Genomic DNA, 72,089 nt, shown 5'->3' on the forward strand with positions numbered 1-72,089 from the left:
CACAGATATTTGCAGCACACTGAGCAGATATTTGCAGCACACTGAACACAGAAACTGAGAGAACGCTGCACGTCCTCTCGCTATCATCTCCAATGCACGAGTGAAAATGGCGGCGACGCGCGGCTCCTTATATAGAATACGAATCTCGCGAGAATCCGACAGCGGGATGATGACATTCGGGCGCGCTCGGGTTAACCGAGCAAGGCGGGAGGATCCGAGGCTGCCTCGGAACCGTGTAAAATGGGTGAAGTTCGGGGGGGTTCGGATCCCGAGGAACCGAACCCGCTCATCACTACTTTTTACACATTACGGCAGACAGCAACCCCCTTTTTACACATTACGGCAGACAGCGTCCCCCTTTTTACACATTACGGCAGCCAGTCCCCCTTTTTACATATTACGGCAGAAGTGTCCCCCTTTTTACACATTGCGGCAGCCAGTCCCCCTTTTTACACATTACGGCAGACAGCATCCCCCTTTTTACACATTGCAGCAGCCAGTCCCCCTTTTTACACATTACGGCAGACAGCATCCCCCTTTTTACACATTACGGCAGACAGCATCCCCCTTTTTACACATTGCGGCAGCCAGTCCCCCTTTTTACACATTGCGGCAGAAAGGATAGAGAAAGAAAGAGAGAGAGAGATACTTACCATCTCCCCGCTGGCTGTCAGGCTCCTCGTGCTGGCAGCTCCCTCGGTGCAGGCAGGGGAGAAGGAGGTGGAGGGAGGGGGACTGGAGCCGCAGCAGCACTATGTAATTAGTAGTAGCGCCGCTGCAGCAGTCCCCTCTCCTTCCGTATTGGCTGCCCTGCGCCGCTGTGAATGCTGGGATGAAAGAACCGCATCCCAGCATTCACAGCAGCGCCGGGCAGCCAATACGGAAGGAGAGGGGGCAGCTGCAGCGGCGCTACTACCAATTACATAGCGCTGCTGCGGCTCCAGTCCCCCTCCCTCCACCTCCTTCTCCGCTGCCCGGTGCTGCTCTCCCCTCTCCAGCGCAGCGCACGGCACACAGCAGAGGCGGCATGTAATGAGTCAATTTGACTCATTACATGCTGCTGGCCGTTGTGCCCTCAGGGCAACTGCGCTGTGTGCCAGGCACACCTGGCACACATGTAGTTACGGCGCTGCATTAGACTATACAGTATATTATATAGTCTGTTTGTTGGAAACTGCCTCCAAGTCTGCCAGGCCCAGCCGGACCCGTTTTTTTTAAATTACTTGGACTTCTTGGCACTGAGGGGTACATTTACTAAAGGTTGATTTTGTTTTTTTTGGTCGTTTTGCTGTCATTTTGGAAACTGACCATTCACTATAGTGAAAATCAGCAGCAAAATGACTAAAAACCAATCTTTAGAACATCAAACAAACTATCGATATTTTAAGCTACAGATTCTCTCATGGACAGTTTTAAATTTGACCAAACAGTAGACCTGGTCATTGAATTCCTAGGGAAGTGACTCCCCCCCCACCCCCACCCCCCCAAAAAAAAAAAAAAAAAGAAAGAAAGAAAGAAAAGGAGTACCCCCTCTGCAGGGACAACGAGCCCTAAACTAAAAAAACTAAAAGCCCGTGGCTATTCCCTGCACCCCTGGAGGTAATTAAAAACATCCAGCCACAAATCCCTCTGTTTCCAATTTATTCAAACATCCTGGAATCAGGTCCTCTACGTTTCACATAGGCATCCACAATCTTAAGCCATGAAGTTACCCTCTACAGAGCAGCAACAAAGGTGACAGGGTCACTCTTGGTTACTGCCCTTAGATTGCATGGGGAAACTTTGGCTAAGAGCGAGGTCCCCTGCTCTTAGCCAATCAGTGTTTCCTCATTCGTTTCTATGGACAGTGACCATGAGTGATCCTGTCACTTTTTGCTGTGGCCCTGCAAAGGGAAAATTCAGTGTTTTTTGTTTTGCCAAGACCTGTGGATGTCTACCACGATCAAAGAGGACCTATACACATCGGTAACCATCTGTTTTGGTCTAGAAACAAAACTGACGGTTATGCCCCTGGCAAAAACATGGCTCTATCACAGGTTTATCAACATGGATGTAACCCGGGTCCCAGCTCAAATTACCTTTTCACACTTCACCGCAGACCCGGGTTTGGCCTGGGTCGACCCCTTTCACACATAAGCCATCTCTGCCCTGGCATTCAGTGTGAGGTCATCTATAGGGGACGCTTTAGTGCTATCCTCTACCGCTGATGAGGTAATCTGTAACAGCCCCAGGCAGTCACAAAACAGCCACTTAGCTCTTTCTCTGTGTGACCCGGCTCTAGAAACCGAGTTGCGCCATTCAGACATAAGCCGGGACACTGGCCCGGGTTGCAAGCCCCGGAAATAAACCAGGTCAATTGCAGGGTCATAGACCCAGGATTGTCAAACCGGGTCTAATCCTTTCAGACATAAGCAGAACTCGGGTCGACTCGGTGTGCTCTAACAATTTCCCGGGTTTTTGGATATGTCTGAAACAGGTATACAGTAGTTACACATTATGTTATATTTTTTAGTGGAACCGAGTATCGCCATGATTTTTATTGCCAGCGGAACGGCCCGCTATCAGCAGCACACACTAATCAAACAAACAAAAGATCTTTCTTGCGCTTATACTAGATAGCAGCCTTTAATCCCACAAAAGAAACCTTTACCGTGGTTTCAACATAGCACAAAACACAGAAAGTGTGAGAAAAAGTGGCGCAACTAGACACTTCTAGAGACGTTGATAAGAATTGCTTACACACTAGTGGTGTTAAATGCAAATGGATAACGATACACCTTCCATATATGTGGATACTATAAAAATAAGAGGACACAGAACATAGTGTAATCCAATAAAATCAGATGGTGTTTCTTTTATTCGTTACTGGTCCCACTCACATGGCAGGGACGTGAGTCGGCGGGACCCGAAGAGCGGCAAGATTGCTTATTGGAGCCCGTGCGTCCTGTATCTCCGTGAAGTGGAAGCAGTTATATACAAAGTATATGGTTTCTACATGCAAATATACCATCTATGCCATGTGAGTGGGACCAGTAACGAATAAAAGAAACACCATCTGATTTTATTGGATTACACTATGTTCTGTGTCCTCTTATTTTTATAGTATCCACATATATGGAAGGTGTATGGTTATCCATTTGCATTTAACACCACTAGTGTGTAAGCAATTCTTATCAACGTCTCTAGAAGTGTCCAGCAGCACACACTAAGCAATTTTTTTTTTAATGTTACCACTTTTCTGTCACACCACACTGAATTTGCATATGTCCCCTAGAAGGAGCATGAGGTAAATAGGATAAACGGGAGGAAATATGGGCAGTTTATCAAGAATGCCATACACTGCATGATATTGGGACCTTATGACCAGGCTGACTGATCAGATAATTGAAGCTGAGAGTTTCTGGAGGTTTTTGGACTTTTTTCAGCATGTGGGCAAAGCACTCATGCCTACACACTGCACAATCAAAAACATCCTGATCACCCGAATACTGGCAAAACGGGCCAATAATTGTATGGTGTGTACAGTAGGTACCTTGAGTCTGTCAAGTAATAATTATTAATTGTCAAACCGCTAACTACTGTGCAAACCACTCAAGAATGAATATAACCTGGACAAATCTTCCCTTGCAGTAATGGAGAAATATATATATATATATTATTTTATTTTAACTTGTTCTTGGGTCTTTGTCTCCAATCATTTATATTAAATCCTATTTTGCGTTTATGCTTATAACTCTAATTTATAATTATCTAAGAATTCCACCACCAAAGAGAAAATGTCACTTATCTGATAAATTGCATAATGACTTTTCTTTATTAAGTTATTTAAAGAGAACGACAATGAAACTGTTTTATGCCAATGGGCCTGATTCAGGTTCAGACGCTAGTGTAGAGCATGCAGCAAAGTACTAATATTCTGTACTTTGCCCATGCACCAGACCCATACAGCGCATTTGCAGTATGTATGGGCCTGCGGCGTCGGACGCAGATTGGCAGCAGATTATCAGTCTACTGCCATTTGGGGCAGGGAGGGGTGGTGATGGCCTCGGTATCCCAAAATGGAGGTGTGTCGCTGCCCTTGGTGGGAAGAGACGAGGCCCAGATCTCCATCGGAAAGAGACATTTCCTGGCCTCTTTGTTGTATATGGGGTGACCGGCCTGTGCAACTCCATGTGTCACACAGCCGGCCCATGGGGTTGCAGGCCATCCTAATTCAGATCCTAATTCACCCACTCTGTGGAATGCCCTCCCACGCACAATAAGACTCACCTCTAGTCTCCAAACCTTTAAACGTTCCCTGAAAACTCACCTCTTCAGACAAGCCTATCAAATTCCAGACCCACCCACATATTCTTCAGTGCTTCCCTATCTAATTACATCCTCTCTGTACAGTACATATAACCTCACATATCTTGTCTTTCTTTACTCTCACACCCTCCTGACCCTTGGCCAATATTGCTGGGTGATCATATCATACAACCCATTAAGAACCTAGCAATCTGGTGGACCATTATGCAATAGTTAATAGATTATAAGCTTGTGAGCAGGGCCTTCCTACCTCTATGTCTGTCTGTTGCTCCCCAGTTTTGTTCTATTACTGTTGTTCTAATTGTAAAGCGCAACGGAATATGCAGGACGGATGCAGAACGTCTGAAGCAGAAGAGCTAAAGATGTCTATTGATTGACAGTTTCCCAGACGCCTCCTGCTGCATTACCATATCTATGCGTCACTGCTGCTTCCAAATAAGCACACTCCAGCCACATCTCAATCAGGCCCCCTGTGCAGTACTGTGCTAATAGCCATGCCGGCATGTCTGACATTACAGCCCATGTTAAATTAAGGAAGCACAAACTGGCATCTCTGGCTTCTGTCATTTCCGGGAAGGCGACCAGTTTTTTTGACATCTATGAAATCGACTGAGTCTCCTACACACAATACTAAAATAAGGTCCAGAGAACTTTATCATCTACATCATACAGTAAAGTGAGTGTTTACAAATATACTTTTATTGGTTCATTAGATACAATTTTGTCATGAAAATGCAATTAGCCTAAATTGTGAACTTTAAATGTGCTTCAAATGTCTAAACGTCACTCAATTCTATGCACAGCCTGCCTGTATTTTGCCTTCACGGCAATATAATTCTCATAGGGATGGTATTGGGATTCCCAGAGATTGGGATGCTGGCAGTCAGAATACCAACAGTGGCATCCAGATGGGCAGAATCACAACACCTGGTAGGTAAGTAGCCTAACACCCCCCCCCCAGTACTCCCATTACCCTCCTTTCCCGCAGACTGACCCTATCCCTCCCCCTGCAGCTTAACCCTCCCGGGTGGTGCCTAACTCTAACCCTCCCTCCCCAGAGCCTAACCCTCCCTTCTTAGTGCCTAAGCCTAACCCTCCCTCCCCACAGTCTGACCCTAACCTTCCCCCCGCAACCTAACCCTCACCCTCCATCCACTGCTAAACCTAACCTCCACCCCAACCCCCTGCAGCCTAACCCTCCCTGGCATACTTATGTTCGGCATGATCTAATTGGCTTGAATTCCGGGCATCAGCATTGTGGTCGATGCCAGGATCCCCGTGTCAGTCTTGTGACCAATGTCGGGAATCTGGCATCGGTATTCCGACTGCCGGCATCCCGAACGCTGTGATGCTGACCGGATCCCTTCCCATATTAATGGGGTTATATAACAGGAAGCAGTGCGGGAAGACTGCGCCAGCAAGATCTGACGTATTTCATCATTAATGTAGGTTTGTTTTTTAAACAGAGCAACGCTACCCACAAACAGAATATCAAACAAAAAAGCTAAAAAGTAGTTTTACTTTTATAAAGCATATTATAAATTTTTTATACCAACTTGGACTCCATTAAATACATTTCAATGAGGCAACAAGAAAACCACTTACAAACTGTATAGTTATTCAATATGTCTCTTTGCTAGCCCTAATCTGTCACTTAATGCTTGCAGAAGAGATCTTGGTGCTTCATCATTTGGCGTTTAGTTTACCATTGTTCTCTTCCAAGGGCCTGAGAAACAAGCAAAATTTAAATGAATATACAGCAAATCTCAATGACATATCTCAGTTTTCAGATTCTCACAGTTGAGTGGAACCGTTTTGCGTACATTACACACAAACAATTTGTTGGGTGGGTGTGGTTTATCCTTTAATAGTGTACCCAGGGCTGCCGCGTGAAATCACAAGTGCAGGCAGCATAGGAGGGTTGTGAACGCTTGGACCAATAGGAAACCATTCCAACCATAATCTGCCACTTCCGAGCTAACAGGGGAAGCCCAGATATTTTTTTACCAACTCCAACCCACTCTGGATGCTCCTGGGTGTACCACAGCTGAGACTAATAACAGAACTAAAGTAATAAGAAATAGGGAATGGGCTGCCTATAATGGGCGACAACCTATAATTGTTCAATGTATCTTCTATACTTACAGAATCACCGGCGGAGTTCATGAATCCCTGAAAACAGCTTTTAAATATTGGCCAATTTATTAGTCATAAAATAAGGAGCGTTATATCAGGGCCGTCTTTTCATATGGGCTCTTACCCAAGGGCCCCAAGAGTAAAAGGGCCCTAGGCTGATAGCTGAGGGTCCCCTCTTTACAGAGGTACCAGATTTTTGAAAATCGGCCCTGAGGAACCGGAGATATCCGACTTGAAAGCAGTGGTCCCCATCCAAGCCTGTTAATTGCTCTTCCCAGCCAGATATCTTGAGTTCTGTCTGACTTAAAGTTTTTCTGAGGATATAGTCCAAAAGCTGGGACTCTCCTCTTTCGGTGGACACTGACAGCTTGTCTCTACTATGGTCAGAACCAGAGATATCAGCTTTCAAGCAGCTGGTCCCTGCTCCAGCTCCACATTCCTAATATGCAGTTTTATATATTCATTGATGGATTGCTCTGGCTCCTGAGCTCTGATCCCCAAGTCCTCAGTACCTCCTGAAAGGTGGATCTCTCTAGTTTTTTTCCCCCATTAAAGCTAAGAAATCTATTTCCATGAACTGGAGATTTCTGCAGTAAAGCAATCTGCCCTCCCACCAGAAAATTATGAATATTAAGCCCACTCCACTATTGACCCCTCCCCTGTGTACTAAACACCCCCTACCACCCTGGAAGTCACGTACCGGGGCCCCTTCATTCAGCGCAATGTCCCCTTCTAGAGTTTAGTGTTCTCCTTCCTGCCCCATCTGTGCATTAAAGGAGTAATTAGCAGAAATTATTTCTCCAGGTCCTACATGCTGAGCGGAAGATAGAACCCCCCCTACTGCCCACAGGACATAAAGCTGCCGCTGATAGCACCCCCCACCCCTACCGTTGTTGGGTGGGTAGTAGGCCCAGTGCATTTCTGTGCCCAGGGGCCTACACTGCTGTTAAGACGGCCCTGCATTATATATCAAATAGAATCAGTCATTAAGAACTATATAGATGCATATTAATCCTTGTATATTGAATCAGCCTTGACGTGTTCCTCGTGCAGTTCACATGGCAGGAGTATGACCTGTGAATGAGCTATGTACTCACCTGTGCTTACATCTACATCGTCGTCTTCTTGTTCCTAAAATATAGTAAAAAAAATTAGGCCTCATTTATATTCAGTGAAATTTAACTGCAAAGATCTCACTACTGAATAAAGTCCTGAAATGAGGATGGGTTATTATCATACTTGGTTATTATAGATTAGTATCATATCATGCTATCAGACAAAGCATATTTGCCTACTTTTGAAAAAGAATTTTAGGGAGATTGTAAAAGTAACACCTATAAAGCACGGACGTGTGGTGCTCTATGTGAGAGATGTGTCATACAAATGTAAGTCATTTAGGAAGTCACATCTTTTATGAAGCGTGTGCTGCTTGCTACACCACCTCCAATGGTGTTTGTCCAAAGTTGCAGTACAGATCCTTCCAGACACACACATAAAGGATTGATGCAACTGTAGCAAAAGACATATGGAAGGCTGCAACTGCCTCCAACTCAGAATCAGTCTCTGTAAGGAGGGATTCCGCCTCCCTCAACAGACCCCACCCATTAGAGCTGCTTCCATAAATTTCCCGGGTTGGTTTATCATCCCAATCCGCCCCTGATTTAAATAAACCACCACCTTTTAGGTATAGCACTCTGCATTCCAAACATTTTGGACTAATCGATTAAGAGACCACAACCACAAGTACTTTCTATGTTCTAGCTATTGAGAAAAATGTTTGGATCACTGTACGTATATCTAGTGCAACACAAAAACTCATGTCACACCTATGATGTGCTCTTTATAATGCATTTGGTGGCTGGGACTGTAGATAATTGTGTTGCAAACGTTCCAGAGATCTGATTAGCTATGACTTGGTCTGGGAATGTGCAGATTGGAATGATCTAATTGGCATGTAGACCCTGAGAAAATTGGAATTCTCCGATTGGCTACAAGTTGGTCTTGTTGTGTGAATTTCCTTGTTTAAAGGCTAAACGTTAGCCTTGCACTGTAATGCTATGTACACATTGGGGGTAATTCTGAGTTGATCGCAGCATGAACTTTGTTAGCAGTTGGGCAAAACCATGTGCACTGCAGGTGGGGCAGATATAACATGTGCAGAGAGAGTTAGATTTGGGTGGGTTATTGTGTTTATGTGCAGGGTAAATACTGGCTGCTTTATTTTTACACTGCAATTTAGATTGCAGATTGAACACACCACACCCAAATCTAACTCTCTCTGCACATGTTACATCTGCCCCCCCCCCCCTGCAGTGCACATGGTTTTGCCCAACTGCTAACAAAGTTCCTGCTGCGATCAACTTGGAATTTTCCCCTTTATGCGATCCCATATGATACAATATCGTTTGATATTGTATAAGATACCATATCAGATCGGATCGTGTGTACACAATACAAACGATGTCTAGAAACAAAGTCATCACTGGAGTTCAAAACCACACAATATCACCTCATCAAGACTGCATGCAGTCTGACGTACGAGGTCGCATGCGACCCGCGGGAGTGCGCATCGTACGTCGGATCATGCAATATCATTTAGGACTGAACAATATCATTCAGATCGTGAACGATATTGCATAGTGTGTTTGGGCCATTAGTTTCATTTGCTTGGATACTGAATAACAATGACAATTAAAGAGTATGGGCAAAACTTTGTTCACTGTCCCTGCCTCTAACAGTGCGTTCAAAGCATGTTCTCAAAGTCCCCATGTGTAATAAGTACAGTATTTTATTAACTCTCCTTCATTATTTTGTACAGTGCATATACAGTAATACTTCAGGATGTTGCAGGAAACAATGCAATTTATGGGAAGGAAAGTGATATAAATTTCTGTCAGAATGTGCACAGATCCATTATCTTACATGATTGCTTTTGCATTAAAGTAAGTTAAATCAGATTTGGGACAGCACGGATGGTGTAGTGGTTAGCATTACTTTCTCATAGCCCTGAGGCCATGAATTAAATTCCTGACCAATATTTGTGTGGAGTTTACATACCAAAAACATACTGAAATTAACCTTAGTGTATATGCGCATGTGCATGTGGTAGGGAATATAGATTATAAGGGGTAAATTGGGAGTTCTATTTAAGTTGGAATGTTGCCCATAGCAACCAATCAGATTCCAGGTGTTATCTTCTAGAAGGTGCTACATAAATGTTACGCACACCAGTGCTAACAGGAGTATACCGGTGTATGAACAGAGAGGGAAGCGAAGCAAACGAACTCACAGACAGTATAACATAACATACACAGGAGGTGATGGAATAACTAATAAACACAAAGTGAATGGAGAAGCCCAAAGGCTCAGGAATTGGGTGTCTCCCTAGTGTCAGGAATGCTCAGATGGAATAGAGCGGACAATGAAGCGATGTGTAGTGATTTCACATGTGGAGCACCTGAAATGATGTTGCTAAGAGCAACAGAAAAAACCCCAAAGGGTTACCAACGGGTGTGGGAATAAACTCCTTGGTCAGAGATAGAAATATAGACACAAGGAGAGTATCCACAATCCTAACCCCCACTTGCAGGGCACAGGTTCAGCTTACTGCCACTAAACTGACACCTGGACGCCCTGCACAGTGAGGGAGGATTAAGCAAGCAGGTCTGAGAGTACAGCCGCAAACCTGCTGGGTTCACAGAATAGCAAAAGAACCCCAGCAGGTCAAACAACTGACTCCAGTCTTACTGCTAGGTCCGGATTGGCAGAATGAAGTACCGAATCCCAAGGCCTATTCGCAGTAAGCAACAAGTAAATACAAAGTCACACAGTACTAGCTAACTCTCTGGAACTGACTAACAAACAAAGATTCAGCAGCATTTGCCTAGCCTGAGAGTATGGTTTATATAGCAGGTGCTGTCCACGCCCCACTCAGACCTCACAGACTGTGAGCACAAAACCAGCGCCGGATTCCCTGCCGTGCACAGAGCCTGTAACCACTACACAGTAAAAACCGGGACCGGAGTATCAGCTGCGCTCAGGTTACTTCGCTAACACTTGCCTCCTGGTTGCCATGGCGACGTGGCAGCACAGAGCAGGAGATCCTAACAGTACCCCCCCTCTGACGAGGGGTCAAAGAACCCCTACCACCGGGTTTATCGGGGAACTGCGAGAAGAAAGAGCGTATCAGTCTGGGGGCATGAAGATCACAACTGCGCACCCACGACCGCTCCTCCGGGCCATACCCCTTCCAGTGCACCAAAATTGACAGCCGACCCCGAACCATCTTGGAGTCAAGAGCCCTTTCAACCACAAACTCCCTCTGACCCCGTATCAGAAGAGGAGAAGGTCTTCCACTGGAAGAAGGATTACTAACCGCCAGTTTTAAAAGGGAACAATGAAATGTTTTATTGATACCCAATGAACGGGGCAGATCTAACTGAAATGCCACCGGATTGATAACCCTGGTGATCTTATAAGGGCCGATGAACCGGGGGCCTAACTTATGAGATGGCTGTCTCAACTTCAAATTCTTGGTGGACAACCAGACGAAGTCTCCTAATTTGAAGCTGCAGGGTCTTCTCCGCTTATCAAAAACCCTTTTGGTCACTAATGACACAGACACCAGGGCTTTCTTCACTTTCCTCCAAATACCCCTAAGGACCGAAACAACAGAGGAACCACCAGGCGTGGAATCCAGGGGGTCAAAAGAATTGGCCTTAGGATGATGCCCATACACACAAAGGAAGGGAGAGATCCCTGTAGCAGAGTGAGCCGCGTTGTTATAGGCAAACTCCGCCATGGACAGATGAGCAACCCAGTCAGTATGACACTTGGAGACATAACACCTGAGGAACTGCTCCAAGGACTGGTTCACCCTCTCAGTCTGCCCATTAGACTGTGGATGGTAGCCTGACGACAAGCTCACAGAAATCTGGAGATCAGAACAAAATGCCCTCCAGAATTTGGCCACAAACTGGGATCCACGGTCAGAGACCACATCAAGTGGCAACCCGTGGAGGCGCACAACATGCTGCATAAATAACTCAGACAGGCGTCTGGCCGATGGCAACCCAACCAGTGGAACGAAATGCGCCATCTTCGAAAACCTGTCCACGACAACCCAAATGGCTGTCATCCCCGAGGATTTGGGCAAGTCCACCACAAAATCCATGGAAATGTGGGTCCATGGCTTAGACGGAATAGAGAGTGGATGTAATGGGCCGACAGGAACCCCTCTAGGAGTTTTATTTCGGGCACAAACGTCACATGCCCGAACCCACTGATCCACATCCCTAGCCACCGAGGGCCACCACACCGCCCTAGACAGCAACTCCCGAGTTCTGGCAATACCCGGATGCCCTGCCGACCTCTTGGCATGGAATTCCAGGAACACTCGCTATCTTAACCTAGGAGGCACAAACAAGAGACCTACCGGAAGGTCTGGAGGAGCCTGCTCCTGTGCTCTAAGGACTAATGACAAGAGGTCCTGGGTAATGCCCACTTTAATACATGATGGGGACACAATGGGCAATGGCTCCTCGGTGGTCTCTTGAACTGGAGCAAAACTCTGCGAGAGCGCATCAGCCTTGATGTTTTTTGACCCAGGGCGATATGTTATCAAAAAATTAAAGCGAGCAAAAAACAAAGCCCATCGTGCCTGCCTGGCATTGAGCCGCTTCGCTGACTCTAAATATGCCAGATTCTTATGGTCGGTGAGAATTGAGACCACAAACTTAGCCCCCTCAAGCCAGTGTCTCCACTCCCCGAGTGCATCCTTTATAGCCAACAATTCCCGGTTACCCACATCATAATTCATCTCGGCAGACGAAAATTTACGGGAAAAGTAAGCACAGGGATGAAGGCGATTATCAGACACCCCCATCTGAGAGAGCACTGCCCCAATACCTATCTCAGAGGCATCCACTTCTACCACAAAGGACGCTCTGGATCTGGGTGTCGCAGCACCTTGGCCGAGACAAATGCCCTTTTGAGACGGGCAAAGGCCGCTTTGGCCTCACAAGACCAGTGAGCAACATCCGCCCCTTTCTTAGTGAGTGCCACCAAGGGGGCCACTATAGACGAAAATCCAGCGATAAACCGTCTATAAAAATTCGCAAAGCCCAGAAAACGCTGAAGCGCCTTCAAACTAGTGGGCTGCACCCAATCCAGGACTGCCTGTACCTTAGAACCCTCCATTTGGAAACCTTCTGAGGAGATAATATACCCTAGAAATGCGATTTGCTGGACTTCAAACTCGCACTTCTCCAGCTTCGCCCCAAGCTGGTGGTCTCTGAGTTTCTGGAGTACTAAGCGTACATGCTTCCGATGTTCCTCCAGGGAATGAGAGAAGATTAGGATGTCATCTAGATAAACAACTAAGAATCTATCCAAATATTCCCTGAGCACATCGTTCATGAATTCCTGGAAGACTGCCGGGGCATTAGAGAGCCCAAAAGGCATCACCAAATATTCATAATGCCCTGAGTGGGTATTAAAGGCAGTCTTCCATTCATCCCCCTCTCTTATTCAGATTAGATTGTAAGCACCGCGTAGGTCAATCTTAGAAAAAATGGTGGCAGTACGAAGCTGGTCAAACAAAACCGAAATGAGAGGCAGTGGGTACGAGTTTTTAATCGTGATACGGTTCAATTCCCTGAAGTCGATGCAGGGTCGCAACGAACCGTTCTTTTTACCCACGAAAAAGAACCCCGACCCAACTGGGGACTGTGATGGTCTGATAAATCCCTTAGCCAAGTTCTCCTGAATGTACTCTGCCATAGCCTGAGTCTCAGGACGTGACAGGGAGTACAACCTGATCTTGGGAAGCTTAGCATCCGGCAACAAATCAATGGCACAGTCATAGGGTCGATGGGAAGGTAGTACCTCCGCAACTTTTTTGGAGAACACATCCGCAAAATCTGCATAACATCCTGGCAATCCTGGCAAATTTAGCTGCGAGAGCCTGACTGGAAGGCTCAAGCAACTCCTGAAACAATCACTACCCCAACTAAGAATCTCCCCAGAGACCCAGTCAAATTGAGGGTTATGGGCCCTTAACCAGGGTTACCCCAAAACCAACGGGGCAAAAGAACAGACAGTCACATAAAAAGACAATTTTTCAGAGTGTGTGGCTCCAATAAACAAAGGAATTTGGCTGGTGCAGGAGGTAATTTTACCCTGGGACAATGGTTCCCCGTTTAACCCACAGATCTCAATCTCTGATGCCAAAGGTACTGAGGGAACAGAGTGTTCCAGGGCGAATTGACGGTCCATGAAAACCCCATCGGCCCCACTGTCAACAAAGGCCTCAGTCTTGACAGTTTGACTGAGGATCTCCAAAGTCACCGGAATGAGAAAAGTCTTTTTGGGAAATTCTGACTTCTGGCCTGACAGGATATTTCCCATCACCCTCAGGCCCTGAAGTTTTCCGTTTTTTCTGGGCATGATACTACAACATGACCTTTATTCCCACAGTACAAACACAAACCCTGCTGTCTCCTCCGCGTCTTCTCACGCGAGGAGAGGCGGGTAGCCCCAATCTGCATAGGCTCCTCGGAATATTCCTCAGAGTTTGAGGTTCCCTTGGGAAAAAAGGAAACTGCGGTCTCCCTTTCAAGCCTACGCTCTCTCAGCCGTCTATCCACCCGGATGGATAACTGCATGAGCTGATCTAAGCTATCAGGCGAGGGTTATTGTACCAGTTGGTCCTTTATCTGGTCAGAAAGGCCCCTTCGGTACTGGTTTCTCAGGGCTGGGTCATTCCACTGGGTATCATGAGCCAACCTCCGAAACTCCGTACTATAAACCTCAGCTGGCCGTCGCCCTTGTTAAGAACCGTAATCTGAGCCTCGGCTGAAGCCATCTTGTCAGGGTCATCATACAAAATGCCCAGTGCCGTAAAAAAAGCATCAACACTTTTAAGCGACGGACAGTCAGGCTGTAACCCATATGCCCAGACCTGTGGGTCTCCTTGTAGCAAGGAAATCACCATGCCCACCCGCTGAATCTCCGACCCAGAAGACTGGGGCCTAAGCCTGAAATATAGCTTACAGCTCTCCTTGAAACAAAAGAACTGCGAGCGATCTCCAGAAAAACGATCCGGGAGATTTACTTTCGGCTCCTTAACCCCTGAACTTGCCGCTGCTGCTGCGGGAGCTCCGCTAGCGGCCTGCTGGGTGTTCTTTTTAATGGACATCTCATTAAATTGTCGAGTCAGGACCTGCACCTGATCGACCACCTGTTGCAAAGTATTTTGAGGGGTATGCTCCATATTCCCACAAAATTTCAACAGGAGTAGGGCTGCTGAATATGTTACGCACACCAGTGCTAACAGGAGTATACCGGTGTATGAACAGAGAGGGAAGCGAAGCAAACGAACTCACAGACAGTATAACATAACATACACAGGAGGTGATGGAATAACTAATAAACACAAAGTGAATGGAGAAGCCCAAAGGCTCAGGAATTGGGTGTCTCCCTAGTGTCAGGAATGCTCAGATGGAATAGAGCGGACAATGAAGCGATGTGTAGTGATTTCACATGTGGAGCACCTGAAATGATGTTGCTAAGAGCACAGAAAAAACCCCAAAGGGTTACCAACGGGTGTGGGAATAAACTCCTTGGTCAGAGATAGAAATATAGACACAAGGAGAGTATCCACAATCCTAACCCCCACTTGCAGGGCACAGGTTCATCTTACTGCCACTAAACTGACACCTAGACGCCCTGCACAGTGAGGGAGGATTAAGCAAGCAGGTCTGAGAGTACAGCCGCAAACCTGCTGGGTTCACAGAATAGCAAAAGAACCCCAGCAGGTCAAACAACTGACTCCAGTCTTACTGCTAGGTCCGGATAGGCAGAATGAAGTACCGAATCCCAAGGCCTATTCGCAGTAAGCAACAAGTAAATACAAAGTCACACAGTACTAGCTAACTCTCTGGAACTGACTAACAAACAAAGATTCAGCAGCATTTGCCTAGCCTGAGAGGATGGTTTATATAGCAGGTGCTGTCCACGCCCCACTCAGACCTCACAGACTGTGAGCACAAAACCAGCGCCGGATTCCCTGCCGTGCACAGAGCCTGTAACCACTACACAGTAAAAACCCGGACCGGAGTATCAGCTGCGCTCAGGTTACTTCGCTAACACTTGCCTCCCGGTTGCCATGGCGACGTGGCAGCACAGAGCAGGAGATCCTAACAATAAATGAGAAGTAGAATCGGATTGGCAACATCCCATCTTAAATAGAACTCCCATCTTAGTAAATTTACCCCTGAGTTTCACAGGGAAAGGGACTGATTGGTGAAATATTCTCTGAAAATTGCTGCGTAATCTGTACAGTATATCAATGTATAAATATAATTAAAAAATGTGCATTAAGCACACAAAAATAGTTTACCCCCTGTATATAAAGGGTTTAATTGTTGGCTGCTGGTTGACCTCACCAGTTCAAAGACATCACTATAAAAGTTCAAAGACAAAAACATTGCTATAAAAAAATAAAACTAATCTAATAAACGCACTCTACCCAGGAAAACACACATAAAAAAGTCTAGAATATAAAAAAAGGTATAAAATCCTATCTGCTTTGAAACACTACAGAGAAGCAATTTGCTCAATATTTAATGGGTCATTATTTTTTTAAGTCTTATTAGCCCATAGGGCCGGATGTAAGGACGTCCGAGTTGGCCGGAGGTGCGGGTTGCCAGCCGAACTGGAACGTTTCTTTAAAGCAACATGGTTTTGCCTTGTAAATGATTGCTGCTTTAAAAAAACAACCGAGTTCGTCCGGTAACCCACACCTCTGGCCAACTCAGACGTCATTACATCCGGTCCATAGTCTCCATTTGTTTAACCAGATAAATCGGGGGTTTGAAAGTTTTTTTTTTTTTTTATGTATATCAGCCCGTGACTAAATAGTCTTATGTTGAGTTTACAATAAATCACCAGGTTTAAGTCCACAAAGTCATACTGTGATCCGTGATCATTATTTCACTAGTGTAATGCCTAGTACCGCAGTTTCTTTATAATGCACATACTGTACATAAGACTGAGTCACATCTTATACTTGCCAATTCCTTTGCAGGATTATTTTTAGAACTCTGATTGTATCTGACATTCCTATTACACTGTAGATCTAACATACTGTAATGGAATATCTTGTTCTCTTTAATTTCCCTAGACAAAACCCTATTTATCATCTCCTTGATCAGTGGTGCCCAAACTCGGTCATCAAGGCATCCTAACAGTCCAGGTTTCAAGGATGTCCATGTTTAAGCACAGGTGACTTAATCAGTACCCCAATTAGTTTGATAATATCATCTGTGCACAAGCACGGATATCCTTACAACCATGGGGTATATTTACTAAAGGTCTATTTTGTTTGTTTTTGTTTGATTTTAGATCAATGTTAAATCAATTTTAATCGATGCTGGGCTTCCAGGGTTAAAACACACATTTACTAACATTTAAAAGTTAATATAAAAAATCATCTGCTAGTAAATGTGTGTTTTACTTTTAACCCTGGAAGCCCAATATTGATGATTGAACATCAATACAAAATCGAACAAAAAGAAACAAAATCGACCTTTTGTAAATATGCCCCCTGGACTGTTAGGGTACCTTAATGACCGAGTTTGGGAAACCCTGCTATCGGTAATAAGACTTATTGAGGGTATAACTGAGCAGCAGATACTGCAGTAAATAAAAAAACATTATGATAATAATGGAGAAAGATCGCTATATAAATAGCATTTTTATATAATTATTATTATTATTATATAATAATTATATATTTATATAATTATTTATTGTTATTATTATTATTATTATTATGTATCATTACAGAGAATCTTTTAGATTCATGGTCAAACATTCAAATGAAACACATTTTAATATGTAATGTCACACTGATACTAATGTTCAATCCACAGATCAAAAACACTTTTTGTTCAAGTTCTCATTTTGCGTCTGATTACTGTGCAGAGCTGAATTTAGTTGCCGAAGTTATTTGAAAATATTTTTTTAAAGAACATTTACTGTAGTTTCCATTCTAACTAGTGTCCTCTCTTTACTCTAAAATATTTTTAATTTGTGAAACATCACTTGAAAAAAAATATTAAAAAAATTATCAACTGAAGAAATAATAAATGTATATTAACATATTATTCTCATCACCTTCATTTCTACTGTCAGCTCAATTTGCCTTTTCCAAGCTACAGTACTTGACAACTGGCTTGTAAGATCATTATTGTATCTAAAGATCTTATCACGCATTGGATCTTGCATAGCTGAAGAGCATGTCCTTTTTCATGTCTCTAGACAGGGGGTCTCAGTAAAAAGCAGATGTTGCACAAGATAAAGAACTAAAGTATAATTCACCACATTTAAGATACGTGACTGTAACACAATTTACATCTTACTCACTCCGGAAGTCTTTGATCTAATATCTTAATATACTCATAGACTCAGATACACACCAACAACTGTGCTACAACTAATGGGCACTTTACTATCACAGCTTGTATATAGTAAATGATGTGGCTATTGAGGCACCAGCCTAGGGCCACACAACTTAGGAAGTATCAGAATCATGAGCTCAGGATGACCTTAGGCTATTTGTACCTTCCCTTATTTTCACTTTTCTGATGGTTCAGTTGCAAAATGCACATAGCTTATATTTAGATCAAGGAGGACAGATTGTGTAGAGCGAAATAAATATTTAGACAATAAGACCATTTACAATGGGTCCAGGATGGTGAATACTTTATAGAATTTTGGTGCCACAGGAGAAATGTCTTGCAATGCTGATATATAACCAGTATGTATTTTTTTAAAAAAAGATTTGGGCAGAATTTACTTTATTTTTCATTTTTTATATTGTCATGTTTATTTATGATTTATAATCATATTTTTTTGCAGATAATAATAATAATAATAATAATAATAGTTCATGTTCATACTATGTTTTTCAAATAAGGACTATTTACTGTAAAGAGAGGGCACTAATTTGACTAAAATCTACTGTATATGTTCCCTACAAAGGCTTCTGCTAAAATAACTTCAGAATCTAAATTCTTCTCTTTAAACTAATCACATACATCACTGTATAATAAAAAAATAATAATGTGTTTTTGATCTGTTGATTGCAACATTTGTATCATTGATAAAAGACACTTTCAAATGTTTTTCAGTTGAATTTTAATTGTTTTTCTGTGAAAACATTTACAGCCACATAAAATTAATGTTTACTTAATACGTCGTAAAAATAATAATTCAAGTTTCATATATTTTTATGCTTTGTAAATAATTTATATTTATTTTGCTTGTTTTAAGTGTAATTTTACCATTTGGTGCAACTGATTGCAAAAAATAGAATAAAAGTATATAACCTTTGAGATTTTACATCACATTATGCTCCATTTTAATAATTTTTTGGTGAGGTGGGCTGTTGTGGCTTTGTAAAGACAATAATACTGTATAACAATAATATAATTTAAGCTGTAGACAGTGAACAGAGACAACTGATTAGATTTTAAAAGTAGAATTCTGTAAATATATTATAATTAATATATTGTTAATATCTCTCACTCTGGTTTATATATTAACAGATTACACATATAAGCATTAAAAAAGTAACCTGTTTTTAAAGCATATAAATCATATTTAAAAAATATTTAAACATACAGAATTTATTTACCACCAACATTATATATCTACCAGTAGATTCTAAAAAATTATAAAAAGAAATTTAAAAAAAATCATCATAATAATGATAATAATTTAGAGCAAAAAAAAAAAAAAAAAGTTTAGATGCCATGGATATCTGAACGAATTCAGGGTATTTTGTGTTTGCTGAATTCAAAAATAAAAGTTTTTTTGAAATTGTCTCTAGTTCTTGAAATAATGGATACTCTCTATTAATAACTTAACATAAGGGCGTCCATATGGGGAATCTACAGGAACATTCTAGAAGGTGTGATATGCGAAAATTCTAGTTGTCCACTCCACGATTATTCTAGAATATTCCCCTCCATATATGTAAGTGATTGGCCAATGTCAGTTGCTAGTTGGCAGTTGAGTGGTTTGTGTTGTCTATTGTGTTTTTCTTGGTTTTTCTATTGTATTTTTCTTGATTTTTATATTGTGTTTTCTTTTAAAAATTAGAGATAATCTAGCAAAACCAATGTAATATTTAACAATGGTTTTGATATTCTTTATCCCAATTGCCACTACATCTACATCTACTAAGAAACATATTTATTATTTACTGTGTTCTAGACCAGATAATTATAATGTCTTATTGCTGCTTGTCGCAGAAATAATAAATTAAAGATTTCCAGAATAAATTACAAAACACATGCAGGAAGAAGTACAAGGTGTAAGAAGAGCTAATGCGATCACTTTATTTCTTCTTCAGGAGCAAAGCCTGCTACTACGCATGCGCAAGAGGAGAGTGCTGGGGAGGGATCCCTTTGTGGACTATAATTTATATCTAGAGAATTCTATTGGGACAGGTTTTGCAACTTAAATGGGGGATTGCAGCAGATATCTCCGCTATCAGCTGCAGTGCCCTGTAGATACATCCAGGGGTTACCTAAAATTTGCAGTATAACTGGTGTTGTGAAGAGATATCCCGCAAATATTCCTTGATAAGTAGGCCCCTAAACATAAATATTATCCTCTCATTTCAATAACTCTACATTGAATGCAAAGATAAGTTTGCATAGTATATAAGTAAAACTTTTGTAATTAATGGTTTAAAAATATATTTCTATGATCTAGATTGTGATATATTTACAAAATGCTTACTGTACCATCTGGCTTAGTTACCTCTAGCACTGGTGGATCATAAATCACTATATATAATGAATAATGTCTTACGGCAGCAGAGCATTATAGAAGTGACCAGCAGGCAGATCAGAAGAAGGCTACATAGTCCTGTCAGAGGACTCCAGACATACGGATCACAGGTGAAACCAAAGAATTCTCCCTCTTTCTGTGATAAGTCTAAGGAGAGCGAACAACAATTAGAGTTGCAGTATATTATTTAATATATATTATACCACTTGCATGCTTATTTCTGTAGCTTATTAAATATATTCACACTAAGTACCAGCCTGTCAACATGACTGAACATCATAACAGTAGTGTCAACGCCGGCGGCTGTGCACGTACAAACAGAGCAACAATTTAATTGCTCTGTTGGGTGCCAATAAGTGTCTGCCGGTACGCACAACACTTGAATTCCCCCCAGAGAGGTGAGGAGCAGTGTTAGCCTTTTATTATATAGGATTACAGGCAGGGCCATCAAGTTCTAATGTTTACTGTATCATGGAGATTGTTTGGCTTCAATTTCCTTCAAGAATCTTCTATAAAACATGGATGCCAGAAAATGTTAATGAAATGAACACGTTCATTTCATGAATTCCATTTTCTACAAAAGAGCACTGAACACACATAACCCATGCTAATGGCCTACCAGTGATTGGCTACATGGTGTCTACCAGTCCTGTGAATGGTCTTGCTCTTTGATTGGCTGTAGGCCAGTTCTGTGAATGTTTTTTTTTTTTTTATCTTTATTTAAAGAGCTCATGCGAGTCTGTGAATGTTTTAATTCTCTGATTAGGTACAGTTCTGATTAGCTGCAGGTTGTCTAGTCCTGTGAATGGTCTGACTTTCTTATTGGCTACAGCTCAGCATACTTACGCGAATGGTCTAGCTCTCTGGCTACAGGTTGTCTAGTTCTGTGAATTGTCTAGCTTTCTTTCTTTGGCTAAAGATTGGACTAATCCTGCAACTTTTTCAGTTTTTTTATAGTCTTCAAATTTGGCTAATGCCTCCTACACATTTGGCGATTTGCCGCCGAGGTGCCCGACGGCCAATACATCACCCGGCCCCATAACCCTGCATGATAATGTGGATGATATTGTCCATATTGGCTTGCAGGTATAAACGAGCCAGCACCAATGATGAATGACCACGGGGCCGCGCTTTGTTGATCGTTGGTGCCTACACACTGAAAGATATGAACAATTTCTTGTTCATTACTGAATGAGATTGTTCGTATCAGCCGCACACATCGGCAAGTGTGTAGGGCCCTTTAGTCAGTCTTGATCTTTGTGCTGGGCTAACACTATAAATATTATTATGTTCTGAGCTACGGGTTGGTGTTTTTTTGGCTATTTTAGTGTAGTGATATTTTGTGCAGCAACCCCCAATCTCTCTAAGATTTGATAAATCTTCCCCAAAACCCTTTTGAATTCCCTTGATCCAAGCCCATACTGCAGCTACAAATACAAATAATAAAGATCCATTAGTGACAAATTTAAAACACCAGTTATTTTGATATGTGGTCTACCCCACATTTTCCATCACACGTCAATCAATACCCCATGCATCAAAGAAGACCACGCACTGGTCTCAACTGTACTTGTTAGGGCCACTTGTTTATCTGTACTCTATGGTTACAACCATCACCATGCATGACAGCAGAGTCCCAGCAGGAAAAGCTATTCTTGCTAGAAGAATATAAACCTCTGATGTTAGACAATAACAGGACGGATGGGCTGGATCCATTTGCTCACAATATAGAGACAATGTAGGTCATTCCGAGTTGATCGCACGCTGCCGATTTTCGCTGTGCTGCGATCAGGTCTCTACTGCGCATGCGTATGCACAGCAATGCGCACGCTCATCATACGGCTACAATGCAGATCGTTGCTGAGCTATGGATTTAACGAAGAATCCATACACACAGCCGATCGCAAGGTGATTGACAGAAAGAGGGCGTTTATGGGTGTCAACTGAACGTTTTCTGGGAGTGGTAGGGAAAACGCAGGCGTGTCTGGCCGTTTGGAGGGTGGGTGTGTCATGTCAATTCCGGCACCAAAAATACTGAAGTGATCGCAAGGGCTGAGTAGGTTCAGACCTACTCTGAAACTGCACAAAATGTTTTTTCTGAGCTCGGCTGCACAGGCATTCGCACACTTGCAAGCGAAAATACACTCCCCCCGTGGACGGCGACTATGCGTTTGCACGGCTGCTAAAAACAGCTAGCGAGCGATCAACGCGGAATGAGGGCCCATATCCTGCAATTCCAGTGTTTATAGCTACTGTTAGATACTCTATAGCAGGGCTGGCCAAACCGGTCCTCGAGATCTACCAACAGTTCATGTTTTCCAGGCCTCCTGGAGATCTGTAGAATTGTCAGTTAGGAATGAATGCAGCACATCTTAATTAGTAATGACTACACCTGTGCACCAGCTAGGTGGTCTGGAAAATGTGAACTGTTGGTAGATCTCGAGGACTGGTTTGGCCAGCCCTGCTCTATAGCCTGGAATGTGGATATATTGTTTGATATGGACAATTCGGCTCAACACGGCGGTTTGCAGAAGAAATAAACCAATGACATCAACAGAGAGAGTCAATTAGGGGTGAGTTTTGCGTTTGCACCTTAGACAATTTTTTCCCTGACCAAATAGCCCAGAACACTCTGGAAAGCTATTCACCGGCAACATCTGCAAGAAAAATCGCAGATCGGTAAAGATGCAGAAATTGTTCTAGCTTGCACCTTCAAAGTTGGAGAATACTTTTTTTAAAGTTGTCTTTTTAATCTTGAAATGTCACCGCATGTCAGGTATAACCGGAAAGGAAAATTCATTATAATGTAATGTTTTATAAGAGTAATAGTATAAAAAAAAACTTTAAAAAATAGCTTTTGTATGAACAGTCACTTCCACTTTAAAGTAGATATATATGGTCTATAATGTTGGGCAGGATGTAACAGTGTATTGGGTGGTTGATTTCTTGTACAGACGATAGTTTGTAAGGTGCTGCTTATAAACACGACTATTATCAGTATTTCATAGACTTAAGGTGCTTTTTGCAATGTCATCTGGGGTTTGGGTAAAGGCCGGTACAGTTCGGATCCTGGGACACCAGACTGGACCAGCTCCTTGCAGCAAACTCTGCCACTCTGGAGCTTGTAGTGCACAACAATTTGTATTATGCACCATAAAATGAATTAATAACAGGAAACAGCAAACCGCGCACAGACGCACAGCCTATTATACATCTCCGAGCCCACACACTAGGGCCAACACTGTTACAATGTAAACCTGCTTGATAACCGTATTTCACAGGTAGTATAATACAAGATTCAACGCTTTGTACCCCAGAGGTGAGCTTTTAATTGCATTACACAAGAGGATCTGAGTTTAATCGTTAAAATCTCATGTAGCTTCCGGGGAATATTAATGCGTGAGGTCACAGCGCAAATCTTGCTCCTAACTGAACTGCCCCTCTTACAGGCATGTTATGTAAATGTTATACTACCAACAGAAGAATACAATCAACCCGGGGCAAACACAGGATTTCTGGAGGGGGGTTTCTAAATGTTTTATTTAAGTGCGATTGTCACCAGCCCATGAAGTATGCATGATTACCATGTTACAATCTATAGTCTGCCCCTTTGAAAGTACAGTCAGTGGCAAATTTCCCATTAGGCATGTGAGGGGCGCTTCGGGCGGCACTTGTATGCTTGTGTTGGTACTATCAACCCGAAATGTACCAGTGACTGCAAAATATTTCCACAGTACTGTACCACAGGCTTGGACTGGCCCACAGGGGTACAGGGGAAACCACCGGTAGGCCCCACTGCCTCGACCCCACTTCTTGCTCTAAGGATCAGGTTCCAGACTGTGCACTTGAATTATACATTATACATATGTTACCTTATACTGGACTATGGTGTATTTTCTACAGTGCATTGCAGTTATTAATCTGTTATTAATCTAGTACATTAGCATGCATGTAGCAGCTGAATTTACTGTATATATTGCACTCTCTAATGCAGAGGTTCTCAAACTCGGTCCTCGGGGGCCCACACAGTGCATGTTTTGCAGGTCTCCTCACAGAATCGCAAGTGAAATAATTAGCTCCACCTGTGGACCTTTTAAAATGTGTCAGTGAGTAATTAATACACCTGTGCACCTGCTGGGTTACCTGCAAAACATGCACTGTGTGGGGTCCCGAGGACCGAGTTTGAGAACCTATGCTCTAATGGGTAGTCAAATCAAAGAGGTGGCAGGCCACACCCCCTCAGTAGACTGGCCACACCCCTAAACGTGCATGGGCCCCTACCATTGCATCCCCCTGGTGGGCCCTACATGCCCCTGTCCGACACTGCTGTACCATATGCCATCTTGAATGGAGTATAAATGGGTAGGATGTGCACACTGCACATATTGCTCCTGTTAGCTGTCCCACTTAGTAAATGTCATCGTGGCTTTTTTTATTACTATATTAAATAGGTTATCATCAAATGAGAGCTTACTGTTACTGTTTTGCCTAATGGCACCTTCACCCTTATATCTTCCCCTGGGTACAGTTTTTGTAATACAGTATGTCAGACATATGCAGGCCCAACGATTATGGTGAGCCACTTACCAGATTCACACTCTGGAGCAGTGGTTCTCAAATTCGGTCCTCAGGACCCCAAACAGGTCACGTGTTTTCCAGGTCACCTAGCAGTTGCACAGGTGTACTCATTGTACTCAGAATCACTTGTGATTCTGCAAGGAGACCTGGAAAACATGCACTGTTTGGGAGTTTGAGAACATATGCTCTGGAGCAATGATTGAGCACTCATATCCACAGACACACATACATGCACACAGAGGTGTAGCCAGAACTTTGTGGGCCCCATAGCAACATTTCAAAGGGGCCCCTGTCCTAATGCTTCTAGAGACACCTATTGGCCCTCATTCCGAGTTGATCGCTCGCTAGCTGCTTTTAGCAGCAGTGCACACGCTAAGCCGCCGCCCTCTGGGAGTGTATCTTAGCTTAGCAGAAGTGCGACCGAAAGATTAGCAGAACTGCGCGTGAAAAATTTCATGCCGTTTCTGAGTAGCTCCAGACCTACTCCTATCTTGCGATGAATGCAGTCTGTTTAGTTCCTGGTTTGACGTGACTAACACGCACTGCGTTCGGCCAGCCACTCCCCCGTTTCTCCAGCCACTCCTGCGTTTTTGCCTGGCACACCTGCGTTTTTTAGTACACTCCCTGAAAACGCACAGTTGCTGCCCAGAAACACCCACTTCCCGTCAATCATACTATGATCACTCGAGCGACTGAAAAACGTCGCTCGAGCTTGGGTAAAACTGCAAAGTTTTGTGTGAAAGTACTTAGCGCATGCGCGCTGCGTACCATGCGCAGAATTGCCGTTTTTTTCACTTGATCGCTGCGCTGAGAAAATCGGCAGCGAGCGATCAACTCGGAATGAGGGCCATAATCCCCTCCAATTCATTTTATACCTCATTACAATGAGCAAGTCAAGGGGCATAGCAAGATATACTGAAGGCCCCAAGGCAAAGGTTTGTAAGGAACCCTACATATCACCCTAAGTGGGCCCCACTAAGCTCTGGGCCCCATAGCAGCTGCACTCCCTGCACCTATGGTAGCTACCCCTTTGCTCGCACAGCAGACTTGGAAGGAAAATCTGCTGCCACTGGGCATATGCAGTTACCATACTGCCCTTTGTGCCTAATTCAAGGTTAATTACAAAACAAAATTTTCCTCTAATGGGCAAAACCATGGGGGTAATTCAGAGTTGATCGCAGCAGCAAATTTGTTAGCCGTTGGGCAAAACCATGTGTACTGCAGGTGTGGCAGATATAACATTTGCAGCGAGAGTTAGATTTGGGTGGGTTATATTGTTTCTGTGCAGGGTAAATACTGGCTGCTTTATTTTTACACTGCAATTTAGATTTCAGTTTGAACACACCCCATCCAAATGTAACTCTCTCTGCACATGTTATATCTGCCCCGTCCCTCTGCAGTGCACATGGGGGGTCATTCCGAGTTGTTCGCTAGCAGATTTTGGTCGCAGCGCAGCGAACGCAGAGCGTGTTCGTGATGTCAAAACAGGAACTGAATAGTCTGAAGTGATCGCAAGCGCTGAGTAGGTCTGGAGCTACTCTGAAATTGCACAAAATAATTTTGTAGCCTCTCTGCGATCCTTTCGTTAGCACTTCTGCTAAGCTAAAATACACTCCCAGAGGGCGGCGGCATAGCGTTTGCACGGCTGCTAAAAGCAGCTAGCGAGCGAACAACTCGGAATGACCACCATGGTTTTGCTCAACTGCTAACAAATTTGCTGCTGCAATCAACTCTGAATTATCCCCTATGTGCACTGCAGGTGGGGCAGATCCAACATGTGCAGAGAGAGTTAGATTTGGGTGGGTTATATTGTTTCTGTGCAGGGTAAATATTGGCTGCTTTATTTTTACACTGCAATTTATTTTTCAGTTTGAACATACCCCACCCAAATCTAACTTTCTCTTCACATGTTATATCTAACCCCTCTGCAGTGCACATGGTTTTTCCCATTAGAGGAAAATTTTGTTTTACAATCAGCCTTAAATTAGGCCCTTTATACGGCATATAGAGGTTGCTGCCCAGGCTGTGGGGGAAGGGGAGTTTCTGGGCAACTGGAACCCTCCCCTTTATTTGCCTATGCAACCAATGATCGAACAGAGTGAACAAGGGTGTATGATCCACATCGTACTACACGAGGAGTTTCTATAACCAGATCTTACCTAACTTTTATGCTGTGCAATACTGGCAATACTGTTAAACTCACTTGCACATACCTTGTTTTCCTGAGAAGCAGTTACATCCGTCTCCTTTGCCTTTTGTGCTGATTTCTGGTGCAGGCTCTTTTGTTGTAGTTGGTTTGCGAGTTGTCACTTGCACAAAAAAGAACAGAACACACAACTAACGTGATTATAAATGTATAAACCAAAATCGAAATAAACATATAGATTCGGAATAACAGTGAGAATTGGATTGTTTACTAGCAGTGATCATTAGTGGGTGAGACTGGGGGGAGATGTATCAATCCTTGAAGAGAGAGAGAAAGTACCAACCAATCAGCTCCTGTCATTTTTCAAACACAGCCTGTGACATGGCAGTTAGTAGCTGACTGGTTAGTCCTTTATCTCTCTCCATTTTATCTCTCTCCAAGGATTGATACATTTCCCCTTATTGATTTGTTGCTGGATTTTGCAAATATGATTTATGATTTATTATGAATTATCAAATCCGTACAAAATATTTCTGGACTAATTTCGCAACCCATTGAATTCGACGCGTTTCTCCACTGAAATTTTCCCTTCAGTGTTCCATGCAGTGTTCACCATATTATTTCAGTTCAACTAGTAGTTCAAACCACCCAATAGAATTCACTGAAACTCACGTGGGCACCTCTGCAGGTTGTAGAGTCCTACTGCAAAATTCTATGTGTGGGACATCATGCCGCAACTTTACTCATTTCAACCCTAACTCTCTGTATAGATTCTTGATTAACCTATGAATATTTAGCACACAATCCATTGACTTTATATATAAATTTTTTTACAGGCAAATGCACTGGGGCTCCTACAATTTAAAAAAAAAAAAGTAATAAATTACCCCTCCTGTGGTGCCACACCGTCTCTCCACATGCTTCCACACAGTCAGCAGTCTGATTGGTTGATAGCTCCAGCCATCCACCAATAAGCATGCTGACAGCCATTCACTGTCTGACTGGAGGCTGGGAGGCAGTTGGAGAATGCTTCCTGGTTATTCTGATTGTGTGTAATTCCCCATCAGAGCGGCCAGTCAGCATTCTCTACCTGCCTCTCAAGAAGCTAGGCAGGCACCTAGCCCATCCTGCTAAAAGGCCCCTAGTATTGTGGGGCCCTGGGCAGCTGCCAAGTGTGCCCATACGTTGGAACCCAAGTCTAAGCACAGAATGCATTTATGTTTCATATACACCTGATACACACAGCATGAAGGTCATTTTATGCGATATTTGAATAATCGTTTGCATGAAACAAAGTTCATGAACATTGAACTATCAGAAAGCAAAGGTGTCACTATCTCAGTCACGCTGAAAAATTTGGTATTTTAGAATATTTCCTATTTTGGAATTTTGGATATGGGAGACTCAATCTGTAATTACTGAACATGATGTTCATTACACTAATTTAATCTAAATGAGCCAGCAATAGCGTTTTCCTTATAAAGAAAGTTACCTTGTACAGTTCTGAAAATAGAACCCGTCCTACTTTGTGTGTGGTTTACACTCATGTAAATATTAGCAGGGAGGAAAGTATGTCATACCATAGCTGTGACTGATCCACTTTAGTTCCCTATAAAGTACGATTTACCCACAATAAAGGGATTGTGGGCAAACAGACAAAGCGTAGCATCAACATACTGTGCCGCCCTTTGTAAGATTCAAGGTGGCAGGTCCGCCAGCACAGTACAACACCCACCACTATAGAGTAGCTATGTGACCTGTAATGTAGATTAAAATGGAAACACAAAAAGTATAGTACAAATGCTTGGCCACAGGTGAGTTAAATAGCACCTCAGTCAATTTGATTTAACCCTCTGTGCTGAGCCATATTTATATTTTAAACCTAGACTGTTGGGGTGGATTGAGGACCGTGTTCGGGAACCTCTGGGGTAAATCCATCAGGTGGAAATGTAATGAACAATGATTGTCAAAATATTTTTTCTTTTTTGGGGGGCTGATGTAGGGCTCATTTTGGCTTAAAAAAAATTGGAGATTTTAACAAACTGCTGTTCATTACGTTTCATTGCTCAGCTACAAAGTAATTGCAGATAATTCATTTTAGTACTGTTTTTTTATTCACACCAGACTAATTTCTAGATGTTACTGAAATTTATTTTATTTCAAGCGAGAACGCAATGGTTTTAAATGACATCATTGTTTTGCGTAGTGATTATAGCCATGATTATAGGTGACAGTGGTCATACAGGTTGAGTCTGCCATATCCAAAATTCCAAAACACGAAACATTCCAAAATACTCACTTTTTAGCATAACTGATACCTTTGCTTTCTGATGGCTTAATGTACACAATGTACAAAAACTTTGTTTCATGCATATAATTATTAAAAAATAATGTATTAAAGGATATAGGCTATGAGTATCAGGTGTATATGAAACTGATGCATTTCATGTTTAGACTTGGGTCCCATCCCCAAGATTTCTCATTATGGTATGCAAATACGGAAAAACCTGAAATCCAAAATACATCTGGTCCCAAGCATTTTGCATATGGGAGACTGACCTGTAAATGTGGCTGCACTGTGAGCAATAGTCACACGCCCATACCCTCCAACAGTACCTTTTTAGCAGGTACAGTACCTTTTTTTTATGGTCTGTGCCGATTTTTGGCTCTCCAAACTTGAAAGTATAGGAAAAGTGACTTGGCCACGCCCCTTCACCCATGGCCACTCCCCCTTTCCTAATTTGTACCGATTTTTATGTGTAAAATGTTGGAGGGTATGCAAACCTATAACCCTGCATTACAGCATCTCCTGGGGAAGCTGGCAGACACTAGACCAGCGAAACGCGTTGAGCTAAGGACACGGACCACCAACATTGGATCCACCTGCTTTCCCCGGTATTGATCGGACTCTTTGCTGGGGTGGTTCCAGGTGCCCCACTGGAACCTGGAACCACCCCAGCTGCTAACTGGATCTTCATCTGCCAAATTGAGACCCATGGGGACAGTATCCATAAGGACTGGGTAATTACTTACATATAAAGTGAACCAAAATATATTGAGGAGCGAGCCCTAACCGGAGACTGTGCATACTAGCTATTACAAGTGAGATCCAAGTGGTCCTAATCAAAGCCCTTTTTTTCCTGAATTAGGAACATACAAAGAAAGTGTGTTTATGTATGTGATTTTTTATCATTCTTTTTAATGTTTATTAAAACTATGTGATCTTTCATTTAAAATGTTATCGTCCCTTATTGGTTTCACAGCCGGCGCCAGTACACATCTCTTTACTATTGTTTTATTTACTTGGGGGCTGACCTCCCCTATACTGGCTGCCGCTGACAGCGCACTCATACTTTTTCCCCTTTGTACCATTACAGCATCTTGACTGTTTCTTATAATATGCCGAGGTTAATATTAGAGATGAGCGCCGGAAATTTTTCGGGTTTTGTGTTTTGGTTTTGTGTTCGGTTCCGCGGCCGTGTTTTGGGTTCGACCGCGTTTTGGCAAAACCTAACCGAATTTTTTTTGTCGGATTCGGGTGTGTTTTGGATTCGGGTGTTTTTTTCCAAAAAACCTAAAAAACAGCTTAAATCATAGAATTTGGGGGTCATTTTGATCCCAAAGTATTATTAACCTCAAAAACCATCATTTCCACTCATTTTCAGTCTATTCTGAATACCTCACACCTCACAATATTATTTTTAGTCCTAAAATTTGCACCGAGGTCGCTGGATGACTAAGCTAAGCGACCCTAGTGGCCGACACAAACACCTGGCCCATCTAGGAGTGGCACTGCAGTGTCACGCAGGATGTCCCTTCCAAAAAACCCTCCCCAAACAGCACATGACGCAAAGAAAAAAAGAGGCGCAATGAGGTAGCTGTGTGAGTAAGATAAGCGACCCTAGTGGCCGACACAAACACCGGGCCCATCTAGGAGTGGCACTGCAGTGTCACGCAGGATGTCCCTTCCAAAAAACCCTCCCCAAACAGCACATGACGCAAAGAAAAAAAGAGGCGCAATGAGGTAGCTGTGTGAGTAAGATAAGCGACCCTAGTGGCCGACACAAACACCGGGCCCATCTAGGAGTGGCACTGCAGTGTCACGCAGGATGTCCCTTCCAAAAAACCCTCCCCAAACAGCACATGACGCAAAGAAAAAAAGAGGCGCAATGAGGTAGCTGTGTGAGTAAGATAAGCGACCCTAGTGGCCGACACAAACACCGGGCCCATCTAGGAGTGGCACTGCAGTGTCACGCAGGATGTCCCTTCCAAAAAACCCTCCCCAAACAGCACATGACGCAAAGAAAAATTAAAGAAAAAAGAGGTGCAAGATGGAATTGTCCTTGGGCCCTCCCACCCACCCTTATGTTGTATAAACAGGACATGCACACTTTAACCAACCCATCATTTCAGTGACAGGGTCTGCCACACGACTGTGACTGATATGACGGGTTGGTTTGGACCCCCACCAAAAAAGAAGCAATTAATCTCTCCTTGCACAAACTGGCTCTACAGAGGCAAGATGTCCACCTCATCATCATCCTCCGATATATCACCGTGTACATCCCCCTCCTCACAGATTATCAATTCGTCCCCACTGGAATCCACCATCTCAGCTCCCTGTGTACTTTGTGGAGGCAATTGCTGCTGGTCAATGTCTCCGCGGAGGAATTGATTATAATTCATTTTAATGAACATCATCTTCTCCACATTTTCTGGATGTAACCTCGTACGCCGATTGCTGACAAGGTGAGCGGCGGCACTAAACACTCTTTCGGAGTACACACTTGTGGGAGGGCAACTTAGGTAGAATAAAGCCAGTTTGTGCAAGGGCCTCCAAATTGCCTCTTTTTCCTGCCAGTATAAGTACGGACTGTGTGACGTGCCTACTTGGATGCGGTTACTCATATAATCCTCCACCATTCTTTCAATGTTGAGAGAATCATATGCAGTGACAGTAGACGACATGTCCGTAATCGTTGTCAGGTCCTTCAGTCCGGACCAGATGTCAGCATCAGCAGTCGCTCCAGACTGCCCTGCATCACCGCCAGCGGGTGGGCTCGGAATTCTGAGCCTTTTCCTCGCACCCCCAGTTGCGGGAGAATGTGAAGGAGGAGATGTTGACAGGTCGCGTTCCGCTTGACTTTACAATTTTCTCACCAGCAGGTCTTTCAACCCCAGCAGACTTGTGTCTGCCGGAAAGAGAGATCCAAGGTAGGCTTTAAATCTAGGATCGAGCACGGTGGCCAAAATGTAGTGCTCTGATTTCAACAGATTGACCACCCGTGAATCCTTGTTAAGCGAATTAAGGGCTCCATCCACAAGTCCCACATGCCTAGCGGAATCGCTCCGTGTTAGCTCCTCCTTCAATGTCTCCAGCTTCTTCTGCAAAAGCCTGATGAGGGGAATGACCTGACTCAGGCTGGCAGTGTCTGAACTGACTTCACGTGTGGCAAGTTCAAAGGGCATCAGAACCTTGCACAACGTTGAAATCATTCTCCACTGCGCTTGAGACAGGTGCATTCCACCTCCTATATCGTGCTCAATTGTATAGGCTTGAATGGCCTTTTGCTGCTCCTCCAACCTCTGAAGCATATAGAGGGTTGAATTCCACCTCGTTACCACTTCTTGCTTCAGATGATGGCAGGGCAGGTTCAGTAGTTTTTGGTGGTGCTCCAGTCTTCTGTACGTGGTGCCTGTACGCCGAAAGTGTCCCGCAATTCTTCTGGCCACCGACAGCATCTCTTGCACGCCCCTGTCGTTTTTTTAAAAATTCTGCACCACCAAATTCAAGGTATGTGCAAAACATGGGACGTGCTGGAATTTGCCCATATTTAATGCACACACAATATTGCTGGCGTTGTCCGATGCCACAAATCCACAGGAGAGTCCAATTGGGGTAAGCCATTCCGCGATGATCTTCCTCAGTTGCCGTAAGAGGTTTTCAGCTGTGTGCGTATTCTGGAAACCGGTGATACAAAGCGTAGCCTGCCTAGGAAAGAGTTGGCGTTTGCGAGATGCTGCTACTGGTGCCGCCGCTGCTGTTCTTGCGGCGGGAGTCCATACATCTACCCAGTGGGCTGTCACAGTCATATAGTCCTGACCCTGCCCTGCTCCACTTGTCCACATGTCCGTGGTTAAGTGGACATTGGGTACAGCTGCATTTTTTAGGACACTGGTGACTCTTTTTCTGAGGTCTGTGTACATTTTCGGTATCGCCTGCCTAGAGAAATGGAACCTAGATGGTATTTGGTACCGGGGACACAGTACCTCCAACAAGTCTCTAGTTGGCTCTGCAGTAATGATGGATACCGGAACCACGTTTCTCACCACCCAGGATGCCAAGGCCTCAGTTATCCGCTTTGCAGTAGGATGACTGCTGTGATATTTCATCTTCCTCGCAAAGGACTGTTGGACAGTCAATTGCTTGGTGGAAGTAGTAAAAGTGGTCTTACGACTTCCCCTCTGGGATGACCATCGACTCCCAGCAGCAACAACAGCAGCGCCAGCAGCAGTAGGCGTTACACGCAAGGATGCATCGGAGGAATCCCAGGCAGGAGAGGACTCGTCAGAATTGCCAGTGACATGGCCTGCAGGACTATTGGCATTCCTGGGGAAGGAGGAAATTGACACTGAGGGAGTTGGTGGGGTGGTTTGCGTGAGCTTGGTTACAAGAGGAAGGGATTTACTGGTCAGTGGACTGCTTCCGCTGTCGCCCAAAGTTTTTGAACTTGTCACTGACTTATTATGAATGCGCTGCAGGTGACGTATAAGGGAGGATGTTCCGAGGTGGTTAACGTCCTTACCCCTACTTATTACAGCTTGACAAAGGCAACACACGGCTTGACACCTGTTGTCCGCATTTCTGTTGAAATACTTCCACACCGAAGAGCTGATTTTTTTGGTATTTTCACCAGGCATGTCAGTGGCCATATTCCTCCCACGGACAACAGGTGTCTCCCCGGGTGCCTGACTTAAACAAACCACCTCACCATCAGAATCCTCCTGGTCAATTTCCTCCCCAGCGCCAGCAACACCCATATCCTCCTCATCCTGGTGTACTTCAACACTGACATCTTCAATCTGACTATCAGGAACTGGACTGCGGGTGCTCCTTCCAGCACTTGCAGGGGGCGTGCAAATGGTGGAAGGCGCATGCTCTTCACGTCCAGTGTTGGGAAGGTCAGGCATCGCAACCGACACAATTGGACTCTCCTTGTGGATTTGGGATTTCGAAGAACGCACAGTTCTTTGCGGTGCTTTTGCCAGCTTGAGTCTTTTCAGTTTTCTAGCGAGAGGCTGAGTGCTTCCATCCTCATGTGAAGCTGAACCACTAGCCATGAACATAGGCCAGGGCCTCAGCCGTTCCTTGCCACTCCGTGTGGTAAATGGCATATTGGCAAGTTTACGCTTCTCCTCCGACAATTTTATTTTAGGTTTTGGAGTCCTTTTTTTACTGATATTTGGTGTTTTGGATTTGACATGCTCTGTACTATGACATTGGGCATCGGCCTTGGCAGACGACGTTGCTGGCATTTCATCGTCTCGGCCATGACTAGTGGCAGCAGCTTCAGCACGAGGTGGAAGTGGATCTTGATCTTTCCCTAATTTTGGAACCTCAACATTTTTTGTTCTCCATATTTTAATAGGCACGACTAAAAGGCACCTCAGGTAAACAATGGAGATGGTTGGATACTAGTATACAATTATGGATGGACTGCCGAGTGCCGACACAGAGGTAGCTACAGCCGTGGACTACCGTACTGTACTGTGTCTGCTGCTAATATAGACTGGTTGATAATGAGATGTAGTATGTATAAAGAAGAAAGAAAAAAAAAAACCACGGGTAGGTGGTATACAATTATGGATGGACTGCCGAGTGCCGACACAGAGGTAGCTACAGCCGTGGACTACCGTACTGTACTGTTTCTGCTGCTAATATAGACTGGATGATAATGAGATGTAGTATGTATAAAGAAGAAAGAAAAAAAAACCACGGGTAGGTGGTATACAATTATGGATGGACTGCCGAGTGCCGACACAGAGGTAGCTACAGCCGTGGACTACCGTACTGTACTGTGTCTGCTGCTAATATAGACTGGATGATAATGAGATGTAGTATGTATAAAGAAGAAAGAAAAAAAAAACCACGGGTAGGTGGTATACAATTATGGATGGACTGCCGAGTGCCGACACAGAGGTAGCTACAGCCATGGACTACCGTACTGTACTGTGTCTGCTGCTAATATAGACTGGATGATAATGAGATGTAGTATGTATAAAGAAGAAAGAAAAAAAAAACCACGGGTAGGTGGTATACAATTATGGATGGACTGCCGAGTGCCGACACAGAGGTAGCTACAGCCGTGGACTACCGTACTGTACTGTGTCTGCTGCTAATATAGACTGGATGATAATGAGATGTAGTATGTATAAAGAAGAAAGAAAAAAAAAACCACGGGTAGGTGGTATACAATTATGGATGGACTGCCGAGTGCCGACACAGAGGTAGCTACAGCCGTGAACTACCGTACTGTGTCTGCTGCTAATATAGACTGGTTGATAATGAGATGTAGTATGTATAAAGAAGAAAGAAAAAAAAAACCACGGGTAGGTGGTATACAATTATGGATGGACTGCCGAGTGCCGACACAGAGGTAGCTACAGCCGTGAACTACCGTACTGTGTCTGCTGCTAGTATAGACTGGATGATAAATAATGATATAAAAATATATATATATATCACTACTGCAGCCGGACAGGTATATATTATATAATGACGGACCTGCTGGACACTGTCTGTCAGCAGAATGAGTTTTTTAATTTTTATAGAATAAAAAAACACCACACAAGTCACACGACGAGTGTACTTTTTCAGGCAGACATTCAATCACAATATACTATACTGGTGGTCAGTGTGGTCAGGTCACTGGTCACAGTGGTCAGTGGTCAGTCACACTGGCAGTGGCACTCTGGCAGCAAAAGTGTGCACTGTTTAATATGTACTCCTGGCTCCTGCTATAACCTATAACTGCTCCCCAGTCTCCCCCACAATTAAGCTGTGTGAGCACAGTCAGATATTATACATAGATGATGCAGCACACTGGGCTGAGCACAGATATGGTATGTGAGTGTGACTGAGTCACTGTGTATCGTTTTTTTCAGGCAGAGAACAAGAACAGAACGGATTATTAAATAATAATAAATTATAAAACTGCACTGGTGGTCAGGTCACTGGTCATCAGTCACTAGTATAACTCCTCCTAAGCTCCAGTAAGTAAATGAAGTGTCTCACTCTCACTCTCCTATCTATTTTAATTTCTAAACGGAGAGGACGCCAGCCACGTCCTCTCCCTATCAATCTCAATGCACGTGTGAAAATGGCCGCGACGCGCGGCTCCTTATATAGAATCCGAGTCTCGCGATAGAATCCGAGCCTCGCGAGAATCCGACAGCGTGATGATGACGTTCGGGCGCGCTCGGGTTAACCGAGCAAGGCGGGAAGATCCGAGTCGCTCGGACCCGTGTAAAAAAACATGAAGTTCGGGCGGGTTCGGATTCAGAGAAACCGAACCCGCTCATCTCTAGTTAATATACAACACATGACAGTTCTTGTGGTCATACACCTGTAAGTATCTTCCTAACTATACATGGTGACCCAAACGTAGGTCTGCAGTAATGCTCTCTCATCATTCCTTCTTTTTTGTTGCAGAATTGGAATGATGTCAGGGAATCTGAGTGAAGAACAAAGGTATACACTACGTAGTATAAATATAGTAATATAAACATATTATAAATATATACTTATAACTACTTTTGGGCCGCCCTATATTATTTGCTTATTTGCAATTTATTGAGGATCAGTTGACTTGGTTTCAGTAGCTTCATTCATCTTTGTTGTAGCTAATATTTACCACTATCTCCTGGTGGGGCTTATACACATAGACAATCGGCTCAGAGCTGGATTACCCATTAGGAATACTAGTCTCTGGCCTAGGGTCCCGTGGTCACTGAGGGGCTTTGATTACCCTAAAGTCTACAGACAAATGTTCCTTCATGAGCATCAATATAGAGATAGGCAAATTGTCCCACAAATGAAGTGGAACAGGTCATTTGGCGGAGGCATGGAGCTCCAGCTATACAACATTGAAGTTCTCACAGCTCATACTTGATTGTCAGGGAGACTCCCTGACATAGGATCGATCTCCCTAACTCCCTGAAGAGTCTAGCAATCTCCCTGATTGCACCCAACCCCCATCATGTCGCAGTTACACACTTAGAATAATAGAAATCAGAGATATATACATTCAAATGGGATCATTAGTGCAATTCGCTGTATTGGCTATAAGGCACAATGATCCCTACGGCTACATGCCTTTTTTAAATATGATTTCTCATTTATTATTTATTATTATTATTTCTCATGGCCACTTATATGGAACTACATGTGAGTAGAACACAATACATGAAAACTACATGAGAACTACTGTACAGAATGTGCTACTGTTATAAGCTGCTCTTATATATAATGCAAATAACAATGTCATTTTTGTTCTATTTCTCCTGTAAATAAATGTATTGTATACCAAGTTTGATGGGGTACCAAGCAATCTGACATTTAACATGAATGAGTGATTACTGAAGCTGTGCCTCTCTATTCACCTCCCATCTTTATAAACTCATTTTACCTGTATCATACACGGGTGGGGATCGTTGGGTAGACCGTAACTAGGTTGACAGTCATTAGGTCGACCACTCTTGACTGACAGTGACCAGGTCGACACCTGAAATAGGTCAACATGGTCATTAGGTCGACATGGAAAATGTTGACATGAAAAAAGGTCGACATGAGTTTTTTTTTAAATTGGTGTCGTTTCCTTCATAAAGTGACGGGGAACCCCAATTAGTGCACCGTGTCCCCTCGCATGGCTCGCTATACTTCGGGCAAGGTGCCTCGCTCCGCTATCGTAGTGCTTGGCACAGGTTACTATTCCCAATCATAGTCTACGTGGATCGTAAAGTATGAAATAGTAAAAAAAAAATGTGAAAAACTTATGTCGACCTTTTCATGTGTTGACCTTTGCCATGTCAACATAGTGACCATGTCGGCATAATGACCATGTCGACATAATGCACCAATAGTGGTCGACCTAATGAGTGTCAACCTAAGTGTTGTCAACCTAAAGACCGGATACCATCATACACAGTGATGTCCCTGATCCAAGGTTCTGGGTACAGAATACAGATGAGTCTAAAAATGCAACATGCTGCAATATACATTGGGTTTTGGAAGGTTCAAGGTTCAACATATCGACCACAGGAAGTTTGCTTTTAGGGTATTATTCACTAATTGGAAGTTATTTATTATTATTAGAACAAGTGACACTTATTACCCTCAGAAAGTGGCTCATAGATTAACAAAAAGTCAAACAGGTAAAACATATTTGTCAGTCAACTTTCTGATAAATGATTTATTGGCGTGGCATTGTGGAAAAATTCAATAACTGAGCCACGTGATGTTTCCTTAAGTGAGGGGAGATTTATCAAAGTTTGTATAGAAATAACCTGGAGAGAGACAAAGTACCAACCAATCAGCTTCTAACTGCCATGTTACAGGCTGTGTTTAAAAAAAAATACAGTTAGGAGCTGATTAGTTGGCACTTTATCTCTTCCAGAGATGTGATAAATCTCCCCCTTGTAGTCTCAATCCAACTTATTTTCCCATCTCCTCCTGTAACTTTCCGTTTCAGAAATAAGAAAAACCCACAGATACTTAATTGACTTGTGCTGCTCCTTACCTTCAGGATAGAGGAGTGGGAGACCCGGGCTGATGTAAAGCACTGAGTTTTTATTTATCATACAGTAATAAGTTGCTTGGAATGTCTGGCCAAATGAAGTAATGGTTAGGGTGTATGTAGATCCTGTCTTGTCGGCCAAGAAACCATTTCTTCCCTGATCAGCACTGTATATTGCCTTCCTCGTGTTACTAAGAAACACAATTGACTCTGGATTCTTGGCGTCTTTCCTTTGACGGAACCAGAACACTCCAAAGTCCATGAGATCTCCTCTATCAGGCTCGCATTCCAACCTCACCGGTCCTGAAAAGACGGACGTCACCTCTGGGCCTTTGAGCTTCAGCTGGTGAGAACCTAAAATAGGTGTATGACAAAGAGCTAACTGATCAACCCATAAAAATAAAATGTATTAATGCATTTACATGTTAAGTTTAAATAACTCTATTTTATGTACCACATGCATTGCATTTGTAATTGTACTTTGGCTGTGTATTGCTATATTGTCCTCGTGTCAGATTTAATAGTGTAATAGGGCTTTCTTTAACATATTCAAGGTTAGATGTTCTCAAATGTTTTAAAATATAACCTTTATTAGATATGTATTTTAAAAAAGAAAAAGGCAGTTCTATGTGTCAAAAATTCTCCAAAATACAATAGTATCAATACTGTACATTGATCCAAATACAAACATTGGTTTTGGTGATTTTTTTTAAAATAAATTTAATATGCTTCATCTGCAAATATGAGCAGACCCAAAAACAAAAAGCGAGGCAGTACATAATTATGGGCCCAATTCAAGTTTGACTGCAAAAGCAAAATCTTCCTCTAATGGGCAAAACTATGAGCACTGAAGGAGGGGGGGGGGGGGGGCAGATGTAAGAGAGTTAGATTTGGGTGGGTTATATTGTTTATGTGCAGGGTAAATACTGGCTGCTTTATTTTTAAACTGCAATTTAGATTTCAGTTTGAACACACCCCACCCAAATCTAACTCTCTCTGCACAAGTTACATCTGCCCCACCTGCAGTGCAAGGGCGTAGCTACCATAGGTGCAGGCAGTGCGGCTGCTATGGAGCCCAGAGCTGAGAAGGAATCACCTTCCCTGTCAAAGTTACATACATTTTTCACCATTGGTTGGTACGTAGAGGGTCCTTTCAAACTTTTTCCTTGTGGCCTACAATATATCTAGGTATGCCCCTGGACCTGCTCATTGTAGTGTGGTATAAAATGAACTGGAGGGCATTTTAATGTTATATAATTATAATATGAACCAGGGCACTGTAATAAGGCACAATATGAACGGGGAGCACTATATATCATAATGTGAATTGGGGGTACTGTGCGGCATAATGTGTACAAGCAGCTCTGAAATTTGACATAGGGTGAACTTAAGCACTACTGCGATTCATAAAAGAAGCTAGGGCACTACTATGGGGCATGACATTAAATAAGGCTCTACTATGGTTCAAAAAAGGAACAAGGGCACTATTATATGGCATAAAATGAACAACTGTACCAAAGAAGTGTCTCTCTAGAAGCATTGGGATGAAGGCCCCTTAAAAATGTTGCTATGGGGCCCACAAAGTTCTGGCTCCGCCCCTGCTGCAGTGTACATGGTTTTGCCCATTAGAGGAAGATTTTGCTTTTGCACACAAAATACTCCTGTTCAGGCAAAACAAAACAAATGGTATAGTCCTCAATTTAAATAGCAGATACACTTATTCCAAGAGATAAAGGGGGTCATTCTGAGTTGATCGCAGCAGGAACTTTGTTAGCAGTTGGGCAAAACCATGTGCACTGCAGGGGAGGCAGATATAACATGTGCAGAGAGAGTTAGATTTGGGTGGGTTATTTTGTTTCTGTGCAGGGTAAATACTGGCTGCTTTATTTTTACACTGCAATTTAGATTGCAGATTGAACACACCACACCCAAATCTAACTCTCTCTGCACATGTTATATCTGTCCCCCCTGCAGTGCACATGGTTTTGCCCAACTGCTAAAAAATTTCCTGCTGCGATCAACTTGGAATTACCCCTATGGTTAGTGAGACCCAAACTCAGGGGAAGATTTATTAAGCCTGGTGAAGTGATAAAGTGGACAGAGATAAAGTAGCAGCCAGTCAGCTCCTAACTGTCATTTTTCAAACCCAGCATGTGACATGACAGTTAGGAGCCGATTGGCTGGTACTTTATCACCGTCCACTTTATCACTTCACCAGGCATAATAAATCTGCCACTCAGTATACAGCACCAATATTGCACTGTAAATAAGACCACTGCTGAGGCTATAAATTACCGTAGCACAGTGTAAGTAAGTAGAATCCTTTACAGTCCAGCTTTTAGAGCTTATGAGTTCCTACAGCACAAACGGTAGATTTTCTCATAAGCTTTATGTAGCAAATAAACAAGCATTTGCATATAGTACATAAAATACACACAGTATAAATGCTATAGAGCGTAGTCATAAGTAACAAGCTTGACATTTATATAATGTGCATTGCCTGTAGAAATTGTGAAAAGGCAAAAAACAAAATCCAGCTTTTGTTTCGTAGAGCTATGCTGTCGGAAATATTGTTTCAGTAATAAATGTTACCTTTCAAATACCAAATTCTCATACTTATATTTTCCTTGTGGGAAAAAATGTTGCCATCAATACTTCATACTAATTTTGCAGCATCAATATATTGATTCCAGCAGTAAGTATACAGAAGATATAACCTCTATGACATAAAGTGGATCTGCTATTGGAAAATTAAATACAGTGCGTATACCTAAAGCAAAATAAATGTTATAATGTCCCTAATTGCAGATGAATATACTGCCCCATAGAAGGGTATTCATATATTCTAATGTGGCAAAGGAGCGTCTGTTGTACAAGCAGGTTTTTATAGGTTTGCTTATATAGGTCACAAAAAACATGTATATAACAGAGCGGGATATCAGGATCACCCCGCTGACTACAGCACTTCACAGTGAAAGCGATAGAGATTGTGAAGAATGAGGAGGGAAAAAAAGTGTACAACAGTGTTTAAAAACCTAAAGTAAAACACAAGAAATTGTAGCTAAACAAGCAACGATGATATATACTGTATCAGTGATATGAGGCAGAAACTTAACAATGACCCTTCCCCTCCTTATATGCAAATGTAATAAGATAAACTCTTTCAGGTGATAAAAATGGACTGGATGGAGATACCTTTACATAAAGAAAAATAACTCGAGAAGTTGTTTGAAGTTTGGGAATTTTTATTGATACCCTGGACATTTCGACTAAGCATCAAATTCACAATTGTTTATGTGCAACACAATGGTACGAAACCGAAATATTTAAATCTGATCCTCCTATTAAGCTTGGCTAATGTATTCTACCATATTTAGGAGGTACTATGCTTCAGAAGATCCCCCCCCCCCCCTTTTTTTTTTCTTTTTCTCTTTCTTTCCCTTCTTTCACTCCTGTATCTTATGAAGACATTCCTTAAATGTAGTGGTTCAAATGACTAATCAATGATGTGCGCTCCTGTGGGTTGCTAGCGACATTGCCCGTCTGCTGTACATGCAGTTCAACCTGGGGATGTTGCAAGCGATGCCAAGCTGCCCTGATCCCACTGCCGTCTCTCCGTCGCTGCCGACATCGTGGAGTGTATGTCCTTGCTGGCACCGTGCCATGTCCTAACGCAGCCGATACCGCTGGGTACACACATCGTTTAGTGTGTACCCGGCTTTACTTATATCCATCTGCTCACATCTTATTGATTGTGGTTACCATTGTTACTATTATGTATTCTGTAACTAATATGATTAAAATCCAAATGAAAACAAATCTGAAGGAAAAAAAAGAAACTTAATAGTGTGTCTAGGATTTTGGAATTGTAAAATATTGATAGATAGAACAAACCTCCATGCCATCCACCAATAGAAACACAGGTGGTGCACACAAGTAAAATTGCTGTGCTGCATTTCACACTGAGAAATCCACTGTACACAATATGTGATAAAATATAACTTACATGAGAAGAGGCAGAGGAGAATTAGAAGAGAGATGAGCGTTGCCATAATGTGACACACCATTGTTCTGCTGTAGTCCCAGCTCAGTGCTGATATACAGTAATAAGTGATTCTCACACCTGAGTTGTGCCCACCAGAGAGGATGTGATGTCAGCCATACTCAGTGCTCATCACAGGAGATACAGTTGTATATCATAATGCATATAACATACTGTAAATGTATGCAATAATTCACGGTGTGCAGAACAAATGTAATTATTGTGTTCAAAGGGGAAGTTTTGGTTTGTATTGCAGATCATTAAATTGCTGAATGCATGGACTTGCCGCCAGCAGCCCCAGAGCAATGTTCAAGCAGAGTCATTTCCCTGCGCCTTTGCCTCACTGGCGGTAAGGCCCTGGCCAAGTCCAATGTAACCCTAATGTTGTTAATGTCTGCATAGTCTTGAGCCACATACAGATGTCTTCCACCAGGTCCTGACCAGTCCTGTCAGGCGCGCTCCTCCTGTAACTGCTGGTCAGTACTGTCCATGCAACAGTCTCCCATTATTGAGGAGAAGCCTCTTTTATGGCTGGTCAGCTTTGCACAGTGGTGCTGGTTGGTTACAATATAATACTGTAGGTTATAGGCAGTGGTGTAACTACAATAGATGCAGGGGATGTGGCTGCTGTGGGGTCCAGGCTGTCACAGGGGTCCGGGACCCACTGCTTAGCAGAAGCAGCTGTACGAACTGTGGCTGCTCTACTTTGCTAAAGTGAGCACCTGTATGTATACACGCAGGGCCGGCTCCAGGCCTACTAGCACCCTGAGCGAGAAAATGTAAAAGCGCCCCCCCCCCCCCCCCCCCACGCGCGCGCCGCGCTCCCGGAAAAGTGGGTGTGGCCTCTGGAAAAGTGGGCGTGGCCTCATAACTTCATATCATCAAACTATAAACATATTTTCACACAATTAGCAGCCTTACACATAGCCACAGTAGTGTTCCTTACACACAATGTCTCCAGTATAGTGCCAGATACACATAATGTGCTGTGCCAGATAGACATGACATGCCCCCCAGCAGTGCCAGCTACACATGACATGCCCCGCAGCAGTGCCAGCTACACATGACATGCCCCGCAGCAGTGCCAGCTACACATGACATGCCCCGCAGCAGTGCCAGCTACACATGGCATGCCCCGCAGCAGTGCCAGCTACACATGACATGCCCCGCAGCAGTGCCAGCTAGCCAGCTACACATGACATGCCCCGCAGCAGTGCCAGCTACACATGACATGCCCCCCAGCAGTGCCAGCTAGACATGATAGTGTTCACTTTTTAGGGCATGGTGCTGATCACAGGGAGGGCACATTTTTAAGTTAGGAGGGCAAAATGATGTACATACTGCTTGTTGTTCCCATACCTATATGTCAAAGAATGGACAGTGCGCGCCGAAGGCGCGCAGCAAAAATTAAGGGGAGTTACTTCGTGAGGAAGGTACGTGGCCACATAATAGTGGCAATTTGCATTACACCACACAGTAGTGCAGCTAATACACACTGCACCAGGTAGAACCTCCTATACACTTTGCGCCAGGCACAGCACTGAGACGCATTGCACCAGGGAGAGCACTGAGACACATTGCCTAGCCACAGACGCCTAGCGGGAACACTGCATGACATGCTCCCCAGCAGTGCCAGCTACACGTGACATGCCCCCCAGCAGTGCCAGCTACACGTGACATGCCCCCCAGCAGTGCCAGCTACACGTGACATGCCCCCCAGCAGTGCCAGCTACACGCGACATGCTCCCCAGCAGTGCCAGCTACACGCAACATGCCCCCCGCAGCAGTGCCAGCTACACGTGACATGCCCCCCAGCAGTGCCAGCTACATAAATGGCCACACAGTGCCAGATATGCACCCACAGTTCAGATACATAAATGCCCCCAAAGTGCCAGATACATAAATGCCTCCACAGTGCAGATATGCCCCCCACAGTGCCAGATACATAAATGCCCACACAGTGCCAGATACATAAGTGCCCCCACAGTGCCAGATATAAAAATGCCCACACAGTGCCAGATATGTCCCCACAGTGCCATATATAAAATTGCCCCCACAGTGCCAGATATGCCCCCACAGGGCCAGATACATAAATGCCCCCAGTGCCAGATACATAAATGCCCACACATTGCCAGATGCATAAATGCCCCCAGTGCCAGATGCATAAGTGCCCACACAGTGCCAGATGCATTATTGCCCCCCACAGTGTCAGATACATTAATGCCCCCAGTGCCAGATATGCCCCCACAGTGCCAGATACATTAATGCCCCCAGTGCCAGATATGCCCCCACAGTGCCAGATAAATAAATGCCCCCCACAGTGCCAGATAAATAAATGCCCCCAGTGCCAGATAAATAAGTGCCCCCACAGTGCAGATATACCCCCACAGTGCCAGATACATAAATACCCCCACAGTGCCGATATGCCCCCCAGTGCCAGATACAGAAATGCCCCCACAGTGCCAGATACATACATGCCCCCACAGTGCAGATACATAAATGCCCCCACAGCGCAGATATGCCCCCACAGTGCCAGAAATGCCCCCACAGTGCCAGATACATTAATGCCCCCTCACAGTGCACAGATAAATGTCCCCCCCCCCGCAGTGCCAGATAAATGAATGCCCCCCACAGTGCCAGATAAATGAATGCCCCCCACAGTGCCAGATAAATGCCCCCACAGTGCCAGATAAATGCCCCCACAGTGCCAGAAATGCCCCCGACAGTGCCAGAAATGCCCCCGACAGTGCCAGATATGCCCCCCACAGTGCCAGATATGCCCCCCACGGTGCCAGAAATGCCCCCCACGGTGCCAGAAATGCCCCCACGGTGCCAGAAATGCCCCCACGGTGTCAGATAAATGCCCCCACAGTGTCAGATAAATGCCCCCACAGTGCCAGATAAATGCCCCCACAGTGCCAGATAAATGCCCCCACAGTGTCAGATATGCCCCCCACAGTGCCAGAAATGCCCCCCACAGTGCCAGAAATGCCCCCACAGAGCCAGATATGCCCCCACAGAGCCAGATATGCCCCCAGTGTGCCAGATATGCCCCCAGTGTTCCAGATATGCCCCCACATTGCCAGAAATGCCCCCACATTGCCAGAAATGCCCCCACAGTGCCAGATAAATGCCCCCACAGTGCCAGATAAATGCCCCCACAGTGCCAGATATGCCTCCACAGAGCCAGATATGCCCCCAGTGAGCCAGATATGCCCCCAGTGAGCCAGATATGCCCCCCACAGTGCCAGAAATGCCCCCACAGAGCCAGATATGCCCCCAGTGTGCCAGATATGCCCCCAGTCTGCCAGATATGCCCCCAGTGTGCCAGAAATGCCCCCCACAGTGCCAGATAAATGCCCCCACAGTGCGATCCATAAATGTGCGACCCCCCCCACCAAATACCTGAGGCGCTGAGAGGGGGAGGAGGAGTGCTGGCGGGCGGGAGAGTGAGGGTCCGAGTGAGAGTCCGGGTGCGGGTGGGCGGGCGGCCACTTGTGTGCGCTATGCGCGGCGCCGGCGTCTGACGTTAGACACCGGCGCCGCGCAGCGCGCATAGCGCACACACGGACGGGACAACGCTGCACACACAGGGCCGGCTCCAGCTTCGAATATGGCGGCGCCAGCGCGCGGCGTCCATTAAGGGTGGCGCCCTGCGCGGCCGCTCTATTCGAACATGCCTAGAGCCGGCCCTGTATACACACACACACCTGGGGGCCCCACCTGTGTACACACACCTGGGATCCCCGGGGCCTCACCAGTCTAGTTTCTCCCCCATTCCCACCCTAAACAGCCAACTGCCCACCATCTAACCCCCACAGCCAGTACAGTCACAGTGCCCTTCAGCCTCATTTAGCACAATGTCCCCCCTTTTCAAGCCTAGTATTTGCCCCTCCCATCTTCATTTCACTGCCGCTCTTTAAATCCAGCCCACATATATCACCCGTCTACCCCCTCTCCATTTGCTCACTGAACCCCCGTCTCGGTGTCTCACACCCTGCCAGCTCAGTATCTCTCCCCCTTTCCCTCCCCAACCAGCCCACTGCTCCATCTCACTGCCCCCCCACCTAGAACCCCTTCCAGCCCAGTGTCATCCACATATATCACCCCTCTCTCCCCCATCCAGTCCAGTGGCCCCACCTGCTCACTGACCCGCCATCTCAATCCCGCCATCTCAATGTCTCACACCCTGCCAGCCCAGTGTCCCTCCCTCCCTCCCTCCCTCCCTCCCTCCCTCCCTCCCCAACCAACCAGTACTGCCCGCATCACACTCCCCCAAACATAGAACCCTCTGTAGCAAAACTCTGGTAAATAAAATATATTAATATGCTTTTCTAAACATTTTATTATATATATATTAGAGATGAGCGGATTCGGTTTTACTCGTATTTACTCGGTTCTCAAAACGGAATCTTATTGGCTATTCAAAACACGTGACATCCGTGAGCCAATAAAATGCCGTTTTGAGAACCGGGTAAATACGATTAAAACAGAATCCGCTCAGCCCTAATTTATATATATATATATATATATATATATATATATATACATATACACACACACACACACACACACACACACACACACACACACACACACACACACAAATGTCCAAAATCATCACTCTCCTTTCTCTAACACTCTAGCAGCAGCTTACCTGGGTGCCCTCAGTGTAGTTGAATACATATAGATTTCGGAGTAGCGTCACTCACAGCATTAATAAGAAATGACAGGAACTCAGTGGTGTCTCATTATTGTTTTCATTATAGAAACTCGTGATGAAAATTTCTATAATAACATGGAGACACCGCTGAGTTCCTGTCATTTCTTATTAGTGCTGTGAGTGCCGCCCCTCCGAAATCTGTATATAAATATATATAAATATATATATATATATTTATTCACACACTGATCTGAGGGCGCTAGTACTAGTGTTCCCATTTTAAACTATCCACAATCAGGCTGTTAACATAACAAATGCATTTATGAAAAAGACCTTGCTTTCATATACTGTACTTAAAATGTATTCACAACAACATTGTTAAAATACACAATGGTACATAGGCAACAGCTGTACAATTTCACAGAAAGGTGTTTTGGTTTTATCCAGTTTGTATTCAATACAGCATGTTTCTTTGTAGACTTTTATTCAGAATATGGTACAGAAGTTGGATAGAATATGAACACAACGCGTTTCATCCCAAAGGACTTCCTCAGGGGTACAGAATCAAGTGCCCAAAATAAGCGTGGTGAATGTAACTGGATAAAATGAATATAGCACTGTTTGTGCCAGCTTGGGTTAATCTAAAACAAACTGTATTTTGTATATATAGTCAGTAGAGTAGTCACAGATAATTTCTCCGACGGGTAAAACATCCTTAAGAGGTTAGTATCATAAAAGGCCAACAGTACATGCTGGACCGATGAAGTGAAAATAATATATAGCACTGAACTCTGAGAAGAACACATCTATTACATTGCGTTCCATCTCTGCTGGACTATTTTCTGAAGGCTGTGTGTTGCCTAATAAAAGTTCAGCGCTATATGATATTTTCACTTCATCGGTCCGCCACTGGGTTTCCAACCGCCGGAATCCTGATCGAGCGTATGCCGGGACCGATGGTGAAGTAAGCCGCGCGGTGGTTAGGGGGACTTAGGTGGTGGTTTAGGTTTAGGCTACGGGGGGAAGGTTAGGGCTAGGCAGTGGGGGGGAGGGGTTAGATTTAGGCTGTTGGTAGGGAGGTGGTTAGGTTTATGGCTCCCTCTGCTGAGACCCGGGCTCGACTCCCGGTCAGGGATTGCTCCTTGCATCTTCATCACACTCAGAGGCGTCACAAGGGTGTCAACTCCAAGGGGGTGACACCAAAAAGAGCCACACTCACACCCACAACCCCCTGCACTGACACTTATGCCCGAACCCCCACTGCAGTGCCTGCCTGACACATACGCAAGGTACGGGGCCGCCAGGCCGCGTAGAGTGCCAGAATGTAGAGGGTGCTGCTGCATCTCCGCAGCGCCGCGCCCGCCCTGGACTGCTCCTTCATAAGCTCGCAACTGTGCGTATTCCCCTGGCTCCCAGCCCTCCCGCGATGCCAGCCAGGGATCCAGTGTGAGACAGTCAGTGGGTGACGGGCTCCTGTGTCTTGGATTGCCACGCTGCGGGCTCGGATTGCCGCGCTGCGAGCTCGGTGGCTTGCTTCGCTCACCACAGTTTCTGTTCTCACTCCATGGGTGTCGTGGACGCCCAGGAGTGGGAATAGCTGTGGCGGCGCTGCCGGCATTCTGGCGGTCGGGATTCCAGCGTTGGTATTTTGACCGTTGGGATTCCGACCGCCGAGATTTCAACTATATCCCCATTCACATGTATATGTGTAACCACCTTTCCTCCTCCCAGCGGTACCTCTCCTCTCAACCATTTTCTCTTCTTCCAATACAATCCCTTTCTTCCATCTGCTCATCTGTTCTCTGCCTTTTATCCCCCTGTCAGCCTCCCCAGCATTTGCAGACTGAAACCTCCCTGCGGGAGCAGTATGATTTACCGGCACATGGGATCCCGGCGGTTGAAGTACCAACGGCGGGATCCCGATGTGTACGAAGGGGTAAGTAAGGGGTGCTCTCCCGTCTCCGCAACCCCTAACCCTCCCTCCCCGCAGCCTATCCCTAACCTCCCTCCTAGGTGCCTAACCCTAACCTCCCCCCGTAGGTGCCTAAACCTAAACCCCTGTCCCCGTTGCCTAAATCTACCCCCCCCCTCCCCGCAGTCTAACCCTAACCCCCTGGGGACGCAGCCTAACCCTAACCCTCCCCCTCGCAGACTAAACATTTATTTTAAAAAACAAATGGTACATTTCAATACACTCCACTATTTCAGAAAAAAAAAAATATTAAACTAAGTCGAACAAATGTATTTGATTTTGAAAAAGTTTTTTTGGGGGGTAATTTTGGCGACTTTAATGGGCGATTCTCCGTGATGCACGGGACAGCTACACAAATTCAAACAAAATACCAAGATTTTAGTGGGATATAGGGTAAGGCATTGCTACTAAGCAATTAATTTTTCATACAACAAAAATCTCTTAACTGACCAGTTTAAAAGGAAAAAATGTTTTTATGCGAGTGATGCACAGGACTTTATGTTCACTCTCTGGAGAATCGCCCTATTATTTTTTAAAATAATGATCAGAAGCAATTATATTTAGTAAAACATTACTATGGATTCGGTGTGGTGTGGTGTTATACGGGAGGAGGTCCATGGGGGTGTGACACCATGAGTTACCTAGTGACGCTTTTGATCATACTGTTTCCCACAGACCAGCCAATTACACTCATAGTCCTCCATTTACCTGCAAGCACTTCACATAGACGCCGGGCTCACAAATACTCACAGTCATGACATCCTATAGGGGGTCCACACTGGCATCCAACTAGCAATCCACACTGGCATTGACAACCCTTCCTGGCAACTGCTCCCACTCAAGTAAGCAGCCACCATATTAAATGTCCTGCTGTTTACAGTGGAGTCAGGCACATCAACTTGAACTTGGAGCCACATAAAATTAGTGTGACCTAAAACGTGTGTGTGTGTGTGTGTGTGTGTGTGTGTCTGTGTTGGGGGGGAGGGTGTCTGGACTGCACATAGCTTCTTATAATGGTATGGACTGGACCTAGCTTCTTATAATGGTATGGACTGGACCTAGCTTCTTATAATGGGATATGCTACCTTGCTGGGACTTAGTATTATACAATAGGAACAAGAGAGCAGGTACTCCATACAACCATTAGAATTATAATAAACTTAATTATAAATCTGAGGTTCTTGGCATAAATTGGCCAATATACAGAGAGAGCCTGCCCACCAATCGTCAAGGTGACCTCATCAGAAAGGTCCCTAACATTATATCAGATTGTTAGGCAAGTAAAAGTAGCTGCTGAGAGTTAAGGCCCATACACAATGGGCGATTTTGAGCTGAAAGCAGCTCACTTTTGGTGTTTGCGCTGTTTTCAGCTCAAAACCACCTAGTGTGTATGCCCCGGTAATGAGCGGTGAGCGCTGACGCGCGCCCCCGCTTCATCACCGGCGGACGCCGTTCACCTGCTGGTATTACCAGCAGATGAACGGTGGGGTGGACGGCTTTCCATGGCATTCTGCTATGTCAAGCCGTTCACCCCCTCTGACATCGCTGGGCAGGGGGAAAATCGCTCAGTGTATATGCACTGAGCGATTTTCAGCCCAGCGATGTCAGCGATCATCACTGTGCATAAACGCTGGGCAAAAGCGCCCAGTGTGTATGCACCTTAAGAAAGAGAACAGCAGTAAAGTGTTGGAAGGTGTGATTAGCTGATCAGTGTTACAAGTGTGAAAAATGCTACATAAAAAACACACACAGGGGTAAATTTACTAAGGTGGGAGTTTTTTTAGAACTGGTGATGTTGCTCATAGCAACCAATCAGATTCTGCTTAACATTTATCTAGTTGCTTCTAAAAGATATTAGATGTAATCTGATTGGTTGCTATTGGCAATATCACTAGTTCTAAAAAATCTCCCACCTTAGTAAATTTACCCCACAGTGTGATATATGTGTTTAAAATAAATGTAAGATGGTGAGACCTAATATGTGCTATTTGTCAGTTTGGACAGTAGAAACGTATGCAGCTCTATGGCCAGTATAAAACAGTACACACCGATAAGCAATATACAAAACAGGGACGTGTTCAGTCAGTATTATTATTATTTATTTAGATTGTACAACAAGATAGCTGCCACACACTGTGCTGGAATTAGCAATACAGTTATAGCTTGGATAACATATGATCACTATTTACAGATCAATACAAACAAAAGCAGGACAGAGAGCATGGGAGGAAGTGAAGGATAGGTTAGGGCAACTCACCATGGCTTTGCAAGTAATGATAATTTATGATGGGTTTGGGGGGTTAAATCAGCTCACACCAACAAGTGGGTGGACAGGCAGGATCACTGGAGTCGCTGGAAGGGGATGGGAGACAGGAGAACACAGGTGCACAGGGATAGAGCTACGAGGTGAAAAAGATGGAAAAGGGCCCTGCCCATGAGGACTTACAGGCTTTGAGGAAGGGGTGTAGCCAGGAGGGTGTACTGAGATAGACAGTAGGTGGAAAATCATGTCTACATGGATGATATTTTGATATGATGAACTGGGAGTTGTGCAGTATGAAGCAGTGAAAAGAGCAGAGTAATAGACCAGTGGAGAAGTTGCCTATAGTAACCAATCGGCTTTGAGATAGCTTTTATGAAGTACATTCTATAAAATTATAGATAGCTGCTGATTGGTTGACATCGGCAACTTCTCCACTGCTCCACTTCTCCACCCTTTTCACTGCTTCATAGATCTCCCCAATGGTCCCCGGTGGTCTAGTGGTCTCTTACCTTCTCTCAGCAGCAGCGACAGATCCAGTATCTTCTTCAGGGTCTCAGCGGTCATGTGAGGACCAGTTTCAGCAGCCATGTCTCAGTAGCGGAATTCCAGTGACTATTTTCCCCAGTGCCTAACCCTAAACTCCTTTCCCACCCAGTAGCCTAACCATAACTCAGACTGTCAACATTTGACAAAGAAAAGAGGGACCTGGTGCTTCAGTCTATTAATACACACCTTTCCAGCTGCTGCCTCTTAAATGGCTACTTAGCCCTTAAAAAGAGACTCCCAAATATCCAAACAAAAAACAGTGTTTGGAAAAAAGTGTAATTTATTCTATTAACAATTTCAATCATGAAAAACAGAAAATTGCATATATATATAATATATATATATATCTATATATATATATCTATATATATATATATATATATATATATATATAAAAACAATGGAAAAACTGCACACTAATCAAATATGGTGCTGTAGTCCCTTACTGATATTATTTCCAACAGTTCTTCAGCCCATTCACATGTTGCCAAAAAAAAGGAGACCAGCACACCACTTTTGAGAAATGAAAAACGTAATTCATGAAAAAATGAAACGGGGACCTCGGTATAGAGTGGGCTGCGGGGTGAAATTTCTCTATACCGAGGTCCCCGTTTTAATACGATACGTAACCAATGTGAATGGGCTGAAGAACTGTTGGATATATATATATGTATATATATATATATATATATATATATTATATACGCACACACATAGACCACCGGCCAGTATTATAACTTTAAGAACAATTTAAAGTATTTATATAGAATTTTTCACAGCTAACGCGTTTCTCCGCCTTACACAAATTACCTCTGAGGGAACCGCTGATACGGAGTAAGGCAGAGAGAAATGCATTAGGACACACTGTGGAACACCCTTTTTCCGGCATCACACTTACAGCTTAGCACTTGAGCAGTACTAAGGATTTGGACACTCTGGATAAGGCACCATTTTTCTGGATAAGCACCAGGAGCTGTGAGAGATCATCACAACTACTGCCTGGTAAACCTTTAACAAGTGTATTGGGCTAATAGCTGTGACTGAAACATTCCCTGGCCAGGCTGTACAATTGATTCTTAACAATACAGATTACCTGCCTCTTATACTTATGCTATCAATGCTTTACTAACAGTGACTGCATTCTTAAAAAGGATTAATATAGACTAACAATGACTGCATGCTTCTGCTAATACAAAGGACTGATATAGACTAACAGTGTTGAAATAGGAAGCTATACATGTTAGAAACTACTAACTCAGCTGGGGTAGAATGGACTTTAGAGAAACTAACCTACACCCCATAACCAAGAATAGCTAGCTGTGAATAAATTCTATATAAATACTTTTAATTATGAATTAAACAATGAGAAGATTGTTATATAAACTCTGCGACCCCACTGACGTCTCCCACTCAGCGTGTGTCTATGGCAGCTGTGATCTGCCAGGTGTCACATATTTTTCACTGTATTTCTGAAGGCGCAGTAGGGCACGGTGTGTGAGGGTCTTGAGAAACCCAGCACAGCATGTGGTCTTCCTTTCACATGTTTAACGTAACCACAAATAACTTCCACCCTGCAGAAGGTTGTCAGCACGGCGTGTGCAGGATCGGGGAGGCGGTGAAGTCTTGCAGCAAGTCTGCCTAGACCACATCTACAGTAACGTTACTAGGAACAAGATACCTGGGCTTACTGTACAGATCACAAACCATCCCGGTATATATAGGAAACCTTTATTTGCTACTTCTCCTGACTCTCACACCTGACTGATACAAAAGCATTTGAGACAGAGAGATCACAGGAATCAAGAGCATAGCTACCATAATAGCAAGAGATGCAGTTACTATGGAAGCTACAGCTGAGGTAGGCCTGCCTTCCCTGTCATAACCCCATGGGGGGCCCTTACAAAATGGCGCTATGAGGCCTACAAATGTCTAGTTACATTCCTGGAAATAAAGTGACTTCAAGCTTGGACAAATCTGGTTACTTGTGTGTACTGTGAATTATACTGTATATACATACCTCCCAAATTTCTTTTGCCACAAAGACAGGGCCATCTTAATGTATAGGCACACAGGGTAGCTGCCTAGGGCCCACAATTCTAGGGCCTTTCCAGTAGGGGCAGGCTGGTGCATCTGGAGCTTCATGGGAGGCAGGTAGAGAATGTTGTCTGGTTGCTCCGAATACAAATTACACACAATAAGAGCAGCCAGGCAGCACTCTCTACCTGCACCCCAGTCTGCAACCAGACAGTGAATGGCTGTCAACATGCTGATTGGTGGATGGCTGGAACTGTCAGAGTGCTGACAGTCATTCAGTGTGTGTAAGCATGTGGAAAGACAGTGCGGGACCACAGAAGTGGCATGATATGATTTTTAAAAATGTATTCCCATGAATGGGTGGCTAGGGGCCAAAATGCATTCGCCCAGGGTCTACAATGCTGTTAAGATGGCCCTGCACAAAGAGGGACACGTGCTCATGCCCAAAATTATGGTACGCAGCCTCGTGGCTAGGATATGTGACTTCGCAGGAAATGCTATGCTGGCATGCCACACCCCTTTTTTCATCTGCAACACCATTGGCTGGCTACATGACCCATGGGGTTACGTAAGCCAACTGCCACAGCAACAACAAAGATGACATTTTTTTACAGGGGTAAAGACAAAAAGGAAAACACCTCTATTAAAGGGAAAGTTTAGTGCAGAAAAGAAAAACATAAAATTGGCAATATGCCATTCACCAAACACAGTGGCAAGGAAAGGCTCAGGCATTGGCCTTTATTTCTGAGTGGTGGTTCTGAAACTGTCAGTGAGGCATCTTCTTCTGCCTCTCATGATTATAAAAGACCTTTTCCCTCAGAGTTTAGAAGAGGTGTACAAAACATGAAAAGCACTAAGGCAGTAGAACAAACTGTGCATTCAGAATGGTCACACATTCATGAGGAACGTTTAGGGGTGTCTATGTTAGCTATGTGTGAGTCTGAAATTTCTCACACTGTCTTCATAGAGAAGTCTCTTTCCCCTCCTTCCACCATTTCTGCACCATTTGTACATGTGGTGAGCTGTACAAGTAAAGATGGTGATGAGGACATAATAGAAATTGAGGATGCTTGTGTGGAAGTGAAACAGGATGAGGGGGATATGTGTGTACTACTACTATCTGACACTGAGTATGAGGATGTTGATGATGTTGTTGGTGTCAAGCACCAGTGGCTGCAGTTCTTTGCCTGTGTTAAAAATAAAGCCACTGTGATGCCTGGACATAACACACAAAAACAGACAAAACACCTCTTGGTGTGGGATTATTTTTACCCAAATCCTGACAAAGTTTGTGAAGGCATCTTCTCCATTTGTGAGGCCAAAGTTAGTAGAGATAAGGACGTTAGCCATCTAGGCACCTCCTCCATGTTTCATCATTTGCAGCAAGTTCATGACATTTATTTTACAAGATTATAATGTAATTAACACCCTCATCATCAAGCTCCTCCAAAGTGATTAGAAGTAGTCCTTCCAAAAATTGTTTAGTTGGGGCCCAAACACAGCAAGCACTTCAGCCACAAATGTGTAAGTCCCTGTTGCTGAAGTTCTTGGTCTGTTAAACTGTGCCTGTTCTTTGTAATATCATAACGGTGGATGGGAGAGCCCAAGGACAATTTCATCTTGAACCACTTTTTATTTCTGCCACTGCTGTGTGGCAATGTTTCTTAGATGTGCTATAAACTGCCACGTGTTTGTGCCGCTGCTCTGTCGCTTAGTAACCAGCCAGCTTGCTGCAGCCTTTGGCCTAAAGCAAAATAAAACAATATTGTGAGCTGTGAGATGGTCAAAATTGACTGGAAATTAGTGGAAATTAATGTTACTGAAGTTATTAATACTCTAGGAACAAAAATGGCCAAAATTATGTGATCTTAGCTTTTTTGTGTCATTTATTTAAAAAAAATACAAAACCAAAACCAGTCACGGATGAAATCCAAAACAGAATCCAAAATCAAAATCGAACAATAAATTAGAACTAAAACCAAAACCAGCAAAAATGGTCCGGTGCACATCTCTAGTATATATAATTAATCCAGGTCACAAATCCAGTGAAACTTAAGCAGGTTGTGTGGTTTATTGAATAGGAGATTTGTACGACCATGCTCACTATCACACTGCATGTCTAAAATGTAAAGCAGAGCTTGCAGCGCTGCAGGGTTAGGCAGCTCACCGGCTATGTAGTCCTGGGACAGCGGTCATATGCATTAAATAGCCCCAGGTCTCATTAGCTAAGGGGAAGACATCTGTTCTCATCTGTATCACTCCTACATAGTGAACAAAATGGCACCCACACGCAGTTATAGTATCGGCGCCCATCTTGGTATGCTAAATGAAGCATTCCTCAAGGAGCCATTTTGTTGGAGGCTGCTCAGTAGTGAGCTCCACTTCTAACAAATTGGGGCCATATTAATTAATCATAGAAGCATCAGTTATCCAAATATTTGGCACTTTGAGTACCAACAAGGTTGTACTGCTATCATTATTTAATTGATATGGCCTCCATTAACATAAAAATATTATTGTCTGTATATTTAAATATTATTGTCCTCAATAACAAAACCCTTGAAATGATTATGGCTCATTAATAGCTTTATTATTTTCTGGGGGGCCTTAATTGACAATTAATCAGTGAGAAAGGGCCTTATTCAGAGATATATATTGTAAGCTCCACTGGGGCAGGGACTGATGTGAATGGGCAAATATTCTCTGTACAGCACTGCGGAATATGTGTGCGCTATATAAATAACTGGTAATAAATAATAAATAAATAGATGTATGTTGTAAACCCAATGTTTATTCACATCTCCATTGTTTCTGCCCATGTGTAGATCTGGGCTGCGACATGACTGACATGCTGCTGGCGATTTGGGTCGGTGACAAGCAATGCCCCAGAAAGTGGGCGTATCAGCCCCGTTTTCTGGGAATGCGGAAGCCAGTGGCTGTATCCTTGGACATAGCTTCTCTGGTTCCGGCAGCCTAACTACACTGGGAACCTGAAGATAATTAGATGTTCACTGGTCCCGGAGTTGATATGATGCAGAAGCCGGCAGTTGGCCTCTTTTAACTTCAGATGCCTCCTGCGGCTTTTGCATTTTTTCGCACCACCACTGCATTCAAACACGCAGTGGTGCTGCAATTACCGTCCACCTTTGAATGAGCCCCAAACTGCACTAATACATATGTTAAATGTGTCTCTTTATTGTGTTCTGCCAGGACAGAAACCACAAAATGAATTCAATGTGAGCAATCTCGCCGGCCAGAGGCTCCACTTTTCTTTTCGCAATTTTTCAGGAGCATTTCCGGCGAGTTTAGAAGTGGCAGGCTTTTACATCTGAAAACTTATCGCCTATGTTTAATGTAAAAAATTGGGACAGCGACTTCAGTCGAGAAAGAAACACCTGATCTAACATTTAAAAGGACTGTGAGCTGTGATTTGTGACTACAAGCTATTCTTTCAAGAAAGAGGAGAGACTGGGGAGTCCTATGCGTGCATTGTGACCTGGGGGAGTTGCCATATGGGTAATTGTCTGCACTTAATATCATATTAGGGCAATGGATATTGTCTGAATTAAAATATAATTCATTATAAAAAGGTGATTTTAACCATAGTGAATAGTACAGTCAGGGCCGGTGCTAGGGTGTTCGGCGCCCCCCTGCAAACTATAAATTTGTGTCCTCCCATAGTTTACAAAAGGATAGCGTGTGGCAAAAAAGGGGTGTGGTCTCACAAGGAAGGGGTGGTACCACACAATAGTACTCCCATTTCGAATTACGCCACACAGTAGCAAAATCTTATTCACATTACCCCACGCATAGAAGTGCTGTTTAGACACATAATAGCCCCTGTAGTAGCACCGATTATACACATAATACCCCCTGTAGTAGCACCGATTATACCAATAGCCCCTGTAGTAGTAGTACCGCTTATACGCATAATAGTCTCTGTGGTAGCACCACCTATGCACATAACAGCCCTGTAGTAGCACCACTGATACAAACAATAACCCCAGTACTAGTGGCGCTTATACACATAATAGCACCCCCCCACCTATGCAAGACTGGGGCAGTTCGCGCCGTAGGCGCGCAAAAAATATATAGGGGCGTGGATTCATGGGGAAGGGGCGTGGCCACAAAATAATACCAATTCATACTACGGTGCACAGTAGTCTCCATTATTCAAATTACGCTGCACAGTAGCGCCACTACACCAGATAGAGCCCCTTTTACACATTACAGCAGCCAGTCCCCAATTTTACACATCATGGCAGACAGCGTCCCCTTTTTACACATTACGGCAGACAGCGTCCCCTTTTTACACATTATGGCAGACAGGGTCCCCCTTTTTACACATTACGGCAGACAGCGTCCCCCTTTTTACACATTACGGCAGATAGCGTCCCCTTTTTACACATTACGGCAGACAGCGTCCCCCTTTTTACACATTACGGCAGACAGCGTCCCCTTTTTACACATTACGGCAGACAGCGTCCCCTTTTTACACATTACGGCAGACAGCATCCCCCTTATTACACATTACGCAGGCAGCGTCCCCCTGGACTGGAGCCGCAGCAGTGCTATGTCCTTGGTAGAGGCACCGCTGCAGCAGTCCCCTCTCCTTCCGCATTGGCTGGCCGCCGCTGTGAATATTGGGATGAGGGAAGCGCATCCCAGCATTCACAGCAGCGCTGGGCAGCCAATGCGGAAGGAGAGGGGACTGCTGCAGCGGCGCCACTACCAATTACATAGCGCTGCTGCGGCTCCAGTCCCCCTCCCTCCTCCTCCTCCCCTGCGTCCGGCGCTGCTGGTCTTTTCTTCTCCTCCACCCGCGGCGCACGGGAGCACACAGCACAGAACAGGCGGCTTGTAATGAGTCAATTTGACTCATTACAAGCCGCTGGCCGTGCGCCCTCAGGGCAACTGCGCTGTGTGCCAGGCACACCTGGCACACACGTAGTTACAGCGCTGGTACACACACACACACACACACACACACACACACACACACACACACACTGTAGATACACACACACATAGATACACACACACACACACACACACACACACACACACACACACACACACACACACACACACACACCTTCTCACTCACTCACTCACTCACTCACTCACCATACAATCTGGCTGGCTGGCCGGATTTGTAGTAGCACAAGCAGCTTCCTCTGCACTGAAGCCTGGTCCCATGTAGCTCCTCCCCTCGGCGCCGTGTAGCTTCGCCCCCTTTTCGGACAGGACATGGCAGGACATGGACATGGACACTGCAGGAAGGGGGGGGGGGTTGTGTGTGTAGGAGGAGGCTCAAGCTGCCGGCGCCGCTGCCTGTCAAACGATGTGACAGGCACAGCAGCCGGCAGCAGCAGGGTCCCAGGCGCAGCACAGGGATGCAAAGCAGGCAGAGCGCCTCTCCTGCCTGGTGCCTACCTGCTTTGCATCCCTTTGCTGAGTGGGTAGCACCGGGCCTGAGTACAGTAAATATATATAGTAAGAAATAGATGAATTATGCTTGTATATGTATAAGTTAAATGTTTAGGTAATTTACAAAACTACATTGTGTACATATAGAGATATATTTGTGTTTTACTTCAATATTAAGAGTCATTGCGTAGAACAGGTTTTAGGCCATAAATGATAATAGATATGTGACTGAGAGCTCTTTCGGTCACTTGGACACTGGAATTCACAGGTGTGCTTTCAGTAGATTGAAATCAAGCTTCAGGATACCTATGACAATCATATAACTGGTTTGTCTATTGTCCAGTATAGGCAAAGCTAGGGACCATAAATTAGTTATTAAGAAAAGAGATCACATTTATTGATAAAACATGGTCTAAACGACTTCAGGCAAAATGTGTCAATACAACAGAACTTTGGATGAAAAGACATTTTGAATTTTACAATACTCTCCTTGCTTGAGGCAGAGTGGGCCTAGTTGGGCATGTCACGTTTTTGTGGCACCATGCCTGCTTGAGCAGAATAATCCAACTTGGAGCAGAGCATGTTTTATGACACCTTGGAATGTAAATGGCAAACCTATAATTAGCTATTACATTGAAAACACTATGAGACTATACCCGCAGATGGTTAACTTATAGGTGTATATATATATATATATATATATATATATATATATATATATGAGTTTAGTGGGAGGTGAAGGTAGGAGGAGAAGAAGCCATGAAGAGGAGGAGGAGAGAAGATGCAGAAGGAAAGGATCTGTAACTTGCAAGTATAAACTGTGTTAGTAATTGTCAACGTTTGTGAAGCTGTTTGTGTTTTGTTATGTTTGTTCTATAATTAAGGAAGCATAAAATAATATTATACATCACTACTGTGTTTATCTTATTCTGCATGATATGATTTTGCCTGTAAATACAAAATCAGATGATAAGAGCTGTGAATTCCATGTTTGAACTCACTTTGGAATCATAATTTAATAATTCATATGTATGAGAACTGCATATATGTATCAGCTACCTAGTTTGTAAGACTGACATATTTGCAGATATATATGATAAACGTATATTATAAAATATACATATATTATTATTGAAGAGTTCACTTTAGTAGAGAAAGACCACCTTTCTGTCAAAGTGACAGTTACTCCACCCCCTTTCTCCTAGGCTCCACCCCCTTTAATATTAAATGATAGTGTTTGATATCGCTTTATATAAATTTTATATAAAATTTATAGTGTTTGATATTAAACCGTATTAAAGATAATGACTTTGAAAAGAGTGTCACGTAACAGCAGTCGCAGAATGCGCAATAAAACTATCACAAACCAGCTTGTGATGAAAAAATGTACTTTAACAGGCTGTACAATTTCAAAACATTACAGTGTTATAGTTCACATGTTATAGTTCACACATTCCAACAATTTAAACGTCATGCTTGGTACACATGGTACAGCTTTAAAAAGCATAATGACTAATGACCATGTCCATTTTCTTAGATGCACGGATGCATCACACATGGCACTAATTTAAAAAACATATTGATTTTAATGACCATGCATGATTAATGATGACAGCACAATTTAAAAATCCACAGATCTACGGACTACCGTGACAAAACAAATTCAAAAGTCTTAGAACTACAGAATACAAAACTTGTAACAAAGACATCTGGTTATTAAATCAGCGTGTTATCTCTGTAGAAGAACATTAGCGCCACCTACAGGGCTATGTGTTGACTCAAAATGACAGTGCTTTTAAATAAATATATATATATCCCTTATCCAAAATACCTCTGTGTGTGAAGCGTGTTACGTACAACGTTGTATTGTTTGTGTAACTTGTAATCAACATTCTGTTTGATACGTTTTATGTACAACGCATCATATCTATGATGTTTTTCTAATAAACAACGTTGTTTATTAAATTTTATATCGCGTGCTTGAAATTTCTTCCGTTTACAGCAATAGAAACAAAGAACAAAACGTTGTTTTATAAATCATAAGCATATTTTATTGATATATATATATATAACACGGTAAAGACGCATTTAAAACATTACATAAAATATTATTGACATAAGTTAAACATTGTGGCGCAAAATGCCAACACAAAATACAGTGTATAAAAATATTATAAATTAGTTATATGTTATAGTTTCAGCCACTGTGAATCCTGAAATAGATTTACGGATCTTTTCCTAGGCAGTAAGTAACCGTGCGGTGTTGTTAACCCTGGGGGACTTAAAACATTTATTCGACCTTTGTTAAGGGTTTGTAATGACATGGGCGATGTCACAGCACTATCAGAGGCCTCCTGCTTCTCAGCTTTTAAGCGTTCTAAGCACATTCTATTTGCAGCATTGGCTATGACGGTTGAGGGAATATTTAATTCAGACATTGCCCGCATAAATTCAGGCCACCCGTTCGGTATATTTCGGATCAACACACCGTGGCTTTGCGTGATGCTTCTTATTAAATCTAACATGTTGGAACCAGGCACAGCGATGCCTTTGTACAGAAACTCCCCTTTACTGTTCCAGTCTGTGATGTGTTTAGAGCGTGTCATTTTACTCAATAGTATTTCACAGTTTTTCTTATACCGGGCATTAACACCGCTCAAAAGCTCATGATAAACAGCATCGGGCGCAACAGGTTGTGTCGTGTTATTTGATTCATCAACAGATTTTGCAACGGGGGATAAAAGAGCTAAAATTGACATTTCACTATCAGCCTGTTTACTCAACACCAGATATCTCTGCAACAACATTGTATATCGCTTTGCTTTTTCATATTCTGATAAATCATTATTCTGTAGTATTTTCACAATCTCTACATCTAGACCGTGTGTTGCTGTTTTACGTATGTCGTCGCTGTTCGGTTTGTTATGTAAACGGTCTATCTGATTCTGAGGCACCAGATACATTTTCTCAGCGTACTCCATCAGCGATTAGACAATAGTCCTGTAATTAGCGGTATAGCAAAACCAAGCAGCGAACCGATAAAACCACCCGACTGTTTAACCAACCTCTTCTTTTTTCCAATGGCACATTTCTTATTACAAAGTGATTTTATAAGCGCTCGCTTCTTTTTAAGGTAGTTCAACTGTCGTTGAGACAGCAGTATTTTACCTTTAAGCGTGTTGAGCGCTTTCTCACAAATAGCCGTGACTAAATCGTTTGAAGCGTTGGATAAAATAACATTTCTTTGGATTGGTGTTGCTTTAATTAACGTTTTTAAAAGCACCCAATTACGTCTTATCCGTCCCGACATGTTCACAGTTGTTAGAATGACAACAAATGACTAAAGGTTGTACGGTTATAGCTTTATAGAACCGCGCTTCTTAATGACAAAAGTGACAGGCGTGTCTGGTGGGAATAAGCCGCTTCGTAAACGATAATCGTCAATAGCATTGTTTCTTAAATCAACCAGTAAATACCCATAAGGGGCAGCCGTCGCGGATTCATAGGATTCGAGAAAAAAACGATGTTTCGATGGGTACATTTGTCTAGCCAGAATGCCCACCTGCATTTTATCCCTGGGGTTTTTGAACAGGACCATATATTTTGTGTTTAAATGTATAGTTCTGCTCTTTTTACCTTGACAAAATATGTTTTGGACAAGGTACAGGATACTGAGATTACGATGGTGTACATACTTTGTGAAAGCTTTCTCAACCTCAGAATTATTATCCATCAGATCATCAATCACTGTTAAATTAATCTTATCAGGGGGAAAAAGTTGATCATCGCTAAAAGACTCTGGTAAACCCTCTATAAAACGCGTACCGGGGTAATCACACAGAAGTTGGTCGTATATAGGTTGCCAACAGGTGTAAAACCAAACAACATTATCAGGTACATGAGTCATATGTGTTGCAGCGTGTTGCAAAAGCGTTTTCACAAAATAACTTTTACCCGAATTGGACGGACCCGCTAAAATACATGAGAAAGGGTGCTGAAATCTGGTGTCCATCTTAATAGCCGAACGGCAGTGTTGTGAAGTTGTCCGTAAGAGACCATTTAGTATAAACACACCTTTGCGTCTTCTGCAAAGTACGCGTCTCTATCTGCCAGCACTTTTTCACACGTACTATACCGGGTTGACGGATCACAACCTTTTTCTGGTCGTCGCCTTCGGGGTTTAAAGGATAATCTAAGACCAGTTCTTTCAGGCTGTCAAAGTTAACATGCTGCGCATTATCAACATTGAGCGTTATACCTTTAACTTTTAAACAGGTCTTTCCGTTGTTTAGTTGATAGCCGTATGACTTGGGACCGGCTGAGACAAATTCTGTTATATGGGTGCCTGTGGGTAGTTCGCTGGTCAACTCGCCTAAATAATCACCCAATGGCGGGCTCCAGTCACCGGGTCTACTGACAAAAATTACAGAATCTGTGTCGTGATAAAGACATCTATCTTGTAATCTATATAGTAGTTTGTACAGTTCAACACGTGCATAAGCAGTTGTAAAGATGGCTATAGTTACATTTGAAATTGCGCCCCTGGTGTAATGGTCTTTGGCATATTTCCAATTTACCATAACTGTATCATCGTCAACAAAGTCCAAAGCGGACAGGTCATAGTACGGTAAGAACGCGTATTCAAAAAGCTTGTCGGGATCGGTCACTAGACACGTATTGGGCATGTTGCTACTTTGACCAAATTTACCCCATAAGGAATTTAAAAACAATTTTGAAATTTGTCTTTTAGCGGGGTTGATTTCTATGTGATCGGGTCGTAAAGACACGCCTTCATTTTTTTGATAGGCGTCTATATACTCTTGGCATTTCTCGGCGTCTGTACACCATTCGGGATAACCAGAGGCCTCTTGTTTATCCCTGAGGTGCGTTTTAATGTAACCTGAAAACAATTTGTCAGATCTCTCATCAAAATGCCACACCTCATAGATTTTACACACCATGTTCCCCATTTCTACAGCCAAGTTTAGTTCCACGGTACACCATGTACCGATGAGTGCATGTTTTTCTGAATCATGAACGCACGGCTCAGTCTGTCCAGACTCAGCGCATGTGCGACATAATGGAAACATTAACTTGCCGCCCATTTTAACCGGCAGAACCGGAAAGAATAGACCACGAGGCAGGTAAACTTTAACCCTGGCAAAACCGAAATACTTTGTGACATCACCAAAATCCTTATAAATAATGCGTGGGTGCTGTATAGGATACGTTTTGGTTTTGTTAACATACGGGTACAGGCTGGTGAAATCAAAATAGTGAATTTTTTCATCACAGCCTGTTTTGTGATACAGCTTTATGGCGTTTGTGCGCCCGCCATAAAGAGCATCACGTGGCTCCAAGGGTTCGGGTAATTCTTTACCCTTCAGAAAAGCCTGTAGATCCGCATCAGAATCTAGCATAGACTTCCATTCACAACCCCAGATTTCACGTATCTGAAATCCACAACGTTTAAGGTAGTACAACTTTACCTGCGTCTTGTGGTGTAATTGACCGTAGGTCGTTTTAGTCAGTTTGTTTCTATCATCGGCGTTGTAACAAGCACCACAGCCGTGATAAAAACAACCTTGGAATTCAAAAGCAGTGGGTGTGCCGTTAATCACGGCGTAACCATCCAGGCTGTATTTACCAAATTTCTTCTCACCCCCTTGTAAAGCGTGTCTTATACTCAGACCTTCTTTGTGTTCTATGTACATTAACCACTGTATGGCTGGCGTTGAGTAACGCTTCTGAGTCTTGTGATAGTTATCACCCGGTACAAGAGCCAGTGTCTTTTCCTGTAAAAATTTACAACGGTACATGGACATGCAGACGGAAGCCAACATGACTAATTGAAAAGCCTCGATGTGACGTTTAACCACAACCTTTTTTTCCCCCTTTGTTATTAGAAATTCCTGTTCTGTCATGGCTATAACAGCCAATCTGAAAGCATCACAAGCTTTTTGTAATATTTTCACATCGTCTTTACAATATCGTACGAGCTCTTTTTGAAAGTTAAACGGTTTGTGTACACACTGTTTATACCAGGCTGTAAACTCAGATAATTCATCAGGCATCATGTATTGTGGACCAAAATACTCTATTGACGGCATAGCCCCTATGTAATTTTGGTTATCAGCTGTGTTAAAAAAATGTGGGAAATAACCTTTGGTACCGTCAAACCCCATCGCCTTTGGTAACTTGCTAAGCCGCATGGGTAAAAAATTTAAAGAGTCGATAAATCTTATCTTCAAATCTTTTACCATGATGCACATTATGTTGCCGCCTCTAGATAATAATTCCATCTTTAATTTCTCCTTAATCAGCTGGCGCAGCACAAAATACGCATCATAGCGACCTGCATTATGGGCTACGAATGTGTAATGCGCAAATTTTGGTTTCATGAACGTCTTTACAAAGTCTTCGATACACGCAACACCCTTAAACTCCCAGTCTTTCTCCCCCGTTAATGTTAAAGCGTAACAGTAGTTTGGTATGTGCACACCCGTCTCCTGCATACACTCAAAATCATAAAAGATGTATTTCTTTGTGGGCTCTTCCAGCTTGATGGTTTGTATATAGCACAAATGGTTTGAAAACCCATCAACGAACACCTTACAAATGGGACACTTTAGGCCTCGGCAGTTATGATCTGTTCGCCTGTAGAGACAACACTTGTCACAATATACATGTTCAAGACAGGATATTTTGTGATCAAGAGCTAAAGCTTTGTGTAGCTCTAAACACTCGTTTGATCGACAAAATACCCTACACACCGAACACCTTAACGCAGTCACACCGTCGTCAATACAATCCGTCCTGTGACAAGCCTTACTAAAGAAAAGACAATCGTGATTATTTCTATGATGGTAAGAGCTATGACAACGGATGCAACATTATCGGGCTCCAAGAAACGCTTTGATATCGAGTATCCCATGAAAGTGACAATCGTGATATAGCACAAACAGCGTGTCTTTGTAACGGCTGTCCGTACAGTAGTATTTCCAATCCCCTTGATTGTAATAGAGGAGATTGATCGAAACATTTAAATAATTTTCAAAAATTGCAACATCGCTAAAGCTGACCGCTTTATCAAGCGGCAGATTCAAAGCTTTATGTAGTTGGATCGCTCTCTCCTGTATTACATGGTCATTGGCATTGTTACCTTTATCCAGAAGTTTACAGACGCTAGCGGCCAAACACAGGTTATTACCGATGCGCCTGAAGTCATAGAGATATCTTTTTCTCTTATTTATTATTAAACTATGGGGTAAGCGGTGTAAACTTCTACCGGTCAAACCACTTCCTGACTTGTTCCTAAAAATACTGATCACAAATCTTAAGCCTGTGGATAATAAGAATTCAGCGTTACTTTGAAGCGCGTTTGTAATCTGGTTCAAAAAACTGGTAGCGTCTAATGTTTCTTGCGGCTTACGATGCGAATAGATGGCGTTGTGTAACCCACCCCCCTCCAATCTAAGCTGAACGCGGTCGGCAGGATCCACGCCCGCAAGGACGCCATCGAGCATGGCCTGTATAGCAGTATGAACGGCTCAAACTCCCTCTACAAATGATGTAACCCTGTCCAAATTAACAAACCGATAGTGATTGTGGTACTCAACGGCTCTGAAATTCGGTCGTTGTCGTTCATAACTGTTAATTGCTTCTAAGTATACATGTTGCCGACCTTCGTCATTACCGGGTGACTCAACACCGCTTGCATCATCATATATGGGGCTTGCAATGCGCTCAATATTGTCAGGCTGTGATTCGTCAATCGGTAATGCTTGGGGTGGCGATTGATCTAAATCTACATACCTCGCACTCTGCGTCCCGCCTACCACATGTTCCCTGTGCCGCTTGCGCTTTCTCAATCTGGTTAATGTTGTTACAGCCTGTTTCACCTTTGCACGTCGGAATAACTGTGAGATCTTGTATGTTAAACAAGGTTTAATTTGTGGATTTTTTTTACAGGCATTTAAATTTAAAACACGTTTCAAACCATTGCCTAACATGCCTAGTCACGGCTCAGTTTCATTTATTTCTGCAAAATGATGTATGTTGGCTTTAATAAATTCAGTTGTCTTAACTGACCGATCTATGTATTTTGACATGACATTCATATACGTCTCAACAACTTCTTTAACAATGTCTTGTTTACATTTACTACCATGGCTCACACCTTTAATGTGTTTTAACAAATATCCGGCTTTTACGCCCATGTTCTTAACATCTTCCCGTATCTTACCCAACAACGCGTAAAATTGTATTTCGGCGTCTTGGCCTAATTGTTCTGTATTTTGACATTCATCAACTATGTCGGGCGCTATCCCTCGCGCCGGTGCACAAGCATCAGCCGATGCGTGTACCACGGCTGCCGTTGTAAAAATATTGGGCATTGATGTTACACAATAAACCGTTGTAGTATTACCAGGAATTCCTGCAACGGCTGATAATACTTCATCAGAACTATTCTGCGGTTCTTGTGTCGTTGACTCTACACAGTTTGTAATAAGCTCTTGCCCATTTATGTCATCAATATCTGATATCACAGGATTACCAGCTATGTGTCTTGTTTCTGTTTCAGAGCAATCCTGTGTATCGGGAATAGTGATGACATCGGATTGCGACAATTGCATAACATTACTTCTTGAGTCAACATTTGATAACACAACAATGCCTGCTATGTGCCTTGTTTCTGTTTCAGAACAACCCTGTGTATCTGGAATTGTGATTACAGCTGATTGCGGCAATTGCTTAACATTACTTCTTGAGAGACGCGATGCCCTCTTAACCTTTACAGTCTTTGTATTACCAGCGACATCCCGGTCTGCAGTGTTAAACGCTGTGTGTTTTGATGTTACAGCAACATCGTTACTTACGCTTGATACAGTTTGTAACGCGATCCTTCTCTGTTGCGGCTTATCATTTTCGGAATACGACAATTTTCTTTTAAGATCTGTAAATGCTGAATTATGACTTCTCTCATTCGTTCTTGGTCGAGCCGGCCTTCGTTTGTTCGGGTTGATACAACCGTTATGCACCACCATAACCGATGACCTAGCAACCTCCTTTAGGCTGTTATGTACAATCGACGGCGTTGCGAATTGATGGTTCTCCGTTTCAGCGGCTGTTGTGCGTTTTGATGTTTTCCCGCTTGTACTAGGCCTGTGTATTTGCGCGACTGTATTACTACCTACGGGTATCGTGGGATCATATCGTCTTGCTACAGCATCATCTGTAATACATATATTATAAAATAAATATAAACATCGATGCACGTAAATCAGCATTTAAATCACAGCATAACAATATACCATATAACAGTGTTTGATTACACACCTGCTGTTGCGAATTGATGGTTCTCCGTTTCAGTGGCGGTTGTGTGTTTTGATGTTTTCCTGCTTGTACTAGGCCTGTGTATTTGCGCGACTGTATCACGGCCTGCTGGTATCGTAGGATCATATCGTCTTGCTACAGCATCATCTGTAATACATATATTATAAAATAAATATAAACATCGATGCACGTAAATCAGCATTTAAATCACTGCATAACAAAATACCATATAACAGTGTTTGAATACACACCTGCTTTATATTCGAATGTTTGAGCCCGGCCCCCTGTCGAGTGGGGGAAAAACGGTCGCTTATCAAGAGCATTGCCGTTCTGTATAGCGGTGTTGTGACAATATTCAGGTTTGTTCAATATGTCCCGTAGAATACTGTCAGCCGTCGCATCATCCATTTTTGTGGAATCTTTAGCCGGTGAAAAAATGAAAAAATAAATATTACATACGGTATAAAATTAGAATAACATGAAAAAGAGTTGTATTATTGAGAATATAAAGTGTGTACAGTTGACAACAAATCAGCACAACTGTACAAGGTTTATTTTTAATTCTTTAGCCGTGGAAAAAATAAAAAAAATAAAAAAAAAATTAAAAAAAAATAAAAATAAATAAAAATATCATGTTACTCACAGGCTGTGAAGCGGTCCTAGCAGTTCAACCGTGCGACTCTGCTCTGTTGCTCCTGCTCGTTTTTTGAACCCCGTATTCGGCCCATCCAGCGCCGTGTTGTTGTTAGGGTCTCCTGCCCTGTGCTGCCACGTCGTCATGGCAACCGGGAGACAAGTGCTAACGGAGTAACCTGAGCGCAGCTGATACTCCGGTTCGGGTCTTTTGCTGTGCAGTGGTTACAGGCTCTGTGCACGGCAGGGGATCCGGTGCTGGTTTTTGTGCCCACAGTCTGTGAGGTCTGAGTGGGGTGTGGACAGCACCTGCTTTATAAGGCCTCTTCTCAGGTTAAGCAGATGCTGCTGAATCTTTGTTGGTTAGTCAGTTCCTGAAAGTTAGCCAGTACTGTGTAGCTTTGTATTTGTTGTTGCTTACTGCAAATAGGCCTGGGGATTTGGTACTACACTCTGCCAATCCAGACCTAGCAGTAAGACTGGAGTCAGTCGTTTAGCTTGCTGGGGTTCTTTTACTACTCTGTGAACTTAGCAAGTTTGCGGCTGTATTCTAAGACTTGCCTGCCTAAATCCTGTCTCACTGTGCAAGGTGTCAGGTGTCAGTTTAGTGGCAGTAAGCTGAACCTGTGCACTGCAAGTGAGAATTAGGATTGTGGAGACTCTCCTTGTGTCTATCATTCCATCTCTGACCAAGGAGTTTACTGCCACACCCGTTGGTAACCCTTTAGGGTTTTGCTGTTGCCCTTAGCAACAGCATTTCGGGTTCTCTACGTATTAAAACACAACATCTTGCTTTTCCCTTCTGAGCATTACTAATACTAGGGAGACACCCAGTTCCTTAGCCTCTGGGCTTCTCTGTTCACTTTGTGTGTATTTTGTTACCCTATCACCTTCTGTGTCTGTCTGTGAGTTCATTTGCTTTGCATACCTATCCGTTCAGACACCAGTACATTCCTGCAGGCACTGGTGTGCATAACAGTTCAAACACCAGTACATTCCTGCAGGCACTGGAGTGCATAACAGTTCTGACACCAGTACATTCCTGCAGGCACTGGTGTGCATAACATATTCAGCAGCCTAATACTCCTGTTGAAATTTTGTGGGAATATGGAGCATACCCCTCAAAATACGTTGCAACAGGTGGTCGATCAGGTGCAGGTCCTGACTCGACAATTTAATGATTTGTCCATTAAAATGCACACCTCCCAGGCCGCTGGCGGAGCTCCCGCAGCAGCAGCACCTGCAGGGGTTAAGGAGCCGAAAGTAAATCTCCCGGATCGTTTTTCTGGAGATCGCTCGCAGTTCTTTTGTTTCAATTAGAGCTGCAAGCTATACTTCCGGCTTAGGCCTCAGTCTTCTGGGTCGGAGATTCAGCGGGTGGGCATAGTGATTTCCTTGCTACAAGGAGACCCACAGGTCTGGGCATATGGGTTGCAGCCTGACTGTCCGTCGCTTAAAAGTGTTGATGCTTTTTTTACGGCACTGGGCATGTTGTATGATGACCCTGACAAGACGGCCCTTAGCCGAGGCTCAGATTTCGATCCTTAAGCAAGGGCGAAGGCCAGTTGAGGTTTACTGTACGGAGTTTCGGAGGTTGGCCCATGATACCCAGTGGAATGACCCAGCCCTGAGACACCAGTACCGAAGAGGTCTTTCTAACCAGATAAAGGACCAACTGGTACAATATCCCTTGCCTGATAGCTTGGATCAGCTCATGCAGTTATCCATCCGGGTGGATAGACGGCTGAGAGAGCGTAGGCTTGAAAGGGAGACTGAGGTTTCCTTCTTTCCCAAGGGAACCTCAGACTCTGAGGAATTTTCCGAGGAGCCTATGCAGATTGGGGCTACCCGCCTCTCCTCGCGTGAGAAGACGCGGAGGAGACAGCAGGGGTTGTGTTTGTACTGTGGGAATAAAGGTCATGTGGTAGTATCATGCCCAGAAAAGCCGGAAAACTTCAGGGCCTGAGGGTGATGGGAAATATCCTGTCAGGCCAGAAGTCAGAATTTCCCAAGAAGACTTTTATCATTCCGGTGACCTTGAAGATCCTCGGTCAAACTGTCAAGACTGAGGCCTTTGTGGACAGTGGGGCCGACGGGGTTTTTATGGACCGCCAATTCGCCCTGAAACACTCTGTTCCCTTAGTACCCTTGGCATCGGAAATTGAGATTTGTGGGTTAAACGGGGAACCATTATCCCAAGGTAAAATTACCTCTTGCACTAGCCAGATTTCTTTGTTTATTGGAGCCACACACTCTGAAAAATTGTCCTTTTATGTGACTGTCTGTACTTTTGCCCCATTGGTGTTGGGGTTACCCTGGTTAAGGGCCCACAATCCTCAATTTG

General features: G+C 43.7%; 1 protein-coding gene across 3 annotated transcripts; it reads right to left on the reverse strand.

Annotated features, from left to right (window-relative positions):
* Window positions 1-5,465: 5,465 nt before the first annotated feature.
* Window positions 5,466-43,003, reverse strand: LOC135006385 (T-cell surface glycoprotein CD8 alpha chain-like). 3 transcript variants are annotated; one of them, XM_063952023.1, is made up of 6 exons: window positions 42,833-42,994; window positions 38,830-39,180; window positions 27,099-27,194; window positions 20,329-20,454; window positions 7,542-7,575; window positions 5,466-6,034 (listed from the first exon to the last, which is right to left on the reverse strand). In XM_063952023.1, exons 1-6 carry the CDS (start codon window positions 42,891-42,893, stop codon window positions 5,995-5,997), a joined length of 708 nt encoding a protein of 235 aa, XP_063808093.1. In that variant the 5' UTR covers window positions 42,894-42,994; the 3' UTR covers window positions 5,466-5,994. The 3 variants fall into 3 exon arrangements, 2 of the variants coding, with proteins under 2 accessions (XP_063808093.1, XP_063808103.1); XR_010206728.1 differs by having other exon boundaries at window positions 5,990-6,034; window positions 20,278-20,454; window positions 42,833-43,003; XM_063952033.1 differs by lacking the exon at window positions 20,329-20,454 and having other exon boundaries at window positions 42,833-42,993.
* Between the last annotated feature and the right edge of the window lie 29,086 nt (window positions 43,004-72,089).

The sequence above is a fragment of the Pseudophryne corroboree genome, chromosome 1, assembly GCF_028390025.1.
Source record: "Pseudophryne corroboree isolate aPseCor3 chromosome 1, aPseCor3.hap2, whole genome shotgun sequence".
NCBI lineage: Eukaryota > Metazoa > Chordata > Amphibia > Anura > Myobatrachidae > Pseudophryne > Pseudophryne corroboree.

What these genes read in the sequence shown, in the direction of transcription:
- LOC135006385 (XM_063952023.1), bottom strand. Translation starts at nt 42,893, where the DNA reads ATGGTGTGTCACATTATGGCAACGCTCATCTCTCTTCTAATTCTCCTC. An exon ending in TCTCCTCTGCCTCTTCTCAT is followed by an intron (nt 39,181 to 42,832) that starts GTAAGTTATATT and finishes CACCTATTTTAG; the next exon opens with GTTCTCACCAGCTGAAGCTC. An exon ending in TTCTATAATGCTCTGCTGCC is followed by an intron (nt 7,576 to 20,328) that starts GTAAGACATTAT and finishes ACTATATTTTAG; the next exon opens with GAACAAGAAGACGACGATGT.